Below are 72,089 nucleotides of genomic sequence, written 5' to 3'. Positions count from 1 at the left end.
TACTACCTAGGCAGCAAAATAAACAATGACGGATGGAGCAGGGAGGACATCAGAAGCAGACTAACACTGGCAAAAAGGGCATTCCTGGTCAAGAGAAGGCTACTAGAATCAAACATAGGCCTTAATCTGAGGAAGAAAATTCTGAGAATGTATGTCTGGAGCACAGCATTGTAAGATTGTGAAACATGGACTGTGGGAAAACAGGAACAGAATATAACGAAGTATTTGAGAAGTGAAGCTACAACGAATGTTGGAAATTAGGTGGACTGATAAGGTAAGGGCTGAGGAGGTCCCGTGCAGAATCGGAGAGGAAATGAATATGTGGAAAAGACTGACAAGAAGAAGGGACAGCATGACAGGACATCTGTTAAGGCATCAGGTAATGACTTCTATGGTACTAGAGGGCTCTGTAGAAGGCAAAAACTTAGAGGAAGACAGAGATTGGAATACATCCGGCAAATAATTAAGGACGTAGGTTGCAAGTACTACTCTGAGATGAAGAGGTTGGCACAGGAGAGGAATTCGTGTTGGCTCGCATCAAACCAATCAGAAGACGGAGGGCTCAAAAAGAATAAAGAATGTCGATACTTACGCACGGGCGCCCAGAGGGACTCTCTGTTCACCATTACTCCTGCAATACTCCACTGCTGGCTTCTGTGCAGCCGACGAAACCGAATGGTAACTGCTTGCCACGTTGCTTGGAGCAGCAATTCGTAAACAATAAAAAATACAATTAATCACTGTGAAAAAATCATAACGGTCTGTGGAAAGAGAACAGCGTTATTCGTAGCAGATTTGTAGACCCACGACAGCTGAATTTATTTTCTCCATTACTGACACAACTTTTATCACTTATTCCTGTAGACTCCTGACTATTAAAAATGCAACACCACGAAAACAAAATGCAAAATACGTCAAACCGTTCTGAAGTGTACTTGCTTGAACATGCAAATTATCATTTCAGTGCAGCCGCACGAAGGAACAGCAGTAATGCCATCTACATTCTGGATTTAAGGAAAGATTACGTAGCAGGTTTCCCAATCGTTCGCATTTGAATGTTGGTTGTTCGTGAGAAGATCGTGTTATGCCTCGTGAAATGAAACTGGACAGATGAAGGATCGTGCCCTATCGGGGCTGTGGTTTATCGTTCTACAACGCTGCGGCTCGCACTGGTCTGGTTCCCACTGTGATGCAGACAGACGTGACCAGCGCCAGAGACGATAGAGCGATAGTCCACTGGCTGTCGAGAATCATTCATCCCTGTCACGTAGCTTCAGTCGGGAAGTGGGCTTGTTTATACTCACGTACTATGCGACAACGTCTGGATCAGCATGGGCTGACAGTATGGCGACCATAGTTGTAGTTTTCCATGACGCGCCAGCAGGGAGGGGCACACCGATAGTGGTGCAACGTACGATAACACTGGAAACAGAAGTTGCACTGTGTCACCTTTTCAAACGAGTCTCGGTTACCTGTACAGCATGACAATGTATGTGTCTGTGCATAGACGATACGAGGATAGTTTTGTCAGATCCATGCTTCATGGTCATAACAGACCCAGTACATAGCGTGAGGGCATGGGATGCCACTCATTACACTACACTGTCACATCCGGATCGAGCTATCGATATATTGGATAGCAGCAATGTCATTTCTGGCGTGTTATTGTCCTGTTTTCGAGGTGTCTGTAACGTTATCATCCAATTAGATAACGCACCACCACATAATCCTGTGCAGTCCAGAGCAACCTCCACTATTTGACTGGTGCCCTGCCAGCACATTCTCCTGACCTATCACCCATTGAAATTGTTGGGAATGCTGGAGGACGGCGTAGATTATCTTCAATCAGAAAGATTCCCAACAATTAGTAATAAAATAATATTTCTTAAATGTGAAGAAATATTAAATTTAAATGATGCTCCTTCTTGTGAATTTCCAGCACAATTAGAGGTTTGAAATAAGCACAAGTCCGCTAAAATATTAAAGTCCGGTGACTGTGCCTCTGAGTGATGCATATGTAGAACCTATAGCTGCCCTATGATGCGTACTGAGTCTAGGTGTCGGAGACAACGGACGAACACTGCAGCTCGTAGACTCGGCGATAACCGTTTACAGTGGACGTGGCACAGCGCATAGATATCAATCCGATAATGACAATTACTAGGTAAAACCTTTCTGAAGCCAAGACGGCATAGAAATTTCTTTATTTACAAACAGCCTGTTTCGACAGACTTTGCTATCATCTTAAGGGAACCAAAAATTGTTGTTATAAAGTGTGTTCGTTTTGAGTTTGACGTCAGGCCAGTTGTCATGTAGATAAAATGTAGCAAATTATATAAATGACAAACTTTTACATAAATGGAAAACTTTTCCGTAATGTACTATATTTTATCTACATGATAGCTTAGTGTGACGTCCAACCCAAAATGAATTATAACAAAAACTTTTGAAGCCCTGATGACTGTAACGGATGTCGAAACCGGTTGCCTGTAAATAAAGAAATTTGTATGCGATCTTGGCTTTATAAAGTTTTTATCAAGTAGAAAAGATCGCTTTTTCTCATTTCTCAACAAGAGAAAATTCAATGGTATAATTGCCGTGAACTATAATTTACTCGTTCCCTCAACAAAATTCAGTAAGAGACGTAAGTTCAAGTTTCCTCAATACGTCACGGGCCCGCAGCATTCAGTTTCGCAGTGGACAATCATCATAATGTTTTAGTTCATCGACGTTAAGTTCGCTTTACAGAAATCTGGCATTCATCAGAGCACACTCGGCATACTTGCAGCTTACCTCCCTTGCATTTACGTTCATTACTGTAGATTGGTAACTATTTTTGACCTTCTTTCAAATCCCTTGCTTATTATTGATGTCTGAATGGAAGGAAACATAAAGAAATGACACTCTTTCCGGAATGTTTGTTATAGCTAGCTACATAAATTGTGGCCTAACTACTCAGACTGTGCCGGCGGTGTTTACCGAAGAGAAACCTTCCAGACATCAATTTCGTCAACGCGACATTTGCATAGGCTTTAGCCGCGACTTGACTTCCCGGTCACGGAACGTAATCTCGTCTCCTTAAAACGACTCCTGTTTCCCATCGATCCCCGCCGTCTACGAAACAGGAATTTATTTAGATCCCTTTGCGGTATCTCGCCTTCTTTTATTTTCCCTACATCTGGCTTCTGTTTCTTCTGGGAAAGGAGTGTCTGCTCAAGCGTATCAGATGGCGTTCGTTTCATGAATCGCCCACGGAATGCGATACGTATAGCTGGAGAGATTCCTTCATCCTCGTCACTAAGCATTTGGTATTCAAGCAGTACGGGGATGTAGTCGGCTGACTTCTAGTGTTCTTCTCTGCTTCTCGTATCCACGAACGTGAAATGGATTTCATATTTCATTAGACTATATCGCGTTTAATTTATTTCACAATAATTTATTTGTGCTGTCTGTGAGGTCAGTAGTTGTACGTTCAAGTGAATCAAAATATAAACTCACTAGGTACACATAAGCTTTTCGTAAATACTTAAAATACACTTTGAAATATGTGACAGGCTCTACTTTTATCTCCAAATAATGACATTCGACTATATGCAGAGAGTTAGAGTTAACAACAAATAATGTGCAGCTAAAACCGTCATTAATAATTCTTTCCATCAATCAGTATACAAACCCTAAGCTACCAGTCATCTAGACCACAGCTCCCCACAATTAAAAACGAACAACATGAATTCAACAGTGTGTGTGTGTGTGTGTGTGTGTGTGTGTGTGTGTATTACTCACTTTGAACGTCACTTGTGGTACTATGCTACCTATAATCAATCGTTCTGTTGTCCGTTTGTCGTCCAATATGGAATTACCTCCACCTCATTATCGTAGTATTGCCAAGACACATATGTTTCCTAATTTTGTGTTTTGTGCACTGCTCCTAGTGAGTAAACGAAAGCACACACGTCTGATGTACGCTTGATTCAGTCACATAACTAATTTCTAAATTAATGGACGAGTATAAACTTGTATAATGATTTTAAGAGGAGCAATATTTTTTCTGGAAACGTTTTTATGAGGAACTTCTTGGTTGAAAAGTAGCTTTCAGTGGATGTAAGCATATAGCTGACGCTTACAGTTTTGATGCACACATCTCTGAAAGAGATAACTGACACTCATAACTGACGCCCAAAACAAATTGATATTTCATATTCAAGCTCTCCGCGCTAATACAAGCACTTGAAATTATACCACACAGCTACCCATACTCAATTTGTTATATCGTATTTTTTTATGGATTTTACAATGAAAACATTAGTGTCGCTTGTCGGGGCTAACGTAGACAGTTCCATAACCACGAACAACCACATAAGAAACTCTGCTGATTTCATTACTAAACTGAAATCATTGAAAGTGAACCCTTCTGATATATTAGTTACTTTCGATGTGGTGTCTTTATTCACAAAGGTTCCCATTCCAGAATTTCTACAACTTATTGAAATAAGTTTTGACAAAGAGATTTCAGCTTTATTCAAACATGTTCTAGCCTCTACGTACTTCTTATTTAACAACGAATTTTTTGAACAGACTGAAGGAGTCGCCATGGGTAGTCCCTTATCCCCTCTGGTGGTCAATTTATTTATGGAAGACTTCGAGGAGAATGCGCTTGAATCTGCTGACTTGAAACCCACGGTATTCTGGTGGTATGTTGATAATACCTTTGTAGTTTGGCCCCATGGTGAAGATAACTTGCAAGACTTCTTAAGACATCTGAACTCCCTCCACAATCAAATAAAGTTCACAATGGAAACTGAAAAGGAGGGATGCCTTCCATTCTTGGATGTTCCGGCTCGGCGCAGAGAGGATGGCACTTTCCGACATGAAGTTTATCGGAAGCCGACGCACAGGGATTTGTATTTACGTGCAAATAGCTGCCACCATCCTGCCCAGACGATGAGTGTTCTCTGAACTTTGACCCACAGAGCGCATATGATTTCGGACGAAAGCAGTCTGCAAGATGAACGTTCCCACTTACAAAGAATGAAGACAATGGGTACTCCCCACAGCAAATACATAAGGCACTGAAAATTAAACCGAAAGAGACCACAAAGAAAGCAGAAGAAGACGGAGAAACCTTTAAAACGATGGCCTTCCTACCTATATGTGAGTAGCCTCTTATCAAAAATAGGACGGATTCTCAGCAGGCACAAAGTAAAAGCGATTTTTCGTCCTCCACCCAAGACAGCTGCACTCGTGGGCTCCGTCAAAGATGATTTTCTGCTCCGAAAATCTGGAGTTTACAAAATTCCATGTGAATGTGGCCTTTCTTACATTGGAGGAACAACTTGTACTGTCCAAGAAAGACGTATAGAACACCGGAGGTGCACACGACTTTTACAACCTAACAAGTCGGCAGTGGCAGAATACTATTGACACTAGTCACAGTATGTTGTATGATAACGTCGAAATTTTGGCAACTACATCATCTTTTTGGGACTCGATAGTCAAGGAGGCAATTGAAATTCGCTTGACGTCGAATTTAATTAATAGAGATAGTGGTTTCAACCTTGATAAATCATGGAATCTGGCACTTGCTGTAATAAACTCACAAAGACGCCGTCACAGTGCAACTCACAATGATACATAGACATGCCAACACAGATCGACTGCGGAGTCATAGATATTGCATTGTGCACGTCTCTGCCGCCGACCAACGTCTCTGGCGCGTTTGCATCTGTGGCAGTATGCGCAGTTGCGCGATACACGAGTATAAAGAGACGCAGCGAGTACTGGAGCGACAGTCTTGCGGCTCACTCTGAAGATGGCTGAATGTCATACGGCCGAAATATTAGAAGAAGGAGAATTCTTGCGGCTGCCCACCCGAAATTTAATGGAACGTATTCGAGAGTGTTTACTTATACGAGGTGCTTTCGGTAATTAATGCAAACTTTTTTCTGAAAGAAGGTTGGTTTTACTCAGGATTCCAATACACCATATTATTCCCACTCTTTTGTCTTCAAAACTCCAGTTTTCAACAAAATCTCTCTTCAATGCGACGGCCTTACGCTACTTAACTGATACGGCCGGTAATCTGCATGATACCACTCTATTGGTCGATGTCGGAGCCAACTCACTGGTGCATCGGTAACTTCCCCATCATACACGTATTTATTTATTTACATGTCAAGTTCCTTAGGACCAAATCGAGGAGCGAATCTCCAAGGTCATGGAATGTGTCAGTACATGAAATTACAACGTAAAAGTAATAACAGATAAAAATAAATGTTTATGCACCTGAAAAAAGTCAGTCCGTAAGTTTAAGTAAACGCTATCAGCAATACAATAAGAATCAGCTTAATTTTTCAAGGAACTCCTCGACAGAATAGAAGGAGTGACCCATGAGGAAACTCTTCAGTTTCGATTTGAAAGCGGGTGGATTACTGCTAAGCTTTTTGAATTCGAGTGGCAGCTTATTGAAAATGGATGCACCAGTATACGGTACAGCACACCTTTTTGCAAAGAGTTAAGGATGTACGATCCAAGTGCAGGTTTCATTTCTGCCTTCTATTAACCGATTGAAAGCTGCTTATTTTTGGGAATAAACTAATATTGGTAACAAGAAACAACAATAAGGAATATACATATTGAGAGGGCAATGTCAAAATACCAAGACTCGTGAACAGAGGTCGACAAGAGGTTCGTGAATTCACACCACTTATTGCCCGAACCGCCCGTTTCTGAGCCAAAAATATCCTTTTAGAATGGGAAGAGTTAACCCAAAATATAATACCATACGACATAAGCGAATGAAAATAAGAAAAGTAGACTAATTTTCGTGTCGAACGATCACTCACTTCCGATACCGTCCTAATAGTAAAAATGACAGTATTAAGTCTTTGAACAAGATCCTGAACGTGGGCTTTCCACGACAGCTTACTATATATCTGAACACCCAGAAATTTGAACTGTTCAGTTTCGCTAATCATATGCCCGTTCTGTGAAATTAAAACGTCAGGTTTTGTTGAATTGTGTGTTAGAAACTGTAAGAACTGAGTCCTACTGTGATTTAGCGTTAGTTTATTTTCTACGAGCCATGAACTGAGGTCATGTACTGCACTATTTAAAACCGAGCCAATGTTGCACACAACATAGATTACTACCAAGCTAGTGTCATCAGCAAACAGAAATATTTTAGAGTTACCCATAATAGTACTGCTTCCGTACTGCTTCCAGGGAAGTGCATCCTTCATTGGGCCAAACGAATGGAAGTCGGAAAGTGACAAGGCGGGGCACACACCTTTGAGTTTCCTAACTGCTGGACAAGTGTGTAAGCACTACCAACAAAAATGTCCAGTTGTGCAACGAGGCGTTTGATTGCTACCCGTCGATCACCTCGAATGAGTGTGTCCGCATTGCAGGACTCCTCACAGTCCGCGGGAGGTCGGACAGGTTTGCGCAACCTTGTTGCGATGGTTAGAGATTCACCGTGCTGTTATTCACTGCCATGTCCCTATAGACATTCTGCAAGTGCCTCTGAGTATCTGCGATGCTCTGGTTTTCCGCCCAAATGAACTCAATGACAGCTCTCTGCTTGGAACAGACACCATTTTGAAGGCTATATATAACACCGCCACCTGTCGGAACTTAATGAAACTATATCGCCTGGAGCGGGAATATTCCACGATGTCTGGTAACACATTCTGCATTTTTCAACCGCAATTTGGCGAGAAAATTGTGTGTTGCATTACTTACAGAACGCCCCTCACATATTCAACCGAAATTGTGATACTAGAGCTGATGCCAATACATGCATTTTTACTGAATTTGCGGCTGAACAGAATCAAGGATAAGCCAATGATCAAATCGAAAAACGCAGACCTATGACAACCACCAGTGAAATTAACGTATATATCCAGATACAACTAACGTATATATCCCACGCAGTAGTCTAGGAATAGCGTCTGATTCGTAATCAAAACGTCCTGAATCATGGCTTCTAACACAGCTACTGCTTAAACTTTGAATTAAAATCAATAGCAATGGCGGCTGAACATTCCACATAAAAAAATTACTCTCCTTCCGCCAGCTGTTTTGTCAAACAGGGCAAAGGAGCATACAGAGCTTCAGGGCATTCTCTTGCCGTTCGCCTGAGAAATTGTCCCCTCAAAGGGTGGTAGAATCAGCAATGATCAAAGGCATGAGGATGTCGTTGTGGGGAAAGGAAAGGGGGGGGGGAGAGCACGAGAAAAAGATGGAACAACCAACGAAGAGTAAAATTTTACGAGCGTGGAATGTCAAAAGTTTGAACGCAGTAGGAAAGCTAGAAAATCTGGAAAGGGAAAGGGAAAAAGAAGGCTCAAACTAGACATAATGAGGATCAAAAATGGCTCTGAGCACTATGGGACTTAACTTCTAAGGTCATCAGTCCCCTGGAACTTAGAACTAGTTAAACCTAACTAACCTATGGACATCACACACATCCATGCCCGAGGCAGGTTTCGAACCTGCGACCGTAGCGGTCGCGCGGTTCCAGGCTGTAGCGCCTAGAACCGCTCGGTCATCCCGGCCGGCATAATGAGGATCAGTAAAGTGTAGTGGAAAAGGGTAACGATATCTGGTCAGGCAAATGTAGGATAATATCAACAGCAGTAGAAAATGGTATAACGATAGTAGGATTCGTTATGAATAGGAAAATATGGCAGAGAGTAAGCTAGTGTTTGTAGTTCAGTTAAAGGGTTATTTTCATCAGAATCGACAGAAAACTTCCGATAAAAACAGTTCTGGTATACATGGCGATATAGCAAGAAGAAAATGAAGAGTTGGGGAAAGAAAATGAGGGTATTCAACTAGTAATTCAGTATGTAAAGGAAGACGAAAATCTAATAATCATATGGAAATGGAACACGGTTGCATGAGAAGGAATTGGAAAAAGGATTGCGGAAGAATATAAGCCTGACAGTAGAAATGAGACAGGAGAAAGACACATTGAGCTCTGCGATAAATTTCAGATGGTAATAGCGAATACTCTGTTCAAGTATCACACGAAGAGGAAGTATACACGGAAAAGATCCGAAGACACCGGAAGATTCCAGTTGGATTACATCACGGTCATACAGAGATTCTGAAATCAGATGTTGGATTGTCAGATGCACCCAGGAGCAGATGTAGACTCGGATCACAATTTAGTGATGATGAAGAACAGACTGAAATTAATGTGAATCGTCTGGAAGAATCATTGAGCAAGTAAGTGGGATACTGAAGTACTGAGCAATGATCAGACGCATTTGTAGTTCGCTAATGTAATGATTTGGGTACTGCGATAAGATTTACAAGAAGATGTAGTACTGTGAAGAGGAGTAGATATCTCTAAAACAGGTAAATCACAGTTGCTCGACAGAAAACATAGGTACAGGAAAGGTAACTGCGAAGAAATATTAGATAACAAAAGAAATTCTTCAAGTGATACGAAGTACAAAAATGTTCATGGAATGACGGGAACACAGAAATATAAATCGCTTAGGAATGAAATAAATAGGATGTGCACGGCAGCCGAGTCGAAAAGGATGCAGGAAAAACGTGAATAAGTCGAAAAAAAAAACGATCTTTGGAAGAACTAACTCAGCGTATAGAAAAGCAAAACAACTTTCGCTGAAATTAAAAGCAAGGGTTGTATTATTAAGAGTGCATTGTGAAATCCACTGTTAAATGCAGGCGAGAGAGCGGATAGTTGGAAAGCTGACACTAAAGACCTGTATGAGGGGAAGGGCTTGTCTGATGTTGTGACAGAAAAAGAAATTGGAGTCAGTATGGAAGTGATAAGCGTTACAGTATTAGACTCATAATTTAAAAGAGCTATGCAGGATTTGAGACCTAATAAGGCAGATGGATAGATAACATTCAAAATAGGAATGTCAGAAATCATTGAGGGTAAGTGGGAACCAGACGACTATTCAGGATGATGTTTAGAATCTATGACACTGGCGGAGTACTATCAGACGTTTGGAACAACATCATCCACACAATTCTGAACTTAGCCAGGGCCGATGAGTGCGAGAACAACCACACAATCAGCTTCACCGCTCATGCATCCGAGCTGCTCACAAAAACAGTATAGAAAAGAATGAAAAAGAAAAATAACAACCTACTAGATAACGAACAGTATGGCTTTAGGAAAGGTAAGGACGCTCCAGAGGCGGTTCAAATGTTGCGCTTGTTGACGGAAACAAGACTCACATCAAGACATGCACACAGGATAATACAAACGTGTTCTAAATTCTGAGAAATCCAAATTTGCTGTAGGGAAAGGCGGGTAATATAGAACAGTCCTAAGAACCAAGAGCCGGCCGGTGTGGCCGAGCGGTTCTAGGCGCTACAGTCTGGAACCGCGCGACCGCTACGGTCGCAGCTTCGAATCCTGCCTCGGGCATAGATGTGTGTGATGACCTTAGGTTAGTTAGGTTTAAGTAGTTCTAAGTTCTAGGGGACTGATGACCTCAGAGCCATTTGAACCATTTTGAAGAACCAAGAGGGAACAATAAGATCGGAAGACCAAGAACCAAGTGCCAGGACTAAAAAGGGTGTGAGACAGGGATACAGTCTTTCGCCCCTGCTGTTCAGTCTATACGTCTATGAACCAATGATGGAAACAAAAGATAGGTGCAAGAGTGTGTGATTAAAATTGAGGGTGAAAAAACGTTAATAAGATTGGCTGATAACGTTTCTACCATCAGTGAATGTGAAGAAGTACTACAAGATCTGCTGAATAGAATGAACATTCAAATATACTGAGAATAAACCGTAGAAAAATGAACTTGAGGAGACGATCAGAAATGAGAATAGCGAGAAACTTATCAAAATGTATGATCACAAAGTAGACGAAGTAATGAATTTTGCTACCATGGAAATAAAATATCCCATGACGGACGAAGCGAGGAGGACATAAAAATCTGACTAGTATAGGCAAAGATGCCATTCCTGGCTAAGCAAAATCTGCTATAAAACATAGGCATTAAGGAAGAAATTTCTGCGAATTTATATTTGGAACACAGAAGAATGTTGGAAAAGAATACTACAGAAGAATGTGGAAAACTAGGGGGACTGCTAAGGAAGCGTGTGTGTGGTTCTACGGGAAGAATATTGAAAATAAGGAGCACTGATTATATAAGGAATGAGGAGGTTTTCCGCAGTATCTGTAAAGGAAGAAACATATGAAAATCACTGACAAGAATAAGGGACAGAATAACAGAACTTGTGTTAAGACATAACCTCGAAGGTACGAGAGGAAACTGTAGAGGGTACAAACTGTAGGAAAAGACAGAGCTTGACATACACACAGCAAATAATTGAGGACGTAGGTTACAAGCGCTACTCTGAGATGAAGATATTGGCGCAAGAGAAGTAGTCGTGGTGGGCCGCATCAAGCCATTCAGAGGACTGGTGACCCAAAAAAGATCCATTTACGGCACCATGATTAACCCTGCCTTCCTGGCAGTTCTCACTAACGCAGGCCTCCACAGCGGCGCTCGACTCGGAGATAGGCCATTGGAACCCTGGCAATGGAAGAAATCGTCACCTCTGGCGGGGTAGATGAGATGGTGGTGCACAGTTCCCGCAGTAGACTTTGCGCCGATATCCTGATTTCAGTTCCAAAGATTGGTACTGTTGATCATGACCTGTCCATTGGTTGTGAGGTCTTTAAGTCTGGCGGCGCTCTTGGTGCTATTCGAGAGGATTCGGACCATGCCAGCACGGGATTTCCCTCCCACATTTTTGGCAATCATCGCAAAACACAAAATCACACTACACTATATGCATACTCATTACAATCGCTTACACGTTACAGGTACACTCTAGATCCAACCCTTACACACCACAAATAAAGCGGCCCTTACTTGGTAGGGAGGAACACGCTTTTCGTTTAGCCGGGGGGGGGGGGGGGGCGAACCTGCCCCTCGTAGTCTCTCAGCTAGCAATGGCATATGACTGTTTCATTTTATTGAGTGGGGATTCCATCAGAAGAAACCGTACAGCTACATAGTTTGTATCATTAGTGATCACAACAATCTCACATGTGCAGATAAGATTGATCATCGATATTACAGGGTGGTTTTAATTAAAGTGCAGCTACTCACAGAGGTCCAGCGTGGGCCGTAATTATCATATGATAGCGAAACTTCATAGATATGCTAATGCGTTAAAGCGGAACCGATTTACACTGGAAAAAATTAGTTCCAATTTTGATCACCAGGTGCAAATCTGGCACTGAGAATGCAAGAAAGACGTACAGAAATGTTTCCATGTGTTATGGATTAGGTACGGTTTGTGGTCAGAATAGGTAAAACATCTGGTGAAGGCGTAATTTTGATTTAATTATTAACTGCTGCTTACAAAGTTTGTTCAATATGAGCACTGGAGACGGTGACGAGATGCTGCATCCGTAAAACGACGTGATCAACAGTTGCTGGCAGCAGTTCCAGTGGAATCTGGGTAACTTTTTCCCGTATACTGGCCTTCAGATCAGGTAGAGGCCGAACTTGTCCCCGGTAAACGCTAGAGATCAGAAATGAGCTCCGTACAGTTGGTTTAAATTCGCCAATGAGTGTTGTGACACACCTCATAACCTGCTGTCTCCGTGTGCCCGTGAACTCGACCCGTGAATCCGCCGCTGCCAATCTGTCGCCTGAGTCTATTGTTGGCGACAAGTGGACTCAACTCGCCCAGAAAGGAAGGCGAGTATGCGAGTTCGCAAGTATAGCCGCGGAGTCGCGGTATTACCGGTACAAACGCAACCGTTTTGAAAAAAAATGTTAGCCGCTAAATAGTAAATTCTGTTCATTTATTTCACACAATTATAATTTCAGCTTTATAGCCGTTCTTAAGTACAAGTTGAAATGTCATAAAATGACCGATCTGGCTAAATGACAGACGCAAGTTATATAACAATGTAATGCCTCATGGATTATTATGTAGATAAAACTTATTTATATAGATAAAACTTTTTCGAAGATTACCTTGGAATCAGAAAACATATGAGATCTGATCTGATTCATTATGAATCTTTAAATTTTTATTAATTATTAAAATAAATTACAGAAATGAATACAGTCATTACCAAATGAATACCGAAATAGCACGCTTTTTTGAAGCAACAGTATGACACTGACGTTGCCCTGTGCCCAGTAGTCATGCTTTCTCCTGGTGGACGTGGAATAAACAAGAATACAACCATTTTGTTTGCGTTGGACTAAATTTGTATGTTTTCGTCTGAAGCGTGTACTAGAGCGTGAAACTTATGCCAGATATCATTCCTCCTTTAACGGAACATAATTTTCAATTGTCTACTTCACATCAATTTTCGTCTTACAGCCTCCACAGTCTCACAAAACACAGCTTCATTAAAAGCCATCTGATCCCGACAATCAGTCATTTCACGTTGTTATTGCGTACTAACAATGAGCCACGACTAGCCTTACACTCCTGCACGCATCAGTAAGTCAGAGAGCCGACGAGTATGGAGCGACCCCAGCGGCACAGTTCTCAGACTCATACTCGCCGTACGATGGAATACCATTACCACTGATGTAACAGTGGCGCCTTGAGTTGTGAAGTATGTAACCCGAATGTTAGACTCGAAATCGCTCCGTTTCTGATTTCCAGTCAGGCCTTTTTTCATGTCTCCTCAGAGATGAAAGTCACGTGGATTGAGATCAGGTGATCTTGCAAAACTTTGAAGAGAACACATTCGTGAAAAATTGCATTAAGCAGACATTTAACTGGGTAATCGACATGAGTTGTTGCCCCATCTTCCATGAAAACAGTTGTTTCCACACAGTTGCAGTCACAACATGCTGTACAAGGTCTCGACAACGTACATACATCACGGTACACCTGACAGACCCTCTGGATGCATTCTCTTCAAAGAAGAACGGACCAATAGTAAAAGTGCTTATGAATCAACACAACACAGACACACACGGCGAGTTCAGTGGCCCTTCGTCACAACACACTGTTCATCAGAACCCTAAATTTGGCAGTTCTTTGTATTCACTGCCCCTGCAGCGTAAAATGTACGTCGTCACTCCATACAATAGAGCCCGGACACATGTCATCAAATTCGATCCGTGCCAGAAACCAAAGAACAAATTCAGAACGTTGCTGCGCATCATGAGGTTTCAGTCACTGTACCGTTTGGGTCTTGTACAAGCACCAGCGTAATAATAGACTGCAAAAATTTCCATACTGTTGATCGTGGAACAGAGAATTCTCTTCACCCTGCACGGGCTCTAGAGTGGTCGTTACAGCAACTTCGCCAACAACCACCGGACGTCTTCTTCTACCACACAAAGCTCACTGGCACCCACTACTGGTGTGAAGTTGCCTTGGGGTGGAAAGACCGGGCCAAATAAGAGCTGAACGTCAGTCGTATCAAGAGTTTTATTAACACTTCTACGCAAAATTATCTTTACCAACCAGGCCAAGAATACCTTAACTTATTGCGACAAAATTGTTCATATTAAACGAAATTATTTAAAGATAATTACTGATATACGATCAACAATGTTATCATATATTTCAGTGAGATCAAATAACAAAAGGCTATAATGTTAATTGAGATAATTGCAATCAACTCTCCAGAAGTCATTCCTGGTGTACCGAAGCATGAATATTTAAAGGTTTTTTTAAATTACCACTACCAGTCACAAATTTTGTCAACTATTGTATTACTTATTTATTTAGCGACATATTTCGAGGGTTAAACCTCATCTTCAGGCTAAATGGCACTACAAAGACAACTTTACAATAAGGTCATACTGATGTCACATAGTCTTTTCGTAAATATTGTGGTCATACTGTGGAAGAAGAGAAAACTTAGTAAGAGGCGATGTGACTTTGGAAGCTGGACTGATGTTTGCGCGAGAATGTTTTGTAACGGTCACTCGCTTTGTTCTTCTGGTGTGGCAGTCTCGTTGTGATGCGTTGCTGTGTTTCCATTTCTGTAGCTCTCTTGGTCATTGTTCACAAATTGTCACACGATCACAAACAGTTCTGTAGTGCAGTGGACAAGTAACACAATAGTTGACAAAGTTTGTGACTGGTAGCGGTAATATATATATATATATATATATATATATATATATATATATATATATATATATACACAGGGTGTTACAAAAAGGAAAAAGGTACGACCAAACTTTCCTGAAAGTTTGGCCATACCTTTTTGTAACACCCTATATATATATATATATATATATATATATATATATATATATATATATATACTCCTGGAAATGGAAAATAGAACACATTGACACTGGTGTGTCAGACCCACCATACTTGCTCCGGACACTGCGAGAGGGCTGTACAAGCAATGATCACACGCACGGCACAGCGGACACACCAGGAACCGCGGTGTTGGCCGTCGAATGGCGCTAGCTGCGCAGCATTTGTGCACCGCCGCCGTCAGTGTCAGCCAGTTTGCCGTGGCATACGGAGCTCCATCGCAGTCTTTAACACTGGTAGCATGCCGCGACAGCGTGGACGTGAACCGTATGTGCAGTTGACGGACTTTGAGCGAGGGCGTATAGTGGGCATGCGGGAGGCCGGGTGGACGTACCGCCGAATTGCTCAACTCGTGGGGCGTGAGGTCTCCACAGTACATCGATGTTGTCGCCAGTGGTCGGCGGAAGGTGCACGTGCCCGTCGACCTGGGACCGGACCGCAGCGACGCACGGGTGCACGCCAAGACCGTAGGATCCTATGCAGTGCCGTAGGGGACTGCACCGCCACTTCCTAGCAAATTAGGGACACTGTTGCTCCTGGGGTATCGGCGAGGACCATTCTCAATCGTCTCCATGAAGCTGGGCTACGGTCCCGCAAACCGTTAGGCCGTCTTCCGCTCACGCCCCAACATCGTGCAGCCCGCCTCCAGTGGTGTCGCGACAGGCGTGAATGGAGGGACGAATGGAGACGTGTCGTCTTCAGCGATGAGAGTCGCTTCTGCCTTGGTGCCAATGATGGTCGTATGCGTGTTTGGCGCCGTGCAGGTGAGCGCCACAATCAGGACTGCATACGACCGAGGCACACAGGGCCAACACCCGGCATCATGGTGTGGGGAGCGATCTCCTACACTGGCCGTACACCACTGGTGATCGTCGAGGGGACACTGAATAGTGCACGGTACATCCAAACCGTCATCGAACCCATCGTTCTACCATTACTAGACCGGCAAGGGAACTTGCTGTTCCAACAGGACAATGCACGTCCGCATATATTCCATGTCACCCAACGTGCTCTAGAAGGTGTAAGTCAACTACCCTGGCCAGCAAGATCTCCGGATCTGTCCCCCATTGAGCATGTTTCGGATTGGATGAAGCGTCGTCTCACGCGGTCTGCACGTCCAGCATGAACGCTGGTCCAACTGAGGCGCCAGGTGGAAATGGCATGGCAAGCCGTTCCACAGGACTACATCCAGCATCTCTACGATCGTCTCCATGGGAGAATAGCAGCCTGCATTGCTGCGAAAGGTGGATATACACTGTACTAGTGCCGACATTGTGCATGCTCTGTTGCCTGTGTCTATGTGCCTGTGGTTCTGTCAGTGTGATCATATGATGTATCTGACCCCAGGAATGTGTCAATAAATTTTCCCCTTCCTGGGACAATGAATTCACGGTGTTCTTATTTCAATTTCCAGGAGTGTATATATATATATAACCATGACATATTTCTTGAGAGAGTCACGGTCGTAAAATAGCCAAAATGGCTTCAAAACAAAATTTAAATTTATAACAAATGTTAGTATTCTCTCTCTCAAAAAATGTACAAACATTATATGCCACTGGTTACTATTGGTTGAAATATTTACAGCAAGTCTCAATAAGATAACCAAGATAATATTTCACCAACTGAAGTTACATAAAATTTCTTCCAAGTTTCTAAGAAACGTTCTTCAAGTAGGTAGGCCACAAAGGTCTCTAAAATGTGTTGACTTAAGCACAACAAATAATTCAGGTTTACCTAAAATGGAATTCATTTAAAGGAGATAAACAATCAAAGCTGCTTTATATGAAACCACCACACGTCGGGCAATGTGGTCCAGACGAACGGACACCAAATTACTTCGGGCTGACCTGATAATCTGTTCACCACACTCCTCCTTTTCTAAGGATCTAGTGAGAACATGCCCCAAGGCAAAAACATGCTGTGATAGCCTGATGAACAGAGAAATAATTCTTAAGTGAAACCAGTTAAAGTTATCAGAGAACATGTTGGCAGCGTAGAGAAAACATTTGTGATAATAAACGTAAACATGGTCCGCAGTAGGCTGCAATACGATGTTTATTTAATCGTGCAATTAGCGAATTTCGACTATGCGTCATTGTCATGCACATTTGTAACATCTGCATTTCATGTCATTTTCAAATCACACTTAATTACAAGTAAAAAGTAGCCATATTCACATTTGTGATAAGTTGCTAAAAGATAAGTTAACTGGCCAAGGCAGCCACCCTCCACTTACACTAATAGTAAAGAAGCTCAGTGACCAACTGACATTCAGCTTCAAAATACGCTATGAGGTGGAAATGGTAAATACTTAACCATCGAGCAGGACGGAAAACATAGGTGGAAGGTGTGGGGTAACGGGCGAGTTGTGGCGCCCTGGAAAGTTCGGAGTCGGCAGCAAACCATGTGGTGCCGAACGTTAGCTGAGCAGGAGGGGTAGCCCCAGCGCGTGGTCCAGCCACGTGGCTGGGAATTCCATGGTGACTCTGTGTCGATGAAGGAAATACGCCGGGAGAGCCAAAGATGGCGGACTTTGTGAAACCTTAATGGCAGATATTTCACAGTTCATATAGAAATTAATAGTAGCCAGATGTATCATGATATCTCAAAAAGAAGCATGTACATTACCATTATTTGCACGACGATTCTGATGGTGTAATCAGATTTTCAATATCTTTATTAGTTTAAAGTTTAGTATCTGACTGTAAATTATACAAGTAACACCCAGCAACGAATTTCCAAAATCTAAACGGTTCATCCGATATTGCCGATCGACGTGTCTTTAGAAAGCTATTAGTGTAAAACTAAATTGGAATTAATTACAGGCATGTAACTTGAATAGTACATGAGTTATTGGAGGTCAAAGTGGGCAATTACCATCGATCGCGTCGGGCCATAAGAGCTCCACAGTGACACGAAAAAACGGTGACAGCATGCTTATAAATATATTTATTTGTCTATGTCTTTGTTTATATCCGATATATCCTATTCATGAAGAAATTGGTTAAATATTTACTGTGTTTCAGAAAGGACAGAGGCATTAGACTACTGGTCTACCTTTTGTTTTTATTCCTTTGATATATGTTTATTTGATATGATAATGTATCTAATAATGTGTGTTAGAGCGTGTATATTTACTTAATTCCACGTTATTTAAACGTAAATACAGTATTTCGAAAGTGTTTCAATACGTTCGTGAGTGTGCATTGGCTTGGAGACAGTGCGCAAGGGCTCTAGCCAATCACAGCGCTCGAGCCTGGGGAGTTCTGAACAGTGTGGCGTGGGGGGCAGCACGGCATAGGATACGCGAAGTGGTGGACGCGACGCCGCGACGGACGCACGGTCGCGAGAGAGACTTGGAGAGGGTGGAGTGGTTTGCGCGTGGTCGCGCGGATAGAAATACTTCGGAGGGCCAACTTGTGCACTTGTAAGATTTCCGTGTCATCTACAGTGAAGACGTAGTGTGCGTTTAGAAGTGAATATCTTGCGAGCTATGTTGTTGTTCATAGCTAATTACGTGCAGTAGGAATGTATTGTTTCCCTGTTATTCAACTTATATTTTATTTAATTGCTAGACCATCGACACCAATAAGTGTGTTGCAGAAATATACCGCATTGCTGTAAAATTTGAAATTTTCCCGGTGAATCAACTGTTCAAAAAGATTTCGGGCTTGCAGCCGGTCGTCGTAAACTTCATTGCACGATATTTCGGCTGGACAACTGCCAGCCATCTTCAGGTGAGCCGAACGAGGACTGACGAAGACGTACCGCATTGTCAAAAGTACTTCTACTATCGTACTCACCATTTAAATGAGTTAAGATAGTACCTGCAGATTTTATTTAATTGCAGCCTTTCATTTATAAACTACTATGTTGAATTAAAAATTTGCAATTGCCAAGTGATAGGAACCTTCGACCATTCTATTCATATGTATATTCATATTCTATACAGTATAATCAGCAGTATTTGGCTTGTAATGCGGCTACTACGTATCCCAGCCACTAGACAACGAAACCAGCCAAAACTTTTAATATTTCAACTCTGATTCGGAGGGTACGTAGTTGAGGGCCACCACACCATCACCTTTTTTTTATTTGAAAGCCCGCAAAGGAAAACGCGAACGGTTGGCTAATGAACCTTACCTACATAAACACAAGCTTGGCTTGGAAGTATAACCCACCAAAATATAACCAACAAGATTTGCCCTGGTGAGGCGCATAAGCTTGCGTGCTCCAAACAACTAAGGATAGCGACTTGGTGATTTAGTACAGAAGGTACTAGGCAAGAAAAATGTTTTGGACATAGCTATTCGGCGTAGCCATCTTGCATTACCGACACTGACCATTTTTCTTAAATCACGGATAGGATGGTCCAGACTCACGGATCTTGTCAATGATTGTATATACCTACAAGTAAACATCCATAACAGAATTATAACAATATTTGAAAACAGGTGGAACAAGCGTGGTAGGCGGACAGATTTTAAGCTCTTCATCGCAGCGCCTGCGGCGGCAGAGAACGTCCTTCCGCAATTCGCAGCCAGGAACTAGCTGACCGGCTCTCAGCTGCTCCGTAATCGAGCCCAACTTAAGGCCTTGCTCTTCTTGTTGTCCATGGTCAGCAGACAACACCGGATTCTCGGTAGACACTGAATTAACAAGACCCCATAACACCTTGGCATCAAGCGGAGAAATACCGTTCTCCTCTTTGAACATTCAGCTCGACGTATCCGCTGCAACGTTATCGCACCCCCTAATGTGGCACACGTTGAAGTGGAATGGAAGGTGGAAATTCGGAGAGCTCTTCTCGCAGTTCGTCCAGTTCTACGCGCGCGAGCCAGAACCCAACTCAGGGCGTGTTTGTTCGTCTCCAGTGTGAATTCTCTGGCTGGCTGGAGTGGCCGAGCGGTTCTAGGCGCTACAGTCTGGAACCGCGCGACCGCTACGGTCGCAGGTTCGAATCCTGCCTCGGGTACGGATGTGTGTGATGTCCTTAGGTTAGTTAGGTTTAAGGAGTTCTAGGTTCTAGGGGACTGATGACGTCAGATGTTAAGTCCCATAATGCTCAGAGCCATTTGAACTATTTTTTGTGAATTCCCTGTGTTCGAAGTAGCATTTAAATAACTATGGCGCTAAGAGAATAGCCAGCGCTTCCAATTCATAAGTGCTCCTGAAGCAACACAACAGTCCATCATTAGAGACATCAATTTGCACCATGAAGGGTTGATTAATCAGGAAACCCAGAACAGGGGCACTGCTCAAAGTGTTCTTAAGTGCACCAAACGCAGGTTGCTAGCTATCTGTCCAAACGACTCTTGCTTCCTTCGCAACAGGTTTTAAGGAGCGGCTGCCCCAGCAAACTTAGGAACGAATTTTTGGAAAGAAGTTAGTCATTCCAACGAAATGGGCTACACCTTTTTTAATATTAGGAGGACGGAAACTGTAATTAGCTCGTGCCCCAGGCTGATCAATCCTGACCTTTTCGCCCGAGACTAGATGCCAGACAGAAGACATCTCATGGCGAGCTAAGGTAACTTTAGGTGGTTTGATTGCCCCGTTTACCACAGACGCTCAATAGTAAGTGCTCCAAATGCTCGGAGAAGGGGGCACTGTAAATGACAACATTGTCTAAAATGTTACACACGCACCTGAACTTTACATGTCCGAGCACGGAGAAAGAACGGCCACACCAGTAGAAAGACCGGAAGGCACCCGGCTGATTTCATGTAAGATCCAGTCAGTAGAAAACGCAGAGGCTGTGTTGGATTCATCGGCAAGTGGAACCTGCTAATAAGGCTGGTTAAGATCGAAAACGGAAAAACAGTGGCCCCAAAAAACCATGAAAAACATCCCTGGAGGGACAGACTCCAAGATTACTTTCTGATTAAGGACAAGCTAGTCCACAATGTGTCTGAAACCTCCACCCCCATTATTCCTAGGCACCAGAGATACTGGGGATGCATACAGCGAGGTGGATTGCCTTAAATTTGTGAGAGATCATTTTATCTAATAACTCATGCAAAACCTTCATCCTAGGTGAAGTTAGCTGGTAGGACGTTTGTTGATTGGAGGATGGTCGGAAAGGAAAATCCGGTAATCAGTATGATAGTCACCCCTAATTTATCTGTCAACACTTCAGAGAAACCACACAACATTTCAACAGAGCATCAGCATGATCAGAAAGTAAGTGCACAACGTCGAACTCCACCCCACTAAAGTTAGTATTGCAGAGGCCTGCCCTCTTAGAACTGTGGCACAAGCGACTTCATCTCATGCCGAAACGCAAAATGGAATTTATCCATGGTATAATCCAAAACTGATCCCGTTTTACTTTAAAAATCCCCCCCCAAGAGGAGGTCGGTGCTTAAATCCTCCAACACCAGTACGTCAATGGACCAAGAAAATTCACCAACCAAAAAGAAATGCGAGTCGATTCTATCAAAGAGAGAGCTTGACCGTTAACATTCCTACTACCCAAGGGTTTTAAATTGGGTAACTTACAACTCAATCGGTATCGGGAGTGCTATCGTCGACTCATTAATGGACACTGCTGCTGGAATCCAAAAGCCTACAGAGCGGCCCATACTTGAAATATGCACACATAAACGGAAGGGGATTATGGGTCACTCCTTTACTTTATTAGAAGCACTTAGCAATGTGAAAACGCTGCCACGCCGTCGCTGCCTATAGCGTCAGCTGTCGAAACACCTTTTCCCGTTGACCTCGCACTGGCGAGCAAAATGACCCTGCCCACCACAGCGATAACGTCTACCTTGGTAGAGCCTCATCTAGCTAGTGGCGCCCGAGATGTTTCTTGCGTAAGATAACTGCTTCTCAAAGCTTCTCCTCTGATCAACTTGTGTAACCTCCTCCACAATAGTGTCTACGTTTTCCAATAGGTTCAAAAATGTTCAAATATGTGTGAAATCTTATGGAACTTAACAGCTAAGGTCATTAGTCCCTAAGCTTACACACCACTTAACCTAAATTATCCTAAGGACAAACACACACACCCATGCCCGAGGGAGTACTCGAACCTGCGACGGGAGCAGCCGCACAGTCCATGACTGCAGCGCCCTAGACCGCTCGGCTAATCCCGCGCGGCGTCCAATAGGTACTCAGCCTCTAGACGAACAAGACTTTGGAACTGTTCTATGGTTTAATCTTTGCAAAATGGTGACAACAATCTCTTAGCCAGCTCTAGGTCAAAGGACCTGCTGCCGTGCGTACTTCACGAATATACTCCACTAGGCTCTCGTAATTATGTTGGACAAGAAAAAATTTATTAACGAAATCGCTCTTAATCCTGGCAGACGGTCACTCCCTCAGTGAGCGGGTGCACAGTTCCCCTAAACAGCCCTTCCTCGCTAAAACTTCACCAACCATTTCTGTCGAGGACTCTTGGTACAAAGGATGCATCAACTGATCAACTGAAAAACGGTTTCCCACGACATTGGCCGGCCGGTGTGGCCGTGCGGTTAAAGGCGCTTCAGTCTGGAACCGCGTGACCGCTACGGTCGCAGGTTCGAATCCTGCCTCGGGCATGGATGTGTGTGATGTCCTTAGTTTAGTTAGGTTTAATTAGTTCTAAGTTCTAGGCGACTAATGACCTCAGAAGTTGAGTCGCATAGTGCTCAGAGCCATTTTTGAACCCACGACATTTTAAAAAGGTTAACATGTTCTTCTAAAACAAAAGTAAACCACAAAAATTTACCCAACTCCTATGATCGATAGCAAGGAATTCAAGAAAGACTGGGTAATTTAGAGAAACTGGATATCGAGTTTTCTACATCACCACTTATGGGTCCCAGAGAAACGATTTCGTTTTCAGTAAGCACCGGATTTTGCAATTCACTACGCCCCTGAGCACTCTCCCATAATGACGCAAATTAATTTGAAAATTTATCACTCTATTATATAGTTTAACAACCTCAGCATTGTACTGGGAATTCGTGATAACTGGAGCCAGGTCTTCAACTCTGCGCAGCCAGTGAGTAATTTGTGGCTGCCTAAGGTACAGCTGAGTACGTGATAGGGTACTAAACCGAAGAAACTGTAAGGTCTGCTCTATTTCCAACAGGAAAGCGACGCACCGCATGATGGTCACACTTTGCCTGCACCGGAACCGCCAAAGATACAAGGAAAGAAAAACATTTAAATCTGCTTGATATGAAAAACACCACGCGTCGGGCATTGTAGTTTGGACGAACTGACTCGAAATTGCTTAGGGCAGGCCCGATACGCTGCTCACCACACTCCTTTTCTAACAAGGGAACCTCCCCATCAGCCCGCATCTCGTGGTCGTGCGGTAGCGTTCTCGCTTCCCACGCCCGGGTTCCCGGGTTCGATTCCCGGCGGGGTCAGGGATTTTCTCTGCCTCGTGATGGCTGGGTGTTGTGTGCTGTCCTTAGGTTAGTTAGGTTTAAGTAGTTCTAAGTTCTAGGGGACTTATGACCACAGCAGTTGAGTCCCATAGTGCTCAGAGCCATTTGAACCATTTGAACCTCCCCATCGCACCCCCCTTAGATTTAGTTATAATTTGGCACAGTGGATAGGCCTTGAAAAACTGAACACAGATCAATCGAGAAAACAGGAAGAAGTTGTGTGGAACTATCAAAAAATAAGCAAAATATACGAACTGAGTAGTTTATGGGCAACATCAAGGACGATCTCAGCACAGGAGTGCCGTGGTCCCGTGGTTAGCGTGAGCAGATGCGGAGCGAAAGGTCGTTGGTTCAAGTCTTCCCTCGAGAGAAAAGTTTACTTATTTTATTTTTGCAAAGTTATGATCTGTCCGTTCGTTCATTGACGTCTCTGTTCACTGTAATAAGTTTAGTATCTGTGTTTTGCGACCGCACCGCAAAACCGTGCGATTAGTAGACGAAAGTACATGCCTCTCCAATGGGAACCGAAAACATTTGATCCAGGAAAACACGTCTGATATATTCTATACGACACTGGTGACGGCATGTGCGTCACATGACAGGAATATGTTGTCGACCCACCTAACTTGCACACTTGGCTAATAGGTAGAAAGATTCTTCCACCTTGTCCAATTTAGGTTTTTTTGTGGATGTGATAATCACTCCCAAAAAAGTGATGAAAACATAAGAGTGTGCCACATAAACTGCAACAAATGACTGCAACAGTTTCACAGTCGCACAGTTTTCTCCGTGCTCTGTCAAAACATATGTTTTTAACGTTTTCAAATTTTTCCGCGTGTAGACCGTCAAATCCTGCATATGTCCAAGCAAATCTGAACATGCCCTGCAATTTTGGAAAGCGAAGTTGATTATGTGTGAATGCCTGAACTCTGACAATTGTCCGAAAATAACTTTTCACTCGAGGGAAGACTTGAACCTAGGACCTCTCGCTCCGCAGCTGCTCACGCTAACCACGGGACCACGGCGCTCTCGAGCTCGCATCATCCTTGATGAGGCCTGTATTGCCAATGGACTACTCAGTTTGTATATTTTGCTTATTGTTTCATAGTTCCACATAACTTCTTCCTGTTTTCTCGATTGATCTGTGTTCAGTTTTTCAAGGCCTATCCACTGTGCCAAGGTATAACTAAATCTGATGGGGGTGCGATGGGGAGGTTCCCTTCTAAGCACAAAGGAACAAACGTACAACGGTGGCCTGAAGAACAAAGAAGCACTTTTTAAGTAGAACAAGTTGAACTTACGTCATCAGAGTATATGCTGGCAGCGTAGAGAAAACATTTGTGATAAGTCGCTAAAAGGTAATAACCACCACCACTTACACCTGACAGTAAAGCGGCCAAAAAAGATTCAGCTTCAAAACACGCTACGAGGCGGAAACGGTAAACACTTCACCGTCACGCGGGATGGAAATCATAGATGGAAGGAAGATACGAACAGTTAGATGATGAACCCCACCTATGTTAACATATGCTTGGCTTGGAAGTATAGCCCAACAAAATGCAAGCAACAAGATTTGCCCTGCAGAAGCGCAGAAGCTTGCGTGCTCCAAGTGACTAAGGAAAGCGACTTGGTGGTTTAGGACAAAATGTACTAGGCAACAAAAATGTTTTGGACGTCACGATTAATGACATTGAACATAAAGGAAATTTACAAAACCCGAATATTTCAAAAAACCCAATCAAATCTTAACTCTGTGTCAACGACCAAAAGAAAGCTATTATGTTTTGACACGAGCGACACGCTCCCGCTTGGCCAGACACAGGAACAGGGAACAATAACAACAACAACAACAATAAGAGGGTCATCCGAGTCCAGTACAGAAGCAGCAGGGCACAAACACGCACAGGAAACGAACCGGACACAATTATCACGCACGCAGCGGGGAGGAAGATCAGTCTCTACAAACGCCGCGTGGACTCGGGACTGAAGCAAGCAACTGAAAGCAGCTCACCGAGGATACAATGTCGCTGTGGGACGACTAACAGTGAAAAAACTTGGAGCTGTCAGTAAATGTGTGGATGACGGTGACTCACCGCTCGCCTAAGATCTGAGGGCTAATGGTTAGTGCCTTCTCCTGTTTACGGTGCGGGTCGTTAGTGTCCGGGAGACGCTCAGCCACTCCAACTTGGAAGTCACACGGGCGGCAGAACAAACAGTCGGCACGTTTCCCTGTAGAGCTGAGCCGTCCGTGCTGCTTCAAACACTACCTCTCCCGGAATAAAGGCCTCAACGGCACTCGCGACAAACGTGCCACACACCCTTCACGTCAAAGGCTATTCCAGGAGACGTGGCGCGGGCTATCGATCGCACAACGATTCACTTGCCTGTGTTTTCGAATTTCAGTATCACCATCTTTAAACCATTTAATGACATCGGGCATCACCTCAGACCCTTTAGCCGCGATACTCTCTTAGTGTATGCTGCAGTTCACGTCAAACAGTTACACTAACAGCGCACGGTGTCTCTGCTCGATGGCCATTCCGTTCAGTACCATTATTGGCTCTCAAATGACAGCGTTGATGTCATTCCGGCATACAAACAGTGTACCTGCTGGTCAAAATTGGAACTAATTTCTTTCCAGCTTAAATCGGTTTCGCATTAACACGTTGAGAGAGAACAAGTTCCTCTCTCATCAATTTTTCATAAATATTTCGAGGACAAGTCACTCTATCACCTCTTTTTCATAAATTTTTTGTTTGAAATTAATATTGTTGTTCCAACGTTTCGCAACCAGTGCGTGACCCCAGAGGTTACCAGCCTGAGCGGACGTTGATGGAGGTAGAATCATAAGGAATGTTTATGGTTATTGGTTCTTAGAAGCGGCATGTTTGAAGCTGAATGCAAGTAGCAGCGAGCCATCCCTTAGTTGAGCTTGCCGGACTGTCCCACGGTCGTAAAGGTGCCGGCAGAGTACCCCCTAGTTGAGCTGGGTTTCCAGCAGGACAATTTCCGCTTTACCTGCACCGGCGCCAGCCGAACGCTGGGCTGGGGGCGACGGACTGAAGGGACGCGTCTACACTAGGGTTGTAAACAGGGCATTGTTGACTGCGCTATACCTAATAAAAATTTACAAACTTTCGTGTTCGCCGAAAACTGTAAATGGGCCGGTGACCCACTTCCACCGACCCCCTTGGTCGTAAAGGAAACGCTGGCGTCTGGGAAACGTTTAGCGATAAATCTTTATTACACCACGTAGCTAGGACTAACTTGCTCCAAGGCACAGGCAATTAAGATAAAGACCTGTAACATTGTATCTGTTCGCTTGCTGCCATGGGAAGCGATGCAACTCCGGGGAAAAATATCTGCTCCCACCGCGAATCTTAAAAAATGGTTGTAATTGGCAGTTTTTTTTTTTTTCAGAGATGCAGGTCTCTTAACTCTTGCGCTGGATTGTCGTGAGTTTGTGCTGGCGTGTAGGAGGGGAAATTGAGCGCCTCTAAAGCTCTGTGGTTGGCTCAAGTCGAAATGGAAGGCGTTGTCGTGGAGGTGCGTGGCTCTGGCGGTGGTGGGGCGGGGGGGGGGGGGGGGGGGAGGGCTTCGGTCTGCGAGGTCCTCTGGCTCTGAACTTCGGTCTGGAAGCACTTTCTGGTCGAAGATCTGGCTGGTGTGATTCGTACTTGGGACCCGTCCTAAGACTGACTCAATTTGCAAAAAGTTAAGACTGGAGAGCCTGTGGTGAAGTTTTCACTGTACCGACAGTGTGACTTCAAATGTTTCGGACTACTCGTTTGCCGAGGGCACACTTATTCGATTTGGTTCACCAGTCTCGACGTTTGGCAATCTTGTGCGCTCTGCCGTATAAGTGAGCCGAACTGGTCCTTGGTACGACCAGCGAACGGGTGTGTCACACACTGAAATCTTCCGTGATTTCAGGGCTCTAGTAGGGAGTAAATTGCAATCCGTCTGCCTGATCGCTAGATCGTGGGATTTTTCATTCCTTTCGTGGGCGCTATCGACTCACAGGTGCCGTCTTATGTCTCGGCACTGCCGCACACGACTCGCCAGCTGCAAATTATATCACAACACGAAGCAAACAGGGTAAAGTACTGCTGTTCCGGCCTTGTCTAGGCCTACAAATCTCAAACCCATTTGCTCTCAGCTGCACCCTCATAACCTAAGGTAGACTGAACAAGTCAAAATCTGCTCAACATCAGATTAGCACCGACAGCGTTATCCACGTTTTTAGGGCCGTTGCATTTGACTCATCTTTGCCACCCGGATCCTTGTCCATTGTGGTCTTAAACCACCTGTTCTTGTTTACGATATTCGAAAATAATCTGTTTAGGTTTAATTAGACCTGTCTTTGTTTCATCTGTTTTTTTTTGTGTGTTTGGAAATATAAATGTTGTCAGTAAACTAAATATTATTTGCCTTCTCAATTAAATCATAACTTTAATATAGTAACCCCAAGTGTTAATTTTGATTTCATACAACGTTAACAGGTAGCCTTTCATTGTCTACGACATTGCCAGGATCTCTTACTTTTTATCATCCAGTTTCAACATTAGTATATTAACCAAGTTTTGCTGGCATACGACAGTTGCAGCCAACATTGGATCTCAGTGAGTAGTTGCACTTTAATTAATTAGGATTTGGCGTCAGTGGAGTCTGGGCTGGGGACTGTGCAGACAATTAGTTTATCAAACATATAATACTCCTTGATAGCAAAATAATTACAGAGTAACAGTGAAACAATATAATTCTGGCGGCCGCTGTGGCCGAGCGGTTCTAAGTACTTTAGTCCGGAACCGCGCTGCTGCTGCCGTCGCAGGTTCGAATCCTGCCTCGGGCACGGATGTGTGTGATATCCTTAGGTTAGTTAGGTTTAAGTAGTTCTAAGTCTGGGGGACTGATGACCTCAGATGTTAAGTCGCATAGTGCTTAGAGCCATTTGAACAAATATAATTCTGGCCGCGTGGGGTAGCCGTGAGGTCTAAAGCACCTCTTCACGGTTCGCGCAGCTCCCCTGTCGGAGGTTCGAGTCCTGCCTCTGGAATGTGTGTGTGTGTGTGTTGTCCTTAGCCTAAGTTAGATTAAGTAGTGTATAAGTCTAGGCACCGATGACCTCAGCAGTTTGATCCCATATGCACTTACCACAAATTTAATATAATTCTGTAGCCTTATACAGTTTCTTAAGTGAGGTTGAGACAATGAAATACAACTAAAATATCTTCCATACAGTGAACAGAATTAAATCTTTGGTCCAGGACACATGATGGGCAACAGCAGTGACAATTATAATATGTGACCCTCCGTCATATCTACGGTATATGACAGATATAACTACTGCAGTTAAGCGTCAGATAACAAAACGGCTCTCGGACCTGCTTAACGTAGTCTACATAGCACTTAACTACATATTGGTCTACTTCTACCACCTTCACCAAGTAGCTGGTACAACATGCTACCATCAACATTTTACCAAACTAGCTACGCATCTCTCAATAAATTCCTTTGAAATAACGTGTACAGACTGATCATTCACACGAAACAAGATGATTTTCTTAGTAAAAATTGTCTCCACGAAGCACTTACACTCACGGCGTAGTTCAAACAGTATCAAATTCTGTATAACATAATGGCTCTCACTCAAAGAGTAGACACCCGCATGTCCAGCAAAATTTGTCACATGATAGCCGTGGACTTCTGTGCTTAATGTTGTTTGCTAGTCAACACACCCAATGCACCGCTCGTACACAACACAACGTGCTGTATCGAAGCACTGAGCCACCGGAGTGCAAACGTTAGCTGCTAAAGCACTCAGACAGTGCTTCACTTGGCATACGGAAGGCTCTTCCTCTGTCTCTACTGGGATCACTATCGTCTCGGCTGGGAAAAGACAACTACCGCTCCATGAGGTTGTGTTCACACAGCAGTCATGTCCCGTGCTGATAGTTACTGGCGACTTGTCGACAGTCCCACCGTATATCATATTGTTAAGACTCTCATTCTTGGCTCTGCCACGGCAGACTCTTTCCTCTCCATGCAGTGACTGACCAGCACTGCGTCTGTAACTGGTCCTTCCGGTTCATGTGCTCACCTGCCCAAGATTCCCTCTCCTCTGCTCACCTGTAGGCACAGCCCGGGCTACCAATACCACACTGGCCTAAAGATTGCGCGGCGCCGGAAACCCGGAACTGACATCAAAATGACGCGTACTTGACTGGCAGCACATTAACATTACGAGCAAGCTGTCACCACCCCGTCCCAGGGGTGAGTCGTCTCTTAGTAATCGCAGAAACAACCGCTAAGTATTTCACTCGTAGCAATTTGGTCCAATTGGGGACGTAAGAGAACGGTAAATATCATTATAGATGCTTTTATCAGGTAAGAAGTGAATAAATTAGCTCAAGCTTTTATTAAAACTGGAAAGCACAATAAATGTCCCTGAAAGTAAAGAAGTACGAATATTTATGTATTAAGCTGATTCATATTAAATATATATGAAAGAACTACTAAATCTCGTTACGTAGATTCATGTCATTTGTAATTACAAGTCTGATGTATCACTGTGGCGTAAAAGACTTTTGTTGATAAATAAAAATTGTCTACAAAGGATCACGTTTTCTGGACTCTAAGATAGTACATAGCTGATTTTATCAAGTAAGCTGTATAATAGATCGTATTAATCGTATATTTCAGGTCTCATTAATTATATTTTACCGACATTACCTTCCTGGTATGTAGACTACTGTAACAAAATCATTCACTTGCTTCACATATGTCCTGCAGATATCAGAAAGTATTTCACATGTAGCATGCACTGAAATGCAAAAGAGTCACTAACGTAAATGTCTCCGGTTGCTAACATCCAGAACGTTAATGCTAGTCTTTCTTCAGATTACGTTGATCGTCAGGAATTCATGTTCCGATTTTAAATTTCCTCCTCTTTTGTAATGAGAAGCCATCAAAATGTGTCGACATATGTTCGCCGCTAACCTGGAACCTAGGATAGCTTTTCTGTCTATCTGTCTGTTTGTCCGACTGTTAGAAACGCTTTTTCTCAGGAATATGTAGACTATCACGTTGAAATTTATTTCACATACTGCCGTTAATAGTCTCTTGGCGGTGTAAAAAACTGGAGATTCTAAGCCAATGCAGTCAAAAGGTACGGCCATTTATGTCATGTCTTTTAATGCAAACTCACTCATCAAAACCTATAGGGTTCTTCCCGTTAGCCCAGAATCATGAAATTTGGAAAAATGGAACGATTTACACTGCAACCAAAGGGAAAAACCTGAAAACTGCAAATTTGTAATTATAACACAAGAAAATAACTTTTTTGTTATTTCTTATCTGACTCTCCGTCTGTTCGTTTGACTGTTAAGACCCCTTTATCTCTGGTAGGGGTAAGCGTATCAAGTTGAAATTCATGTCGCGTACTAAGACCTACAGACCCTTGACTGTATAATGAACGTTAGCTTCTAAGTCAATGCAGTGAAAAGGTGTGGTCATTTATGTTACATATTTTGATATTCGCAAACTCACTCGTCAAAATGTATAGGTTACTTTCCGTTGATTACAATGTTGACGTTTGACATGAAGCAAGGTTTCACTATATGAATAAAGGAAAAAATCCGAAAATTGTTAGTTTGTAATTGTATCACACGACAGAATTTTCTTTTGACATTTGTTATCCGACGTCAAACCTGAAATTAAAACATTCAGTAGTTTTGAATTCAGGCTGACTGGATCACAGTGGTAAAAGTTAAACATCAGACAACGAATGACTTTATGTCTCATATGACGCGTTTCGGAATTTATCCATAATCAGATATCCAGGAGCGATTACTGCACGCAGACGTGTCGTTTCAAGTTGTATGTGAAACAAACATTCGCAGAGGAGTATGACATCTGATGATCGATAAATTCCGAAACGAGTCGTATGTGCTATAAGTCATTCTTTGCCTATTGTTTTACTTTTACCATTGCGACCCGGTCAGCCTGAATGGAGAACTACTAGTTATTATAGTAATGATCACTTGACTCTTGCATAACTTTATGTTACATTTATATTATAAAAATTATAGAAATCTTGGAATCTCAGGGATCGATATCTTCCTAGTGTCAAGGTCGCTAACAGGCAATAAAGGTCGAGATTCTCGGTCCTCGGAGTGACTGAACTGTCTGCAGGCCTATTTCACAATTAAGTTTGTACGGAACCCTCAGTGCCCGAGTCCTACTCACACCTGGCCATTTTTTTTATTACAACATATTTTTGGAGTCGATGTCTTAACTAACATAGCGAGGCAGCGCAGCGACAGAACGCTGGACTGGCATTCGGAAGGACGACGGCTCGAACTCCTTTCAAGACATTCTGAGTTAGGTTTTCAGTGATGTCCCTTTATCACTGAAGGCAAATGACAGAATAGTTTCTTTGAAAAGCATATGACCAGTTTCCTACCCCATCCTTTCCCAAACCGAGGTGGTATTCCGTCTCTGTCTGAATCTTAATCTTCAATCATTGTGTTTTGGTTTTCAAAATAACATGCGGCATGCAGGCACACTGGACAAAAATAGTAGTCATCCTCGGGAGACATTACACAAATACCATCTATTTTTTCGTGTGGCAACCTTTTGCTCTCAGAGTAACAACCGCACCCTAGGCGGTTATTTGTGGTACGTATAGCAGTTACTGTCTTCCCCTGCTGTTTTCATCCTCTACAGCTTCCTCTAGTAGCAGGGAAGTTACTCGCTGATGGCTTAACACAAGTTCTATCATCCTGTCCTTTCTTCTCGTCGGTGTTTTCCGTATGTTCCTTTCTTCGTAGATTTATGGAGAATTTTTTCGTTCTCTATCAGCCTACCAAATTTTCGACATACTTCTATAGCAACTCATCCTAAATGCTACGATTCTGTTCTGTTCCGGTTTTGTTCGCGAATCGCTATTACAGAACGCTGTGCTCAAAACGCATAGGGTCAGAAATTTCTTCCTTAAATTAATGTGTATGTTGACACCAGCGGACTTATCTTGGCCTGGAATGCCGTCTTTGCCTGTACTAGTCAAATTTTTATGTCCTGCTTGCTTCATCCGTCATGGGATATTTTGCATCAAAGCTAGCAGAATTCCTTAACTGCGGCTACTTCGTCGTCAACAATTTTGATGTTATGTGACTCACAACTTTTGTTTCTGCTACGTCTCATTACTTTCAATACATATTCTGTATTCATTAGACTGTTCATTCCACTCAGTAGCTCCTGCAATTCTTCTTCACCTTCACTAAAGGTATCAATATCATCAGCGAATCTCGTCACTGATAACCTTTCATCCTCAAATTTAACTCTACTCTTGAAATCTCTTTTATTTTCATCATTGGCGAAAGGGTGAATCTCTGACTTACACACTTTTTAATTCAAGCACTTCGTTCTTGGTCTTCCTGTCTTATTATTATCTCTTGGTTCTTATATATATTGCGTATAACCCGCCTTTCCCCCCCTTTTTCTCAGAATTTCGAACATCTTACACCATTTTCCTTTGTCGAACGCTTTTTCCAGATCGAAAAACCCTGTGAACGTGTCTTGATTTTTCTTCAGTAAGCCCAACATCAGGATTGTCTCTCTAAATCCAGTACAGCTAACACCGTCTATATCCATCGTTGCGGCCTGCAGACCAAGGAAGTCCAAAAGCTTCTTCAGAAATGCAATACCCAGCATAAGCTGCTCACTGATGACTATATCCAGTGGAGCTATCAATTTGCGGGGTTGCTGATCGCTATGTTTCACACACTCTTCCAGCTAGTCTCAAACGTTTAGTACAGAATCAAGATCATATTATTTACCGAGGCAGTCGAGATTCGATAATGTGTCCGACTCTTCCTCATACCAAGAACGTATGCATGCAGCACTTTGAAGGAAGCTTTTGTCGTCTTGCAGGGCTGGAATGTCGACAACACACTCATCCCGAAGATGTAGATGAAAGGAAAAAAGCTGTAAAGTGAAAGGGGCACTGCTGGACGCAACAGACTCACCACGAAGAGAGTAGACAGTCTTCAGGTGTATTATAGCGAAGCTATCAGAAAGAATCCGTCCAATGTAACTGACATGAAAAGTGCAGTACAGGCTATGTATTTCCATCTGGAGACAACAGGTGAACATCTCATTCATCATTCGTGCCACACTAGCTGGTATAATTATCTACAGGCCCAGAGGGATAACGACCCCTACATTCGCAAGGAGAGACTTCCAAATTGTATCCTGGATGCTGTCAAAATCACTTACACGTTTATAGCTGATCCTCAGCTTCTAAAAAAAGTGTTTTCATGGCAAAACCCAGAATCCAAATGAGTCTCTAATTTCACTCACGCGGAAACGATGCCCTGAAACCACATCTTCATCAGCTACAGTAGTCAGAATTGCGACGTATGATTCAGCAATTTCATTTAATGATGAAACGTAGGTAGGATGAAGGTATTAGAGAGAATAGGCTTTAAGATAGAAAATTTCACTCAAGATATCTTGAGAAAAATAGATTTACAGGGCCTCTCTGCAGCTGAAAAGTCAGTTGAAGAGCTGATAACGGAAAGAAGGCAGAAAATAAGAAACCGGAAGGGAAAAAGAGCCCTGAGTATAAATCTTCGGCCTTCTGAAGAGGCGACATAAGAAGAAACGTTAGGTTGAAATTTAAATAGAATTTCATGATTTTTTAAAATTTTTATATCCTTTTCTCAGAATCTATGAGGGCTAGGATTATAAAATTTTGGACACTTGTTTCTATTAACCCGATAAATGTTGTCTCAAGAGTATATTTTGAAATTCTGAGTGTAAGCTGAGATATGGTGCAAATTGCTTAGAATTTTGCATGAATTTTATGCTATACGGGCTTACAGAATTAAAATTTAGAAAATATTGAAATTTTCCTATTCGATATATTCGAAAAAACTAACGAATGAAGCTTCTACTATGCGCAAAGAGATTAAACAGAGAAAATTTTGTAGAAAGCTCTTGAATAGTTTCTGAGACAAAGATACATATTATTTTTTGAATATAAAATTTTTGAATCCCATAACAAAGTTAAGCACATGCAATCCAAGGAACTTAACAGTAAATGTGTTAATTTCATGTAAAGCATGGTACAAAATTTCGTTGCCGTATATTCAAAATTTTGAATCTGGTGCATCCTTTAAACAGTGTGTATTTTTCACGAACGTCCCTCCCCTTAAACGCATCATTTGGCCATCGGTGAAATCATCGTCTCGCATGAGAGACTTAACGTATGTAAAATACATTTCTGTAAATAGTGACTGAGAAGTGTATAATTTGTGTTATAATGTCAGTGACCTTTGTAGTGTTGGTGGGAAAGGAATGTCAATTTCACTGGTAAATGTGTTACTTTGCTGCTATCTAACGTTGACGGCATATTGTAAAGCCGTGTAATTATGTTGTAGTATCTTGACGATAAGTTAAAGAATGACCAGACAATTACCGCGCTTCTCTCACCTTTAATTGTGTTAGTGGTAGATCGCATAAATCTTTTCCATTCAGGAATTGCTGGCACCTGTAGACTGGGCTGACTGAGTAGAGACATTTACCACACACCCAAAGTATACTTTCCAAAGTGGGTGTGAGTTTGTCTGAGGGAGCTGAGCTGATCACGATCACGTCTAGAACAGTACTCAGCTATAATGCAGTGCTGGACCTCCTTTTAAATATCTGAAGTTCCGCATCACCTAGGTGACCAGTATTCCAGCCAGTAATAGTGAAGATAATGAAATCGACATTGTCGAATACATACTGACATGTTATACCTGGGACAGGCTCTTCAGTATAGTAGACAGTTGACAGCTGCAGCAGTTGAATTTTTTTCATAATACGTCACTTAACAACTGCAAATAAGTACTCATTTCATAAACTGAAAATAACGTCACTACATAAACATGAGCTCACTCAAGTTATTTTGCCTGCTCACACAAGAGAACTAGACAGACGATGATGGATAGGTACAGTCTGTCTGCAAAAGTAAGAGCGATCTGCACCCACGGCAGAGGAAGGTGCCTTTCCCGCAAGAATGTTACAGCTGCCGTACAGGATGACTAAGAATCAGTTCCCCCTCTAGAAATTTTGAACAGTACGAGAGATTTACGTAGATTCTGTCAGTAATGCAGTTCTTCGATTAGTGTTATTTAAGGTTGCCACATGTTCCGCCCAGTACGGGATCTCGTATTTGAGATGAAAATTTTGCGTACTGTATTGTGAACTGGTGTTCCGTGAAAACAAAGGTTTGTATTTTTTTGTCTAAATATTTTAAAGTCCGTATTTGTTTTGAGCACCGTTGAAATTCGAAGTACCTCCATTATTTTTGTCTCTTTGGAGCCTTAGAAAAAGGAAATCTCCCGATGTTCTCATCATTCGCTGGTAAAGCTGAACATGCAAACGACCTCGTCTTCCGCCGCTTACTTCCGTAGACCTTCCGTTCGAATTTGCCATGTGACTGTTCGTGCTGCTTGAGACTAAATCAACATAAATTGTGAAGTTATCAAAGTTCTTTTAAGATATCAGTATTAAGATGTCAAAGTCCGATGAAAATTCCGTCAATATAACTTCTACGAAAAAGATAAACGTGTAACGTCATATCAACATAGCTGGGAATCGCCATACACGTGGGCGAAAGCTGTTACTGGATAATGCCATAAGGCCCGATGTTCCACCTGTGCGCCTGAATTCTCTGTATCTCACGCCGGTGAGTCAGACGTTAAGCAACGTCCTAGAACTGAAACCCATAAAGGACATACAAGATCACAAAATGAAAAAAAAACTCTGATTTGTGTTTCTCTAGTCAAGTGACATCTCAATCACAACAAGACAAAGTGACTACAACATAACTAACTACTATGTTTCATACTGCAAAACATAACCTAAGTTATGCAAGCACGGATTGTTCGAATAAACTAATATCTGATATTTTCGTTGATTCCAGTGTTGCTAACAGTGTTTCCTGTGGAAGAACGAAGGTAGGAAGTTTGGTTTAAGACATATTGACTCCAGAGTCTCTAAAACACTTCGTGAACGAACTTGCTTTTAAAAACTGTTTCTTTTCAGTTACAACAGAGGACAGCAAATCGTAAAATGTTTCCTCTCTGTGTAAGATATTCCACAGCAACATGTGGTGTACAAAACTAGCTGCTGGACTTTTATGAAAGTACTAATGAAACCGCAAGATCAATTCGGGAGTGTTTCATAAAGGTAATTAATAAAAGCAGTCTGCCTTTAGATAAAATTTCTGCCTATTGCGCTTGTGCAACACTAATGTGAATTACGGTAAGCACAGTTCTGCTTTTAAGCTGCTTCGTGAGACATATTTCAAATTTTGAAGTCAAATTGCACTTCTCATGTTTTCCATAATACAATGAGGTGTGCAATCGACTGGCTTAATACAAACACAAAAAAAATGTTATTCTGAAAATAACTCTGCGCAGCGCCGCGAAGAACTGAAGAACTATTTTGGGTTTGTAGATGTTGAATGTATGGAGATATTGCGACACGTTACAAATCGCTGGCTTTCTTTAGAACGTGCCGTAGAAAGATTAATCCACAACTGGCCTGCCTTCAAAAGTTATTTCAAATAAATGGGAGAGGACTGTTTCAAAGCTCAGAATCAATATTTTTATCCAGAAGACGAAGTTAAGGGTATATTACTAGAAATCCATTTACTGCTCTTCAACAACATAGCTAAGATTTTTGTTCAGTACATCAATATCTTAGAAAAATACGCTATTTCTATGGTAGAGGCTTATGATGAAATGTGATTACTGAAGAAAAATATTGGAACAAAGGGAAGAAGATTAGTCCTTCGCAATCGCAGTTAAGAGCCATAGAAGTTCTGTCTTGTTCAGAAAGACCCAACTTGGAGAGAAGTTTTATGCAGTTCCTTCAACAAACCAACCTTAAACTACCTTCAAAAATTGTACGCTTTCTCGGAGGAGCATGTTACAGCAAAGTTACACATTTTTAGTTTAACCAGAAGCATAGATTTTTCTACCGTAGAAGCTGAAGTGAAATCTGTCCAATTAACTGAAGTAATTGATATAGAGGAACTGCATGGAGAGCTTCGTCTCATTGGGAACTTTCCCTCTAGTATTTTGGACAGTACAGAAGATGCCTCAAATAAGCAGTTGTCAGTGTGGCTAGTCATAAAGGACAACAGAAATTAATAGAATTAGAAAAACTTGTGTCTTTTGCAATGAGCTTTCCTAGGTTAAATGCATTTTTAAACGGATTTTCTCCTTAATGTCTGACAAGTGGTCAGATAGTAGGAAAAGGTGTTCAGTAGATCCTATTAAAAGAGAACTACAAATGACCGTGAACTTCGACATATCTCCGTTGCAAGCTGTGAAGTACAGATGGACAAAATAAGGTATGTCTATTAACGATTTTCTGCATGTTTTGTCATACATAATGCATTGTACTCAGTGTACTATTAAGAGGGTATAAGTTAGGTTCTTTTGTCAATTTTATAATTAACTTATTGTGTTAATGAAACTAATTGTAAAGTAATTGAAACTGGCACGTGTTGTTGGATTTCCAGACAGTTATGAACTGTCCTTTATTTCTGTAAAAAATCCTATATTATTAGGTTAATGTCCCTTATTTCTTATATCATAAAGTGGCAACCCTAATATTATTAGCAACTCATACCTGTGTTCCGTGTAGTGTTTATGCACTCTGTGGAAAATAAAGAACCCCAGGCATGATTGCAGACTGCATCGCCAATGAATCATAAAGCGCGCAGCAGAGGGTCGGTATAACTTTCTGAAAAGTTCTGTAGTTGTTTCTTGTGACGTTGTGGGGTAAACAGAGTGGGGTATTATCTGCTCTGCTTACTCTTCAGGTTGCAGGCCTACGAAGGACGTAAGTGCATAACAACAATCCGGTGACATATCTCCCTTCCCTTGCGTTTCTACCCACCACCTGCACACCTCTCACACCCTGTTACATACTGAGAACACAAATTATCCCTTAATACGATTCTGATACACACATTTAACATTTGTTCTTAACCCACTTCAATTAATAGTAAACAGTAATTTTACATCATTCAAATATTATCTGCCATTTCCCATCTCTTGCAACACGGAAACTATTAGTCCAAGATAAATAATGAATGGGATCTTATTTGTAGCAAATTTAATGTTTAATTTTGTATTCAGAAACATTTTCAGTAGAAGCTCCTGTCTTCGAGTTATTCAAGAAAAACATAAAAAAGTGGCCTCTAAACGGCCCCCACCATCTCGCCCACACCCAACCAATGGAGAATTTTGGTATGTTGTTCACGACATTCCCTCCTACCACTGCATAAAAAATTGCGAATACTCGATTTTTCCCCTATTCGATCTTTTTTGGTCTTCATTCACTAGCCTGAATACGACTGACAGGGAATATGCAACTTGTACAAATAAGGCCGGTACCAATGATCACAGGTTTGTTGCCTTACGGGGATCCTGGCAGGTACTTAAAGTCCCAAAAGAGCCTGCCTACAAAGTTTCAAGAACCAGTATTAAGTGAGGAATATAGGAGTATACTACAGCCTCCTGTGAAGACAAGGTATGGTGACTTTACACGTAGCAGATGATACTTCGTTATAAGTGATTACATTTTAAAATTTATCGTCGTTCTTGTACTGCTATGTGTACACCAATACTTATTTCTATTTTTTATTTAGTAGGTCTTTCTTGGTATAGAATAAGGGCGAGAAATAATTATGACTTCTTGTTAAAAAACACGAATTATAGTCGTCGTAGTATTTCTTTATTTCTGGGTTGCTTCGCAACCAGCGATTTTGCTTAATATTGCTCTCAGCTAAATGCATTGGATTTCTGGATTTTGGGCTGTCATTGCAACATGAACTTTAACATTCTCCACTTTGACGTACTTGGTAGCTATTTTAGCTAAAAGACCTTAAATACTTTTCATTCACATTCAAATAGTAGATTACTCTGTCCTGTAAAAGGATTATTGTGAGTTGAAACGTATTGCATCGACCTGTTTTACAACCAAAGATATCGTTGTTTAGCCCACTTTCCTATATGCTTGGTTGTCAAATTTAATTAAAATTAATTAAAATTGAAACAAATGAGCCCTCGGTCACTATTATTTTTAGTCTCATTGACCAGTTTTCAACTCTTCTAAGAGTGCCTTCATCAGAATTAAAACAAAATGGCCTATAACAGAGTTACAAATTTATAGGTAAAGACATTTTTATATAAAAAGTGTAAGTACTGACTAACAACAAAAGACAGAGGCAGCACTTACATGTCACATATAAAATAATTAACAAACAAGAAGGGCTTTAGTCGCAAAATATGTAAAAAGGAATGCGTGAAGGCGAGCCGCTATGGGCTGCTAGTATCTGTGCAGTTCAAAATAACTTCTCAAACATACGTACTTCAAGGGAAGGGGGGGGGGGGCTACAGCAGTGGGAGGACGACGATTCAAATCCGCGTCCGGCCTCCTGATTTAGGTTTCCCGTATTTTCCCTGACTCGCTTAAGGTAGATGAAATGCTGAGATGGATCCTCGGAAAAGTTTTCGACGGGACGTTCAACACTAATCTCCTTCTCCTCTCCTCTTCGCACATACTTACAAAGATAACCACAATTCAAATAATTGTTTCTCATCACAAATACTTCAGTTAGGTTTATTTATCACCACAGAGTACAAAATAATACCACATAATCAAGACCTTCTAGTAATGTAAAATACATAAACACATTTATTGGCTGTATCATGGCCAGTACTTAATTGATAGTAACACTAACAGTAACATTACTTTTTTTGTAGCAATAAGAGCACAGAAGATTTGGCTCGGCATTGAGCCTAGACAGCGGTCGACTAGATGGTGATTTAATCCGGTGACGTGAAATTTCCGTGCAGCGAGCAACAGCCACCAACTACCGAACGATCTGTGTCGCTTATGCAACAAGGAGAAAAAACAAGCAATTCGTAATATTATATTAAATAATTACTACTGTAAACAATTGGCCAGTTGCGAGCAGGACTTGCACTCTGAGTGTTCAGTACAAACATAATTATGTATATTGACAGTTTATTATATTGACAGTTCATCCTTTACGGGAATCAAGAATCTCGACCATTTTCGACTGTTACCGTCATTGATACCTGCAGTATATCGACCCTAGAGATTCTAGTAAATTCGAGAATGTTTTAATTTCAATAACTTAAATGTGACGTAGAGTCATTCAGAGATATCCAGGAGCGAATACTGTACGTAGATGTGGCGTTTCAAGTTGTATGTAAAACGCCACACAGCAACAGCTCCTGGTTAGCTGATGATAGACAAATTCCAAAACGCGTCATACGAGCAACAAATTCAATCCGTGCCTGATGGTTGGCTTTTACCCCTACGATCTAGTCATCCTGAATGCACACCTACTGATTGTTTTAATGTCAAGCTCGATGTCGAATAATGAATAAAAAAGAATTTTTTTATTATGATCTAATTACAAATTAACCATTTTCGGATTTTTTTCCTTTACTTGTACCGTGAAACCTTGCTACTTGCCAAATTTCATGATTCTAGGCCGACAGGAAGTACCCTGAAGGTTTTGATGAGCGAGTTTGCGAGTATCAGAATATGTAACCTAAACGGCCGTATCTTTTGGATACATTGACTTAGAAGTTTCCATTTATTATACCTCCAAGAGCCTACAGACATTATTATGTCACATAAATTTCAACTCGATACGTCTACTCCTTTCTTGAGAAAAAGGCATCTCAACGGGCGGACGAACGACAAATAGTCGGATAATAAATGAATAAAAAAATTCCGTTCATATAATTAAAGAATTACAATTAACAAATTATTTCCTCTAGCTGTACTGTGAAACTCTCCCTTTTTGCCAGATTTCCTAACTCTAGACCAACGGGAAGCACCCTACAGGTTTTGAGGAGTGATTTTGCAAGTATCAAAATATTTGTCACGAATGGCCATACCTTTTGAAGGCAGACTTAGAAGTTACAATTTTCTACAAGGGACCATAGACCTTACTATGTGACAAATTGCTGTATGATATGTCTACCCGTTTCTGATAAAAAGGGATCTAAAAAGACGTACTGACAGACGGATAGCCTGATAATAACAAATGAGAAAAAGGACTGGTGTGTGGCATGTGGTATAGTTACAGCTTTACAGTTATTTGATTTTACCAGTTTAGTTATACTGTGAAACCTACATTTTTGCCAAATTTCATCTTTCTAGGGCAATGGGAAGGATCCTATAGGTTTTGATGAGTGTGTTTGCAAGTATAAAAATGTGACATAAGTGGCAATATCTGATTTCATCGACTTAGAAACTTTAGTGTTTACATCGTCAAGGGACCACAGACTTTAGCATGTGACACAAATTTCAACCTGTTCCTCAAAAAAAGTTTTTTAGCAGTCGGACAGAAAGACACACAAACGCAGAACGAAGTGATCCTATAAGGGTTTTGTTTTTACCGGCTGTGGCTCGGAACGCTATAAAAATAATAATTAACGTGCATATATAACATATTATGCAGAATACTTTTCTATATATCTGTGAGCAGGAAAAGATCCACTATGGTACAGCCCGAGTTCTGTATACTACAAAGATTAGACCAATTTCAGTGAGTCAGACTCTTTATTGCTTCTTATGCGATTGGTACGGAAAGCTTAATGTGTGATACAATGGCGGTACCTTCTGCCATGTAATTCACGGTAGCTTACATGATGTGGCTAGATGGTCCCTGGCCGAGCGTACTTCCTTGCGCCATAAGAGGCAGGAAGGAAATTTTGTTTCCTATATGTGAAACACGTAAAATTGCATTTGTTTTCGTATTGTGACTGTTTATTTCTTGTGATTCTGAGACGTATGAGAAACAAGCCCAGATTTCATATGGACAGCCGGCCGATGTGGCCGAGTGGTTCTAGGCGCTTCAGTCTGGAACCGAGCGACCGCTACGGTCGCAGGTTCGAATCCTGCCTCGGGCATGGATGTGTGTGATGTCCTTAGGTTAGTTAGGTTTAAGTAGTTCTAAGTTCTAGGGGACTGATGACCTCAGATGTTAAATCCCATAGTGCTCAGAGCCATTTGAACCATTTTTTTCGTATGGACACGTGTGACAAAATCACCTAAGAGCTGTACTTACATTGGCAGTTTTAATAGAGAGGTGGTCACTGACAAGAAACGCAGATTCCTTAGAGCATAAAGGTCCCTCACATTCCCCTGACTTACAAGCCGACATGCTTAGCCTTAACTATACCGAACAGACCGTTGTTGTAAATCTGTTACTCACTGGGCTCACAAAAATAAATGAAAGGGGCATTACTAGACCGTATCTAAGCATCGAAGGGAAAGTTTCGTCTATCATGTCATCATCAAATCGATACCAAATGTTACGACGGATTATCGTCATTATGAGGTGCACTGTAATAGTGCATGTCCATGTCACTTAAATGTGGTAAGTGCATTACTGTGGGTGAAATTAAAGGCTAGGCAGGACTGTGATCAGTCGATTTCCGAACAGTCTGGTGATCAAGAAATGGATTCCGCAACTTCCTCAACCCCTGCCTGCCAAACATCGGTGATTAAAATTCCTTCCACCACCACGTTTGCGAGGTAGCCCAATGGTAAAATTTCAATTTTCCGTTTTTTTTTTAGTCATCAGTCTCCTGACTGGTTTGATGCGGCCCGCCACGAATTGCTTTCCCGTGCTAACCTCTTCATCTCAGAGTAGCAATTGCAACCTACGTCCTCAATTATTTGCTTGACGTATTCCAATCTCTGTCTTCCTCTACAGTTTTTGCCCTCTACAGCTCCCTCTAGTACCATGGAAGTCATTCCCTCATGTCTTAGCAGATGTCCTGTCATCCTGTCCCTTCTCCTTATCAGTGTTTTCCACAAATTCCTTTCCTCTTCGATTCTGCGTAAAACCTCCTCATTCCTTACCTTATCAGTCCACCTAATTTACAACTTTCGTCTATAGCACCACATCTCAAATGCTTCAATTCTCTTCTGTTCCGGTTTTTCCACAGTCCATGTTTCACTACCATACAATGCTATACTCCAGACGTACATCCTCAGAAATTTCTTCCTCAAATTAAGGCCGGTATTTGATATTAGTAGACTTCTCTTGGCCAGAAATGCCTTTTTTGCCATAGCGAGTCTGCTTTTGATGTCCTCCTTGCTCCGTCCGTCATTGGTTATTTTACTGCCTAGGTAGCAGAATTCCTTAACTTCATTGATTTCGTGACCATCAATCCTGATGTTAAGTTTCTCGATGTTCTCATTTCTACTACTTCTCATTACCTTCGTCTTTCTCCGATTTACTCTCAAACCATACTGTGTACTCATTAGACTGTTCATTCCGTTCAGCAGATCATTTAATTCTTCTTCACTTTCACTCAGGATAGCAATGTCATCAGCGAATCGTATCATTGATATCCTTTCACCTTGTATTTTAATTCCACTCCTGAACCTTTCTTTTATTTCCATCATTGCTTCCTCGATGTACAGATTGAAGAGTAGGGGCGAAAGGCTACAGCCTTGTCTTACACACTTCTTAATACGATCAGTTCGTACTTGATCGTCCACTCTTATTATTCCCTCTTGGTTCTTGTACATATTGTATATGACCCGACTCTCCCTATAGCTTACCGCTACTTTTTTCAGAATCTCGAACAGCTTGCACCATTTTACATTGTCGAACGCTTTTTCTAGGTCGACAAATCCTATGAAAGCGTCTTGATTTTTCTTTAGCCTTGCTTCCATTATTAGCCGTAACGTCAGAATTGCCTCTCTCGTCCCTTTACTTTTCCTAAAGCCAAACTGATCGTCACCTAGCGCATTCTCAATTTTCTTTTCCATTCTTCTGTATATTATTCTTGTAAGCAGCTTCGATGCATGAGCTGTTAAGCTGATTGTGCGATAATTCTCGCACTTGTCAGCTCTTGCCGTCTTCGGAATTGTGTGGATGATGCTTTTCCGAAAGTCAGATGGTATATCGCCAGACTCATATATTCTACACACCAATGTGAATAGTCGTTTTGTTGCCACTTCCCCCAATGATTTTAGAAATTCTGATGGAATGTTATCCATCCCTTCTGCCTTATTTGACCGTAAGTCCTCCAAAGCTCTTTTAAATTCCGACTCTAATACTGGATCCCCTATTTCTTCTAAATCGACTCCTGCTTCTTCTTCTATCACATCAGACAAATCTTCAGCCTCATTGATGCTTTCGATGTATTCTTTCCACCTATCTACTCTCTCCTCTGCATTTAACAGTGGAATTCCCGTTGCACTCTTAATGTTACCACCGTTGTTTTTAATGTCACCAAAGGTTGTTTTGACTTTCCTGTATGCTGAGTCTGTCCTCCCGACAATCATATCTTTTTCGATGTCTTCACATTTTTCCTGCAGCCATTTTGTCTTAGCTTCCCTGCACTTCCTATTTATTTCATTCCTCAGCGACTTGTATTTCTGTATTCCTGATTTTCCCGGAACATGTTTGTACTTCCTCCTTTCATCAATCAGCTGAAGTATTTCTTCTGTTACCCATGGTTTCTTCGCAGCTACCTTCTTTGTACCTATGTTTTCCTTCCCAACTTCTGTGATGGCCCTTTTTAGAGATGTCCATTCCTCTTCAACTGTACTGCCTACTGCGCTATTCCTTATTACTGTATCTATAGCGTTGGAGAACTTCAAACGTATCTCGTCATTCCTTAGTACTTCCGTATCCCACTTCTTTGCGTATTGATACTTCCTGACAATGTCTTGAACTTCAGCCTACTCTTCATCACTGCTATATTGTGATCTGAGTCTATATCTGCTCCTGGGTGCGCCTTACAATACAGTATCTGATTTCGGAATCTCTGTCTGACCATGATGTAATCTAATTGAAATGTTCCCGTATCTCCCGGCCTTTTCCAAGTATACCTCCTCCTCTTGTGATTCTTGAACAGGGTATTCTCTATTACTAGCTGAAACTTGTTACAGAACTCAATTAGTCTTTTTCATTCCTTGTCCCAAGCCCATACTCTCCTGTAACCTTTTCTTCTACTCCTTCCCCTACAACTGCATTTCAGTCGCCCATGACTATTAGATTTTCGTCCCCCTTTACATACTGCATTACCCTTTCAATATGCTCATACACTTTCTCTACCTGTTCATCTTCAGCTTGCGACGTCGGCATGTATACCTGAACTATCGTTGTCGGTGTTGGTCTGCTGTCGATTCTGATTAGAACAACCCGGTCACTGAACAGTTCACAGTAACACACCCTCTGCCCTACCTTCCTGTTCATAACGAATCCTACACCTGTTATACCATTTTCTGCTACTGTTGATATTACCCGATACTCATCTGACCAGAAATCCTTGTACTCCTTCCACTTCACTTCACTGACCCCTACTATACCTAGATTGAACCTTTGCATTTCCCTGAAGACCTACCCACACGAAGTGCTCCCATACTCTACGAAAACAAGGAGCTATTGTCCCATTATAGGTGGAACTGGGAAAATATGAAGTTGCTTCTATAGAGCATCCAGAGATTACAATTCCGTATTTCACTTACAGGAGCAATTTATAAAAAAATTAAATAAATGTTAGTATGGCACATCATTTAGAAATCAAGAATTATTTGTCAATCATTGTATGTAGATATTATAGTTACCTATATTGTCTGAGATTTCATAGGTGAGGGATCTGACGAGTTTTAAAAATTCACGGTTATTGAATGGCATAACAGCAAAGATTATGTGATATTAAGAAAAATATTTTGATGTCTTCGGTTGTATGAACTATGGAGTATTTGGTACAGCTGCGACTCAAGAAGAAACCGTCAACGAAAGCAAATGTTATGGTGACTGGCCCAGAGGCAGCTATTTCGAGGGCTGAAGAAAGGAAGACTAGGATTTAACATCTCGTCTGGTAATTAGAGACGGAGCTCATACTCGAATAATGGAAGGGTGGAGAAAGAAATCGTCCGTGCCCTTTTAAAAGAAATCGTCCCGGCTTTCACATTAACGATTTAAGGAGTTTACGGGAGGGGACTGCCAAAGTGGAGGGTACCATGAGAAAAAGATTGAATAATCAACGAAAGGATAACGTTCTACGAGTCGGGGCGTGGAATGTTAGAAGCTAGAACGTGGTAGGGAAACTAGAAAATCTGAAAAGGGAAATGCAAAGGCTCAATCTAGATATAGTAGGGGTCAGTGAGGTGAAGTGGAAGGAAGACAAGGATTTCTGGTCAGATGAGTATCGGGTAATATCAACAGTAGCAGAAAATGGTATAACAGGTGTAGGATTCGTTATGAACAGGAAGGTAGGGCAGAGGGTGTGTTACTGTGAACTGTTCAGTGACCGGGTTGTTCTAATCAGAATCGACAGCAGACCAACACCGACAACGATAGTTCAGGTATACATGCCGACGTCGCAAGCTGAAGATGAACAGGTAGAGAAAGTGTATGAGCGTATTGAAAGGGTAATGCAGTATGTAAAGGGGGACGAAAATCTAATAGTCATGGGCGACTGGAATGCAGTTGTAGGGGAAGGAGTAGAAGAAAAGGTTACTGGAGAATATAAGCTTGGGACAAGGAATGAAAGAGGAGAAAGACTAATTGAGTTCTGTAACAAGTTTCAGCTAGTAATAGCGAATACCCTGTTCAAGAATCACAAGAGGAGGAGGTATACTTGGAAAAGGCCGGGAGATACGGGAACATTTCAATTAGATTACATCATGGTCAGACAGAGATTCCGAAATCAGATACTGTATTGTAAGGCGCACCCAGGAGCAGATATAGACTCAGATCACAATATAGTAGTGATGAAGAGTAGGCTGAAGTTCAAGACATTAGTCAGGAAGTATCAATACGCAAAGAAGTGGGATACGGAAGTACTAAGGAATGACGAGATACGTTTGATGTTCTCCAACGCTATAGATACAGCAATAAGGAATAGCGCAGTAGGCAGTACAGTTGAAGAGGAATGGACATCTCTAAAAAGGGCCATCGCAGAAGTTGGGAAGGAAAACATAGGTACAAAGAAGGTAGCTGCGAAGAAACCATGGGTAACAGAAGAAATACTTCAGTTGATTGATGAAAGGAGGAAGTACAAACATGTTCCGGGAAAATCAGGAATACAGAAATACAAGTCGCTGAGGAATGAAATAAATAGGAAGTGCAGGGAAGCTAAGACGAAATGGCTGCAGGAAAAATGTGAAGACATCGAAAAAGATATGATTGTCGGGAGGACAGACACAGCATACAGGAAAGTCAAAACAACCTTTGGTGCCATTAAAAGCAACGGTTGTAACATTAAGAGTGCAACGGAAATTTCACTGTTAAATGCAGAGGAGAGAGCAGATAGGTGGAATGAATACATTGAAAGCCTCTATGAGGGTGAAGATTTGTCTGATGTGATAGAAGAAGAAACAGGAGTCGGTTTAGAAGAGATAGGGGATCCTGTATTAGAATCGGAATTTAAAAGAGCTTTGGAGGACTTACGGTCAAATAAGGCAGAAGGGATAGATAACATTCCATCAGAATTTCTAAAATCATTGGGGGAAGTGGCAACAAAACGACTATTCACGTTGGTGTGTAGAATATATGAGTCTGGCGATATACCATCTGACTTTCGGAAAAGCATCATCCACACAATTCCGAAGACGGCAAGAGCTGACAAGTGCGAGAATTATCGCACAATCAGCTTAACAGCTCATGCATCGAAGCTGCTTACAAGAATAATATACAGAGGAATGGAAAAGAAAATTGAGAATGCGCTAGGTGACGATCAGTTTGGCTTTAGGAAAAGTAAAGGGACGAGAGAGGTAATTCTGACGTTACGGCTAATAATTGAAGCAAGGCTAAAGAAAAATCAAGACACTTTCATAGGATTTGTCGACCTGGAAAAAGCGTTCAACAACATAAAATGGTGCAAGCTGTTCGCGATTCTGAAAAAGGTAGGGGTAAGCTATAGGGAAAGACGGGTCATATACAATATGTACAACAACCAAGAGGGAACAATAAGAGTGGACGATCAAGTACGAACTGATCGTATTAAGAAGTGTGTAAGACAAGGCTGTAGCCTTTCGCCCCTACTCTTCAATCTGTACATCGAGGAAGCAATGATGGAAATAAAAGAAAGGTTCAGGAGTGGAATTAAAATACAAGGTGAAAGGATATCAATGATACGATTCGCTGATGACATTGCTATCCTGAGTGAAAGTGAAGAAGAATTAAATGATCTGCTGAACGGAATGAACAGTCTAATGAATACACAGTATGGTTTGAGAGTAAATCGGAGAAAGACGAAGGTAATGAGAAGTAGTAGAAATGAGAACATCGAGAAACTTAACATCAGGATTGATGGTCACGAAGTCAATGAAGTTAAGGAATTCTGCTACCTAGGCAGTAAAATAACCAATGACGGACGGAGAAAGGAGGACATCAAAAGCAGACTCGCTATGGCAAAAAAGGCATTTCTGGCCAAGAGAAGTCTACTAATATCAAATACCGGCCTTAATTTGAGGAAGAAATTTCTGAGGATGTACGTCCGGAGTACAGCATTGTATGGTAGTGAAACATGGACTGTGGAAAAACCGGAACAGAAGAGAATTGAAGCATTTGAGATGTGGTGCTATAGACGAAAGTTGTAAATTAGGTGGACTGATAAGGTAAGGAATGAGGAGGTTTTACGCAGAATCGAAGAGGAAAGGAATTTGTGGAAAACACTGATAAGGAGAAGGGACAGGATGACAGGACATCTGCTAAGACATGAGGGAATGACTTCCATGGTACTAGAGGGAGCTGTAGAGGGCAAAAACTGTAGAGGAAGACAGAGATTGGAATACGTCAAGCAAATAATTGAGGACGTAGGTTGCAATTGCTACTCTGAGATGAAGAGGTTAGCACGGGAAAGCAATTCGTGGCGGGCCGCATCAAACCAGTCAGGAGACTGATGACTAAAAAAAAAACGGAAAATTGAAATTTTACCATTGGGCTACCTCGCAAACGTGGTGGTGGAAGGAATTTTAATCACCGATGTTTGGCAGGCAGGGGTTGAGGAAGTTGCGGAATCCATTTCTTGATCACCAGACTGTTCGGAAATCGACTGATCACAGTCCTGCCTAGCCTTTAATTTCACCCACAATAATGCACTTACCACATTTAAGTGACATGGACATGCACTATTACAGTGCACCTCATAATGACGATAATCCGTCGTAACATTTGGTATCGATTTGATGATGACGTGATAGACGAAACTTTCCCTTCGATGCTTAGATACGGTCTAGTAATGCCCCTTTCATTTATTTTTGTGAGCCCAGTGAGTAACAGATTTACAACAACGGTCTGTTCGGTATAGTTAAGGCTAAGCATGTCGGCTTGTAAGTCAGGGGAATGTGAGGGACCTTTATGCTCTAAGGAATCTGCGTTTCTTGTCAGTGACCACCTCTCTATTAAAACTGCCAATGTAAGTACAGCTCTTAGGTGATTTTGTCACACGTGTCCATACGAAAAAAATGGTTCAAATGGCTCTGAGCACTATGGGATTTAACATCTGAGGTCATCAGTCCCCTAGAACTTAGAACTACTTAAACCTAACTAACCTAAGGACATCACACACATCCATGCCCGAGGCAGGATTCGAACCTGCGACCGTAGCGGTCGCTCGGTTCCAGACTGAAGCGCCTAGAACCACTCGGCCACATCGGCCGGCTGTCCATATGAAATCTGGGCTTGTTTCTCATACGTCTCAGAATCACAAGAAATAAACAGTCACAATACGAAAACAAATGCAATTTTACGTGTTTCACATATAGGAAACAAAATTTCCTTCCTGCCTCTTATGGCGCAAGGAAGTACGCTCGGCCAGGGACCATCTAGCCACATCATGTAAGCTACCGTGAATTACATGGCAGAAGGTACCGCCATTGTATCACACATTAAGCTTTCCGTACCAATCGCATAAGAAGCAATAAAGAGTCTGACTCACTGAAATTGGTCTAATCTTTGTAGTATACAGAACTCGGGCTGTACCATAGTGGATCTTTTCCTGCTCACAGATATATAGAAAAGTATTCTGCATAATATGTTATATATGCACGTTAATTATTATTTTTATAGCGTTCCGAGCCACAGCCGGTAAAAACAAAACCCTTATAGGATCACTTCGTTCTGCGTTTGTGTGTCTTTCTGTCCGACTGCTAAAAAACTTTTTTTGAGGAACAGGTTGAAATTTGTGTCACATGCTAAAGTCTGTGGTCCCTTGACGATGTAAACACTAAAGTTTCTAAGTCGATGCAATCAGATATTGCCATTTATGTCACATTTTAATACTTGCAAACACACTCATCACAACCTATAGGATCCTTCCCATTGCCCTAGAATGATGAAATTTGGCAAAAATGTAGGTTTCACAGTATAACTAAACTGGTAAAATCAAATAACTGTAAAGCTGTAACTATACCACATGCCACACACCAGTCCTTTTTCTCATTTGTTATTATCAGGCTATCCGTCTGTCAGTTCGTCTTTTTAGATCCCTTTTTATCATAAACGGGTAGATATATCATACAGCAATTTGTCACATAGTAAGGTCTATGGTCCCTTGTAGAAAATTGTAACTTCTAAGTCTGCCTTCAAAAGGTTTGGCCATTCGTGACAAATATTTTGATACTTGCAAAATCACTCCTCAAAACCTGTATGGTGCTTCCCGTTGGTCTAGAGTTAGGAAATCTGGCAAAAAGGGAGAGTTTCACAGTACAACTAGAGGGAATAATTTGTTAATTGTAATTTTTTAATTATATGAACGGAAATTTTTTATTCATTTATTATCCGACTATCTGTCGTTCGTCCGCCCGTTGAGATGCCTTTTTCTCAAGAAAGGAGTAGACGTATCGAGTTGAAATTTATGTGACATAATAGTGTCTGTAGGCTCTTGGAGGTATAATAAATGGAAACTTCTAAGTCAATGTATCCAAAAGATACGGCCGTTTAGGTCACATATTCTGATACTCGCAAACTCGCTCATCAAAACCTTCAGGGTACTTCCTGTCGGCCTAGAATCATGAAATTTTGCAAGTGACAAGGTTTCACGGTACAAGTAAAGGAAAAAAATCCGAAAATGGTTAATTTGTAATTAGATCATAATAAAAAAAATCTTTTTTATTCATTATTCGACATCGAGCTTGAAATTAAAACAATCAGTAGTTGTGCATTCAGGATGACTAGATCGCAGGGGTAAAAGCCAACCATTAGGCACGGATTGAATTTGTTGCTCGTATGACGCGTTTTGGAATTTGTCTATCATCAGCTAACCAGGAGCTGTTGCTGCGTGGCGTTTTACATACAACTTGAATCGCCACATCTACGCACAGTATTCGCTCCTGGATATCTCTGAATGACTCTACGTCACATTTAAGTTATTGAAATTAAAACATTCTCGAATTTCCTAGAATCTTTAGGGTCGATGTACTGCAGGTATCAATGACGGTAACAGTCGAAAATGGTCGAGATTCTTGATTCCCGGAAAGGATGAACTGTCAATATAATGAACTGTCAATATACATAATTATGTTTGTACTGAACACTCAGAGTGCAAGTCCTGCTCGCAACTGGCCAATTGTTTACAGTAGTAATTATTTAATATAAAATTACGAATTGCTTGTTTTTTCTCCTTGTTGCATAAGCGACACAGATCGTTCGACAATTGGTGGCTGTTGCTCGCTGCACGGAAATTTCACGTCACCGGATTAAATCACCATCTAGTCGACCGCTGTCTAGGCTCAATGCCGAACCAAATCTTCTGTGCTCTTATTGCTACAAAAAAGTAATGTTGCTGTTAGTGTTACTATCAATTAAGTACTGGCCATGATACAGCCAATAAATGTGTTTATGTATTTTACATTACTAGAAGGTCTTGATTATGTGGTATTATTTTGTACTCTGTGGTGATAAATAAACCTAACTGAAGTATTTGTGATGAGAAACAATTATTTGAATTGTGGTTATCTTTGTAAGTATGTGCGAGGTTGAGAAGGAGATTAGTGTTGAACGTCCCGTCGAAAACTTTTCCAAGGATCCATCTCAGCATTTCATCTACCTTAAGCGAGTTAGGGAAAATACGGGAAACCCTAATCAGGAGGCCGGACGCGGATTTGAATCGTCGTTCTCCCACTGCTGTAGCCCCCCTCCCTTCCCTTGAAGTATGTTGCAGGAAAAATGTGAAGACATCGAAAAAGATATGATTGTCGGGAGGACAGACTCAGCATACAGGAAAGTCAAAACAACCTTTGGTGCCATTAAAAGCAACGGTGGTAACATTAAGAGTGCAACGGAAATTTCACTGTTAAATGCAGAGGGGAGAGCAGATAGGTGGAAAGAATACATTGAAAGCCTCTATGAGGGTGAAGATTTGTCTGATGTGATAGAAGAAGAAACAGGAGTCGGTTTAGAAGAGATAGGGGATCCTGTATTAGAATCGGAATTTAAAAGAGCTTTGGAGGACTTACGGTCAAATAAGGCAGAAGGGATAGATAACATTCCATCAGAATTTCTAAAATCATTGGGGGAAGTGGCAACAAAACGACTATTCACGTTGGTGTGTAGAATATATGAGTCTGGCGATATACCATCTGACTTTCGGAAAAGCATCATCCACACAATTCCGAAGACGGCAAGAGCTGACAAGTGCGAGAATTATCGCACAATCAGCTTAACAGCTCATGCATCGAAGCTGCTTACAAGAATAATATACAGAGGAATGGAAAAGAAAATTGAGAATGCGCTAGGTGACGATCAGTTTGGCTTTAGGAAAAGTAAAGGGACGAGAGAGGTAATTCTGACGTTACGGCTAATAATTGAAGCAAGGCTAAAGAAAAATCAAGACACTTTCATAGGATTTGTCGACCTGGAAAAAGCGTTCAACAACATAAAATGGTGCAAGCTGTTCGCGATTCTGAAAAAGGTAGGGGTAAGCTATAGGGAAAGACGGGTCATATACAATATGTACAACAACCAAGAGGGAACAATAAGAGTGGACGATCAAGTACGAACTGATCGTATTAAGAAGTGTGTAAGACAAGGCTGTAGCCTTTCGCCCCTACTCTTCAATCTGTACATCGAGGAAGCAATGATGGAAATAAAAGAAAGGTTCAGGAGTGGAATTAAAATACAAGGTGAAAGGATATCAATGATACGATTCGCTGATGACATTGCTATCCTGAGTGAAAGTGAAGAAGAATTAAATGATCTGCTGAACGGAATGAACAGTCTAATGAGTACACAGTATGGTTTGAGAGTAAATCGGAGAAAGACGAAGGTAATGAGAAGTAGTAGAAATGAGAACATCGAGAAACTTAACATCAGGATTGATGGTCACGAAGTCAATGAAGTTAAGGAATTCTGCTACCTAGGCAGTAAAATAACCAATGACGGACGGAGAAAGGAGGACATCAAAAGCAGACTCGCTATGGCAAAAAAGGCATTTCTGGCCAAGAGAAGTCTACTAATATCAAATACCGGCCTTAATTTGAGGAAGAAATTTCTGAGGATGTACGTCCGGAGTACAGCATTGTATGGTAGTGAAACATGGACTGTGGAAAAACCGGAACAGAAGAGAATTGAAGCATTTGAGATGTGGTGCTATAGACGAAAGTTGTAAATTAGGTGGACTGATAAGGTAAGGAATGAGGAGGTTTTACGCAGAATCGAAGAGGAAAGGAATTTGTGGAAAACACTGATAAGGAGAAGGGACAGGATGACAGGACATCTGCTAAGACATGAGGGAATGACTTCCATGGTACTAGAGGGAGCTGTAGAGGGCAAAAACTGTAGAGGAAGACAGAGATTGGAATACGTCAAGCAAATAATTGAGGACGTAGGTTGCAATTGCTACTCTGAGATGAAGAGGTTAGCACGGGAAAGCAATTCGTGGCGGGCCGCATCAAACCAGTCAGGAGACTGATGACTAAAAAAAAAACGGAAAATTGAAATTTTACCATTGGGCTACCTCGCAAACGTGGTGGTGGAAGGAATTTTAATCACCGATGTTTGGCAGGCAGGGGTTGAGGAAGTTGCGGAATCCATTTCTTGATCACCAGACTGTTCGGAAATCGACTGATCACAGTCCTGCCTAGCCTTTAATTTCACCCACAATAATGCACTTACCACATTTAAGTGACATGGACATGCACTATTACAGTGCACCTCATAATGACGATAATCCGTCGTAACATTTGGTATCGATTTGATGATGACGTGATAGACGAAACTTTCCCTTCGATGCTTAGATACGGTCTAGTAATGCCCCTTTCATTTATTTTTGTGAGCCCAGTGAGTAACAGATTTACAACAACGGTCTGTTCGGTATAGTTAAGGCTAAGCATGTCGGCTTGTAAGTCAGGGGAATGTGAGGGACCTTTATGCTCTAAGGAATCTGCGTTTCTTGTCAGTGACCACCTCTCTATTAAAACTGCCAATGTAAGTACAGCTCTTAGGTGATTTTGTCACACGTGTCCATACGAAAAAAATGGTTCAAATGGCTCTGAGCACTATGGGATTTAACATCTGAGGTCATCAGTCCCCTAGAACTTAGAACTACTTAAACCTAACTAACCTAAGGACATCACACACATCCATGCCCGAGGCAGGATTCGAACCTGCGACCGTAGCGGTCGCTCGGTTCCAGACTGAAGCGCCTAGAACCACTCGGCCACATCGGCCGGCTGTCCATATGAAATCTGGGCTTGTTTCTCATACGTCTCAGAATCACAAGAAATAAACAGTCACAATACGAAAACAAATGCAATTTTACGTGTTTCACATATAGGAAACAAAATTTCCTTCCTGCCTCTTATGGCGCAAGGAAGTACGCTCGGCCAGGGACCATCTAGCCACATCATGTAAGCTACCGTGAATTACATGGCAGAAGGTACCGCCATTGTATCACACATTAAGCTTTCCGTACCAATCGCATAAGAAGCAATAAAGAGTCTGACTCACTGAAATTGGTCTAATCTTTGTAGTATACAGAACTCGGGCTGTACCATAGTGGATCTTTTCCTGCTCACAGATATATAGAAAAGTATTCTGCATAATATGTTATATATGCACGTTAATTATTATTTTTATAGCGTTCCGAGCCACAGCCGGTAAAAACAAAACCCTTATAGGATCACTTCGTTCTGCGTTTGTGTGTCTTTCTGTCCGACTGCTAAAAAACTTTTTTTGAGGAACAGGTTGAAATTTGTGTCACATGCTAAAGTCTGTGGTCCCTTGACGATGTAAACACTAAAGTTTCTAAGTCGATGCAATCAGATATTGCCATTTATGTCACATTTTAATACTTGCAAACACACTCATCACAACCTATAGGATCCTTCCCATTGCCCTAGAATGATGAAATTTGGCAAAAATGTAGGTTTCACAGTATAACTAAACTGGTAAAATCAAATAACTGTAAAGCTGTAACTATACCACATGCCACACACCAGTCCTTTTTCTCATTTGTTATTATCAGGCTACCCGTCTGTCAGTTCGTCTTTTTAGATCCCTTTTTATCATAAACGGGTAGATATATCATACAGCAATTTGTCACATAGTAAGGTCTATGGTCCCTTGTAGAAAATTGTAACTTCTAAGTCTGCCTTCAAAAGGTTTGGCCATTCGTGACAAATATTTTGATACTTGCAAAATCACTCCTCAAAACCTGTATGGTGCTTCCCGTTGGTCTAGAGTTAGGAAATCTGGCAAAAAGGGAGAGTTTCACAGTACAACTAGAGGGAATAATTTGTTAATTGTAATTTTTTAATTATATGAACGGAAATTTTTTATTCATTTATTATCCGACTATCTGTCGTTCGTCCGCCCGTTGAGATGCCTTTTTCTCAAGAAAGGAGTAGACGTATCGAGTTGAAATTTATGTGACATAATAGTGTCTGTAGGCTCTTGGAGGTATAATAAATGGAAACTTCTAAGTCAATGTATCCAAAAGATACGGCCGTTTAGGTCACATATTCTGATACTCGCAAACTCGCTCATCAAAACCTTCAGGGTACTTCCTGTCGGCCTAGAATCATGAAATTTTGCAAGTGACAAGGTTTCACGGTACAAGTAAAGGAAAAAAATCCGAAAATGGTTAATTTGTAATTAGATCATAATAAAAAAAATCTTTTTTATTCATTATTCGACATCGAGCTTGAAATTAAAACAATCAGTAGTTGTGCATTCAGGATGACTAGATCGCAGGGGTAAAAGCCAACCATTAGGCACGGATTGAATTTGTTGCTCGTATGACGCGTTTTGGAATTTGTCTATCATCAGCTAACCAGGAGCTGTTGCTGCGTGGCGTTTTACATACAACTTGAATCGCCACATCTACGCACAGTATTCGCTCCTGGATATCTCTGAATGACTCTACGTCACATTTAAGTTATTGAAATTAAAACATTCTCGAATTTCCTAGAATCTTTAGGGTCGATGTACTGCAGGTATCAATGACGGTAACAGTCGAAAATGGTCGAGATTCTTGATTCCCGGAAAGGATGAACTGTCAATATAATGAACTGTCAATATACATAATTATGTTTGTACTGAACACTCAGAGTGCAAGTCCTGCTCGCAACTGGCCAATTGTTTACAGTAGTAATTATTTAATATAAAATTACGAATTGCTTGTTTTTTCTCCTTGTTGCATAAGCGACACAGATCGTTCGACAATTGGTGGCTGTTGCTCGCTGCACGGAAATTTCACGTCACCGGATTAAATCACCATCTAGTCGACCGCTGTCTAGGCTCAATGCCGAACCAAATCTTCTGTGCTCTTATTGCTACAAAAAAGTAATGTTGCTGTTAGTGTTACTATCAATTAAGTACTGGCCATGATACAGCCAATAAATGTGTTTATGTATTTTACATTACTAGAAGGTCTTGATTATGTGGTATTATTTTGTACTCTGTGGTGATAAATAAACCTAACTGAAGTATTTGTGATGAGAAACAATTATTTGAATTGTGGTTATCTTTGTAAGTATGTGCGAGGTTGAGAAGGAGATTAGTGTTGAACGTCCCGTCGAAAACTTTTCCAAGGATCCATCTCAGCATTTCATCTACCTTAAGCGAGTTAGGGAAAATACGGGAAACCCTAATCAGGAGGCCGGACGCGGATTTGAATCGTCGTTCTCCCACTGCTGTAGCCCCCCTCCCTTCCCTTGAAGTATGTTGCAGGAAAAATGTGAAGACATCGAAAAAGATATGATTGTCGGGAGGACAGACTCAGCATACAGGAAAGTCAAAACAACCTTTGGTGCCATTAAAAGCAACGGTGGTAACATTAAGAGTGCAACGGAAATTTCACTGTTAAATGCAGAGGGGAGAGCAGATAGGTGGAAAGAATACATTGAAAGCCTCTATGAGGGTGAAGATTTGTCTGATGTGATAGAAGAAGAAACAGGAGTCGGTTTAGAAGAGATAGGGGATCCTGTATTAGAATCGGAATTTAAAAGTGCTTTGGAGGACTTACGGTCAAATAAGGCAGAAGGGATAGATAACATTCCATCAGAATTTCTAAAATCATTGGGGGAAGTGGCAACAAAACGACTGTTCACGTTGGTGTGTAGAATATATGAGTCTGGCGATATACCATCTGACTTTCGGAAAAGCATCATCCACACAATTCCGAAGACGGCAAGAGCTGACAAGTGCGAGAATTATCGCACAATCAGCTTAACATCTCATGCATCGAAGCTGCTTACAAGAATAATATACAGAGGAATGGAAAAGAAAATTGAGAATGCGCTAGGTGACGATCAGTTTGGCTTTAGGAAAAGTAAAGGGACGAGAGAGGTAATTCTGACGTTACGGCTAATAATGGAAGCAAGGCTAGAGAAAAATCAAGACACTTTCATAGGATTTGTCGACCTGGAAAAAGCGTTCGACAACATAAAATGGTGCAAGCTGTTCGTGATTCTTAAAAAGGTAGGGGTAAGCTATAGGGAAAGACGGGTCATATACAATATGTACAATAACCAAGAGGGAATAATAAGAGTGGACGATCAAGAACGAAGTGCTCGTATTAAGAAGGGTGTAAGACAAGGCTGTAGCCTTTCGCCCCTACTCTTCAATCTGTACATCGAGGAAGCAATGATGGAAATAAAAGAAAGGTTCAGGAGTGGAATTATAATACAAGGTGAAAAGATATCAATGATACGATTCGCTGATGACATTGCTATCCTGAGTGAAAGTGAAGAATAATTAAATCATCTGCTGAACGGAATGAACAGTCTAATGAGTACACAGTATGGTTTGAGAGTAAATCGGAGAAAGACGAAGGTAATGAGAAGTAGTAGAAATGAGAACATCGAGAAACTTAACATCAGGATTGATGGTCACGAAGTCAATGAAGTTAAGGAATTCTGCTACCTAGGCAGTAAAATAACCAATGACGGACGGAGCAAGGAGGACATCAAAAGCAGACTCGCTATGGCAAAAAAGGCATTTCTGGCCAAGAGAAGTCTACTAATGTCAAATACCGGCCTTAATTTGAGGAAGAAATTTCTGAGGATGTACATCTGGAGTACAGCATTGTATGGTAGTGAAACATGGACTGTGGAAAAACCGGAACAGAAGAGAATCGAAGCATTTGAGATGTGGTGCTATAGACGAATGTTGAAAACTAGGTGGACTGATAAGGTAAGGAATGAGGAGGTTCTACGCAGAATGGGAGAGGAAAGGAATATGTGGAAAACTCTGATATGGAGAAGAGACAGGATGATAGGACATCTGCTAAGACATGAGGGAATGACTTCCATGGTACTAGAGGGAGCTGTAGAAGGCAAAAACTGTAGAGGAAGACAGAGATTGGAATACGTCAAGCAAATAACGGAGGACGTAGGTTGCAATTGCTACTCTGAGATGAAGAGGTTAACACAGGAAAGGAATTCGTGGCGGGCCACATCAAACCAGTCAGTAGACTGATGACCAAAAAAAAAAAAAAAAATGAATCTTCCTGGCGCCCAAAGGGAGGTGTGTGGTCAGAGTGGGCAGAGGTCGCAGTAACCCGAGGCCTGGCCACCATGTCCCGTTCCCACCTTCCAGTAACCGAGAAAAGCTTAGGGAACGCGGAGTATAGGTATAATGAACATCAATGTTTTATTAAATTATTTTAGTTTTTTGAGACTATCGACGTATAGTTTTTCCGAGAAGAACACTCCGATGACCAAAGAACATATATGTTCTAAGTGTGGAAGAGGAAGGGATCAACTCTTCATGATAGGATCACCCCAGATCTGGGGTGGATTAAGGCAGACACTGCACAGGAAATTGGAAAAAATTTGTCCGTATTTTGGATTGCAGACAACTGGACAATGGCGTTCAGTACGGAAATTCAAAAAACCAACGATATCTTTCTCGCCATCAGCAAACAAGTAGCGAGCTGCGTGTCTACGAATACACTTCACAGAGTTCGTCTTCGCTTGCGGGAAGTATTGCGAGTCCGGAAAGAGGAGCAGTTGAGTAGGTATCTGATGAGGAGGCGTATGGGTAATTAGGGACATCATCTGTCTCAGCAATAATCAGACACCTCTTGCCGATCTGCACAAAAGTCGATACTCGTCTGTGTCCAAAACATCAGAGGCGACACACAACGGGCTGTATGCGAGGTGAACTCCATGAAGGCGTGGCCGGCATACTTGCTTCCCACTGACAATAAGGTATCATACAGACTGGACGCCAGTGTCAAGACAGGATGCGCTCACACACCGCCAAACGGCACGCCAGCCAATATGGGGATACTTCCCTTCAACACATTCGGTGACCTGTGCTGCTGAAGAAAGCTATAGATCTTGGCATTATCGCAGTAGGGACGTAGTTCAGGTGGAGGAAAAAGTGGCGGAAGTAAAAGAAGGGCGGCGGGACATCCGAAAGAGGGATAGGTGTTGAGAGTATGATACAAGGGCCTCCAGACATAGGCTGGTAAGGCACGTACGACAATGGCCCTACAACGCCATGCGAGAGCCAATGAAAACGGCTATCGCTCTCTCCGGCACATGATGCAGGCTTAAATCGGACCTGCGCCACAGGAGGGTGAGGCTCTCGTACCTTATCTCGAGCAGAAGCCGTAGCAAACAAATGAACCCAGTGCCACTAGCATGCGGCAGGCCAAGGATGGCGGAACAGCAACGTGGGGGATACGTGACGCCAAATATACATTCACATATTGTATCCGTTGCAGAAGATCGAATACTCGTAAACAGTGATCAAAGAGCGTCGACAGTTGAGGGCAATCGTGCGCTGCACATCACTTGCGAAATCGAATCCTAAGCATCGGATAGTATCAGCTACACGCAAAGGAGCCATGGCGCTCGATTTGCCGACGTTGAAGCAGCTACCAGAAGCTTCGGCGTAGATGGTAACCCATGCCAGTGACTTCCTGACCTCAGCACCGCTATGACGAAAGATGGCGAGATCGTCTGCGTAATCAGTGCAGCTGAATACATGGTTCCCGAGAGCATCCCAGAGGGGCGTTGACGGAGACCCCAGAGCAGCGGCTCAATGGTGAAAGCATATAACAGTGCAGAGAGCGGGCAGCCTTGATGCACTGACCGACGGATCGAGATGGGAGGAGTGAGACGACCTTTGAAGAGCACACGAGACGCAGCTCCTCGAAGGAGACGTTTTACGACGTCGAAGGTAGTATCAGGGAATCCCATACCGATGAGCGACCCTTCCAGGTAGTCGTGAGCTACCCGACCGAACGCCTGGCTGAAGTCAAGAGCTGGCAGGCATACGTCGAGCGTGAACAAGAGCGATTATGTCCCGATAGCGACAGATGGGAGTGTAGATGTTACTTGGACCTCCGAAAGAAGTTTGATCGGGGGAAACAACGTACCGAGCTGTCCGCTTAAGCTGCGCAACCAACAGCCGGGTAAAGATCTCTGTGTCGCTGTTGAATAACGTCAAGGGGCGGTAATGGCATATGCGTGAGGTACCCCGAAGGTGTGCATGGGAATAAGGAAACCATCGAGGAAACTGTAAACGTAGGCTTCCGCGGCCGTTGTCACAGTCAATAAAAATCTTCTGGGTTTGAGGCCGCATTGGCATCTGTAAAATTTCGACGTTTCGGTGACTGATGCGAGGCGCCTTCCTCATGGTGTATTGCTAACTGCTGAATGAGCACTAGTTTGGATACTTATATACTACGGAGGAGTGCTGTCTTTGGATGTGAGGGTGGGGAGGACAGGTATTAGGAGTACATTTTATTGGTCTTTGCATTGCGTGTTGTCATTGACGGAAATGGGCGTTCTCCATTGGAGTTTCCTTTGCTGCTTGCCATTGATGGAAATCGGCGAATTGGAGACTGAGCGACGACAACAGCGTAGCGTTGTTTACTAACTGCCTAGTATCGACTAGGCCGCGTCAGCGCTCTGTGTACCCTCCACCGATGTAGCCTACCACGCCCCTGTTGCTCTGCGAGAGCTGTCCTTCCGCAAAGCTGTCACTGCTGGCAGCCAAGACGCTGGAAGTCGGTACCCGTCTTCTCTCTTTATATTGTCGGGTCGCTTGGCTATTTCTATAGCCTCTCTAATTGTCCTCCTTAAACTAAACGGCTGTTTCGCCAGTATGCGGGCCTCTCGAAATTCGATCTTCATCCTGCACTGTTCCTGATGTTCTGCCACCGCTGACTTGTTGTATTGTTTGAGGCGGATACATCTCTCGTGTTCAGTTAACCTTGTGCTTATTGGACGCCCAGTCCCACCTACATACACCAGTCCACATTCGCACCCGATTTCATAAACTCCGTCGGCCTGAAACTTGTCAATTGTATCTTTCGTCGAGCCCAGAATGTTTTTTATTTGCAGTGCACAAACCAATAAAATGAACTAATACCCTTCCTCCTCACCCTAATATCCAATGACTGTACTCCTCCATAGTATGTAAGTATCCAAACTAGTGCTCGTTCAGGAGTTAGCAATACACCCAGAGGAAGGCTCCTTGAAAAGTCGCCGAAACGTCGGAATTTTACAGATGACAATGCGGCCTCAAACACAGAAGAATTTTATTGACATCGAGGAAACTGTCTGAAATCGGCACGAAAGGTGACATAAGGTCCTGACAAATTTCCATTCACACTGGTGCCAGAAGGGGACGAAATGTCCGATAAATCTCCCGTGGAAGGCCCTAAGGGCCAGGCGACCTGTTCGTACAACCCGCCTGGATTGCATCATGGGCTTTGTCCTCTGTGACATCGGTAAGCACATCCATCGTCGCATCCACGAGAACCGAGCCAAAGGAGAGTCTGGAGACGGCTCTAAAGTTGGAAGCGTGGTGACGTTGTTCGGAGTACAGCATAACATAATGTTAATGGAGGGCAGGCCTTATATCACTTTGGGCATCAAAACGCCGCCCATCATCGGTGGTAAGAACATTAATCAAAGTTCTCCGAAGGTGACGTCGTTCCGCTATGTCATGATACGTAGATGGACGCTCATGCATTAAACCGTCGTGTGTGCATACCCTCACCATAGTTCAAGGTGGCGGCGAAAGAGGGAGGGAGTTGTGCCTTGGCACGAATCACCAGCGCCGAACGCTCTGGCGAATACGACATCCCTACCGTAACCATTCAGGCAGGCTTCACGCATAGCACCCACCAAGACAGGGCAGACTGATACGCATCACAGCGTCGACGACAGGCTGTCCATGTAGTCTCGATGAGCTGCCAGCAGTCGGGTGTAGTAATGTCGATCGTGTTCACGGCCGCGCCACACCCTTTGGCTGCAGAGATTGATGGCGCAGATACATGCGTCATGGACAAAGAACGCAATTGGCCAGACATCAGCAGCCTGCACCCGACGGACAATATCGCGGGTGATGTAAACACGATCGAGGCGGCTGGAAATGCGTAAACCCCGCACCCAAGAATCCACAAGCTTGAGGTGCTGGAGAATTATCGCTAGCGCTGCGCACGTAAAGTGACGTAGTAGAAGGTCCCTGGGTGCCTGGGTACAGTTGAAATTGCCTCCCATGATCAGTGCATCCTGCCGACCCAGGAAAAAAGGTGTGACTATCTCTGATAAGAAGATGGAACGTTCACTGCGGCGATCCGAACCAGATGGTGACGCCACTAAAGGTGAGAGCCATGCCTCAGGTATCAGGGAGATATTTATTTATTTATTTTTATTTATTTATTGATTTATTTAACCTGGCAAGATTAGGGCCATCAGGCCCTCTCTTACATCTAACCAGGCATTCTACTTATTTTACATTCATATGTTTTAGTAGGCATGTTAAACTACATCTAGTACAAAAAGTGAAATAAACAATTTGAAAGGTACACCTGGAAAAATACATACATATAGAGTTTATATTCTTAGGTCACAAGTACTGTTATAATTAGACATTATTGAAGAGACAGATTTTAGATAGGAGTGCCGGCAGCAGGGAGTATGAGGGAGACTCATGGTGAAGGGAGGAGAAGAATAGAGACATGATGAAACATAATTAAGGAAATATAAAGGAAAAGAAGATTGCGTGGCTAATAGAGAAAGATGAAGAGGAAGGCATCTCAGGAGCAAGATAGGAGACGCTAGCTTTGCTATTTGACATATGAGGGGATTGTCCTTGTACATTAATTTTGTGGAGAACTTTGTGAGGATGATAGTAGGAAATACTTCAACTTCTTCTTAAAAGCAGCAGGAGATCGAATTTTGCGCAAGGTAAGGGGCAGTTTGTTCCAGAGGCGGACAGCGGCAACTGAGAAGGAGTTTGCAAAAGTTTTTGTTTTGTGAGTGGGCACAGTTAGGATACCAAATAAGAGTGACCTCGTGTTTCGATTATGATGACATGACAGGTTTTTAATCTCTGAAGCAAGGTACTGGGGTGCTTGCGCGATGAGGAGTCGGTGGAGTAGACATAGAGTGTGGTAGTCACGCAATTTGTCCTGCCGCAGCCACCCTAGCTCGGAGTATGAAGCACTAACATGATCATATCGGCGAATGTTGCAGGTGTAACGCACACAGGCATTCATGGTTAGCTCTAGCCGTCTTTTGTTTTCACTACTCATGCCTTGTTGAATCACATCACAATAGTGGAGGTTCGGTAGAACGAGTGCTTGCACGAGCTGGCGTTTCAAGTCCTGTGGAAATATGTTCCGAAACTTTTTGAGAGCATAGAGACAAGCAGACGTCTTTCGGCACACTGCGACTGTATTCTCCGCCCAGTTGAGATGCTCATCCAAAGTTACACCCAAGTTCTTCACTGTTTTCTGATATGGTATTGGAGTACCGTCGAGCAGAATAGGAGGTAGCCGTTCGCGGAAATCTGAACTTATTAATTTCTGATGGGCTATTAAGATTACTTGCGTCTTTTTTGCATTTAGTTTAAGCCCCAGGTTTTTCGCCCATCTCACTACTGAAGACAGATCATCATTCATCTGAGCGATTGCAGTGTTTACATCTTCAGGTCTGACGCTTAGGTAGAGCTGGAGGTCGTCGGCATAGAAATGATATTTACAGGAGGACAGAACCGACGAAATATCGTTGACATATAAAGAAAACAAAAGTGGTCCTAAGACTGATCCTTGTGGCACTCCCGACGAAACATGTTTCCAGGAAGATTTTTCATTTACGCAGACAACACATTGCTGTCTGTCTTTTAAATAGCTTTCAAACCATCTCATTGCACTGTCAGAGAAATTAAGCTGTTGCATTTTTCTGAGCAATATGTCAAAGTTAACAGTGTCAAAAGCTTTGCTGAAGTCCAGTAGCGTCAATATTGTTGCCTTTCGATTGTCGATGGCATATTTCAGGTCATCAGTTACTTTAATTAGAGCAGTGTTTGTGCTGTGATGTTTACGGAAACCGGATTGAAATTTGTCATATAGGCTGAATTCATGCAAGTGTTCAGTGATTTGGTCATGAACAATATATTCAAGTGCTTTGGAAACAGCAGGCAGTATGCTAATTGGTCGGTAATCACTAGGCAGTTGCGGGTTTTCGATCTTAGGGATGGGTCGAATTAGGCTTCTTTTCCATGCAGTGGGATATATTCCGTTCACGAGGGAAAAATTAAATATGTCAGTTAAGACAGGTACTAAGATATCGGCAACATTCTTAATCATGGTTATACCGATACTGTCGTTGCCTATTGCATCAGAAGAGATTCTCATTATTGCTTTTCTTGCCGTATTTGTTGTTACATGTTTTAGATGGAAGGTATCGTTGTTAGTTATCCTGTTTGGGGATTCTTGTGGACGGTAATTATCAGCTGTGCTGGTATTCAGAGGTGCAGAGAAGAATTCATTTAATTCGTTAGCTGACACATGAAAAGTAGTTTCCGATTTTGCCTTTCCGACCCCCAAGCTACGGAGATTCTTCCATAGAGTCGTGGGCGTCAGATCGCTGCATACAAGGGAGCGAGCGTGCCTGATTTTAGCATTGCGAATGCATTGTTTCACTCTGTTCCGTAGCTTTCTATATTCTTCGAAACGCTTGGGTTTCGGATCTGCCTTGAAACGCCTGTGGGCAGCATCCCTATTAGTCATCATTTGACGTAATTCAGCTGTCAGCCATGGAGCAGGAGATTTTCTTACACGGATTGTGCGCACAGGTGCATGTTTGTCATAGAGGGCAGTGAGTTTATCACCAAGTTCATTAATTTTGCCGTCGATTGTGGGTTTTCTGATTATTTGATGCCATGAGATTTCTGAGCAATCGGCTGTTAGAGCGTCAAGGTCAATACGTTTCATGTTCCTACAAGTTATGTAACGCGATTTGATCCTTGGGGGCTGCACAGAGTAGGCCAGGAATATTACATCATGTGCTGAGAGGCCAGGGGCCGATGTTTGACCAACATCTCTTACTTTGTCAGTCTGTTTCGTTGCGATTACGTCTATAAGAGTATGACTGTGCGCCGTATGGTGTGTAGGTTGTAATGGAAGAATGTTCATGCTATTGCAACTAAACAGTCTTCTTAGGTTTATTGCGGAGGGAGTGTCTCTTAGCAGGTCTATGTTCAAGTCACCCATTACGATGACATGTTCGTATTGACACTGAAGTGAATGTAATTCCGACTGGAAGGAACTCATTGAGCTTATTTTTGGCGGCTTGTAAACGACGCCAGTCAAGAATTTCCGACTTTGTATATTTATTTCAATGAACATGAATTCAGCCTCTTTTTGTTCAGCAGGATTTGACGTACATAAGACTTTCGCTTTGAGATCTGTTCGTATATACGCGCCGACCCCGCCACCTCGCTTTTTTGATCTGTCTGCCCTAAGAAATGTGTACCCTGGGAGATGAAAAGATGCAGAGGATATGTGTGGTTTCAACCACGTTTCGGATAAGAGGATTACGTGGTAGTTTAGTTGGTTGAAGAGGAGGCTAAGTTCTTCGTAATGCGCAGGTAAAGACTGGATGTTACAGTGAGCTGTTAAAAGCTCTGACGCGTTCCGCCGAGCAACCTGGAGTAGGGTGGCAGACTGGTTTGTCCCTTTGTTAGGCACTACCTGCCGCGAGGGGCACTGGCCGCTGCTTCCGCCAAGTGACATAACACAGGGGTGTCAGAGATTTTGCACGCCCTGTTTGTGACACCGCGAGTGCCGAAAGAAAGGCGCCTGCTAAAGATTTTCTGAGGTTGCGGGAGTATAGAAAATGGATTAGTGGTATTCTGTGCAAGGAGAATATGACCAAAATAGTGACGGCTGTGTGTCACTGTGTATCCTCTGTCGTAAGAGGAGAAATGTAATTAGCGTATTTGAAACAGCTTAGAGTGGAAATAAGGGAGAAGGGAGTGATTTAAGAGGCCGATGCTGCCAGCAGAGAGAAGTAAGCTTAGTAATTAATAGATTATCGTAGGAAGCTAGAATTAAATTGAAATTTACTGAAGTGATACTGGTAGTGATTATCGTAGGAAGCTACAATTTTATTGAAATTTGCTAAAGTGATACTGATAGTGATTTTTGTTATGAACAATTTAAACCGAAGAGATGGGCGATTAATGAACTAAAGGAGAGACTAATAATTGCAATAGAACTATTTCAGAACGGAAGAGAATAAACTGAGAAAATGAAAAAAAGAATTAGCAGTAACTAAAATTAAGTAATGGTTAGAGCTACAGACACAAAAAAATAGTGAAAAGTTAATACAGTTACAAAAACAATTAGTTGAAGGTACAAATATGGGTATAATTAAAAAATTAATAAAATTACAAGACTATATCTGAGTATTGGGGCTGTTACAATTGCAAATGGTGTTAAGTTTGCACTTTTGGCTCGAGTAACTTCACTTAATACTATTCAGTTCTGTCATGTTTGTGACTGTCTTCTTTCCAGCTGCTGTCTTAATGATTACTCTGCCATCCTGAGTCCACACATTCTGACGACCGAAATGGGATATGGCACTGTTTAAAATCTTTAGCCGTTCGTGTGTCAGATCTTCCCTTATTGTAAGCCCTGTCCTTGCTAACTTCTTCTTCTGGGTAAAGATGTCTGCCCTTTTTCGGTACGAGACAAATTTAATTATTATTGGACGAGGTTTGGTGGCACCTGGTAATTTTCGTCCCACCCGATGGCTCCTGTCAATGTCTGCCTTGGTCACTTCAACGCCTAATTTTTCACGCGCAACCTGTATAAGCAGGTTGTCCGTGTCTTCTTCCTTATTTTCTACTACTCCAAACAGTCGTAGACTATTTCGCCTTTGGTACTGTTCTAGTTCGTCAGTTGCGGCAGATAGTTTGACTTCCAACTCTCGTGCCTTTTTCTCGTATTCAGACACAGACTTTTTTAGTGCTGTAATTTCGGCAGTATTGGCCTCAACAGTTTCACGCATTTTGGCCAATACTGCTGCCGTTACAGTATCTGACATAGTGCCTGCTATCAGCTCGAGATTGTTTTTATCGCGGAGCGCAGCGTTTACCTCAGAGCGGACCAGCTCCGCTATACCGGGAGCCGCGGCCGCACCTTCCGCCAAGAGCGGACCCGCCGCACCTGCTGCTTCCCCGCTGCTGGACGCGCTGCTGTTCACTCTTCTGTTTACCATTTTCTCGAAGATACTGGCGGAGCACAGAAAAAAAATAGCACTACTGCACAGAACACTGTTGTCTTCACGATTTCCACTTGTACTAGACAACACCACCTGCGAGAACACCTTCGAATTCAACTAAATTTCGCGAGCCGAACTTAACACGTGTTACACTGCAGGTACTTGCATCAGTGAGGACACCGTCACGTAAGAAGATCGCCACCCCACTACCAATAGGGGAATCATGACAGACATGTACTGTAAAGTGATGGGGAGCACAGAAATTTGCAATGCTTACCTACTGAAGGAGAGCAACGTCAACTTCTACAGCATACAGCATGTCATGGAGAAAAGCCAGTTTGTGGCGTAAGCGAATGGTATTGACATTGACCGTGGCTACGAGATAAGTCTGAAAAGCTGCAATCGCCAGGAAGACGGGCGATTCAAACACAGGGGAAGCACAAGGAATTCCCTGTTAAGTCCCTGTGGAAGGGCACATCACTGTGACAGGGAAGGAGCCTACCGCACCAAGAGGGCTCTATCGTTCTGTACACCTAAAAAAAAAAATGGTTCGAATGCCTCTGAGCACTATGCGACTTAACTTCTGAGGTCATCAGTCGCCTAGAACTTAGAACTAATTAAACCTAACTAACCTAAGGACATCACACACATCCATGCCCGAGGCAGGATTCGAACCTGCGACTGTAGAGGTCGTTCGGCTCCAGACTGTTGCGCCTAGAACAGCACGGCCACTCCGGCCGGCCTGTACACCTCCATGATGTCCATCCTCAGAATCGACGTCCAGGTAGCGTCAGACACAGAAAGGGAAGCAACCGCATCAGACGCAGGCGGGGAAGGTCGGTGGTGTTCGGAGGTGGACGCTGACTGGAGATGGAGGCTGGGAAGGATGTCGCGTCGTCAGGTGTCAGGGTGTCAGAGACCAGCACACCACCATTAGCAGGGTCGTCATTCTGTGCGCACTTCCGATGGAGGCGGTCATCGAAAGGGGTACGGCGCTGTCTCTTTTTCTCGGCGACATGCTAACATGCTGTTCCGTGTCGGATGGTTGGCGGCTATCGTCCGACATGTGGCCAGACGGCAGAAAAGCGGAGACCCTAGAGCTCCATCAACCATGGGGTTGGGACAGACGGTCATCGTTCGTTTGTATTGCCTCCGGCAGGAGTGTAAGAGAGACAGGCAAAACGTCAATTGCGTCGTCGAGAGGAGTCGACGCCTGATTCAGAAGGGGCGCAGCAGGCAGCACCGCCGCAGACGCGTAATATAGAGGTGACATAGTGGGCGCCGCAAGAAGAGTGACGTCTCCGGTCGGCGTTTGAACCAGTCTACATCGGAGACATTCAGAATGGACATGCTCTTCCCGGCCACAACCTAAACAGGTGCGCGGCTTGCCATTTTGCAGGCCGAAATCGCAATCTTGAAATAAAGAAAGTGTTACAGTCAGTCTGGCGTAAATGATGTCTTTTATAGGAAGGCACGTGTTTCCGTAATTCAGTTTTTATCTGACGGACACCACTGAGGACACGGTATGTTTCGAACGTCATCCCCGTATCAGCAATGACTGACGATGTTCCAGAATGAGATTTTCACTCTACAGTGGAGTGTGCGCTGATATAAAACTTCCTGGCAGATTAAAACTGTGTGCCGGACTGAGATTCGAACTCGGGACCTCTGCCGCTTTGGCGGGCAAGTGCTCTACAATCTGAGCTACCCAAGCACGACTCACGCCCCGTCCTCACAGCTAGGAGACGAGGTACTGGCAGAAGTAAAGCTGTGAGGACGAGGCGTGAGTCGTGCTTGGGTAGCCCAGATGCCAGAGCACTTGCCTGCGAAAGGCAGAGGTCCCGAGTTCGAGTCTCGGTCCGGCACACAGTTTTAATCTGCCAGGAAGTTTCACTGACGACGTTGCCGTAAGATACGAAGGCGGCCACCACAACGTCCGAAGGTAGCTCAAACGGGAGTTCGAAAACTCGCAACGTTCGGAAGCCAGATTCAAATGGTTCAAATGGCTCTGAGCACTATGGGACTCAACATCTATGGTCATCAGTCCCCTAGAACTTGGAACTACTTAAACCTAACTAACCTAAGGACATCACACAACACCCAGTCATCACGAGGCAGAGAAAATCCCTGACCCCGCCGGGAATCGAACCCGGGAACCCGGGCGTGGGAAGCGAGAACGCTACCGCACGACCACGAGCTGCGGACTCGGAAGCCAGAACCATCATGATCAACCACGACAGTCATTTGCCAGTTTTATGTACACAGTAGGACTGAGGATCGAAAAATCAATTCCGAGAACATCTTGTGGCAGGAGACATATTTCAATCCGTACAAAACGTTCTCCTTCATGCGCCTTCGGTCGTTCGTGATCCAAAAGGAAAAGTTAATTTACACTCCTGGAAATGGAAAAAAGAACACATTGACACTGGTGTGTCAGACCCACCATACTTGCTCCGGACACTGCGAGAGGGCTGTACAAGCAATGATCACACGCACGGCACAGCGGACACACCAGGAACCGCGGTGTTGGCCGTCGAATGGCGCTAGCTGCGCAGCATTTGTGCACCGCCGCCGTCAGTGTCAGCCAGTTTGCCGTGGCATACGGAGCTCCATCGCAGTCTTTAACACTGGTAGCATGCCGCGACAGCGTGGACGTCAACCGTATGTGCAGTTGACGGACTTTGAGCGAGGGCGTATAGTGGGCATGCGGGAGGCCGGGTGGACGTACCGCCGAATTGCTCAACACGTGGGGCGTGAGGTCTCCACAGTACATCGATGTTGTCGCCAGTGGTCGGCGGAAGGTGCACGTGCCCGTCGACCTGGGACCGGACCGCAGCGACGCACGGATGCACGCTAAGACCGTAGGATCCTACGCAGTGCCGTAGGGGACCGCACCGCCACTTCCCAGCAAATTAGGGACACTGTTGCTCCTGGGGTATCGGCGAGGACCATTCGCAACCGTCTCCATGAAGCTGGGCTACGGTCCCGCACACCGTTAGGCCGCCTTCCGCTCACGCCCCAACACCGTGCAGCCCGCCTCCAGTGGTGTCGCGACAGGCGTGAATGGAGGGACGAATGGAGACGTGTCGTCTTCAGCGATGAGAGTCGCTTCTGCCTTGGTGCCAATGATGGTCGTATGCGTGTTTGGCGCCGTGCAGGTGAGCGCCACAATCAGGACTGCATACGACCGAGGCACACAGGGCCAACACCCGGCATCATGGTGTGGGGAGCGATCTCCTACGCTGGCCGTACACCACTGGTGATCGTCGAGGGGACACTGAATAGTGCACGGCACATCCAAACCGTCATCGAACCCATCGTTCTACCATTCCTAGACCGGCAAGGGAACTTCCTGTTCCAACAGGA

The sequence above is a fragment of the Schistocerca americana genome, chromosome 3, assembly GCF_021461395.2.
Source record: "Schistocerca americana isolate TAMUIC-IGC-003095 chromosome 3, iqSchAmer2.1, whole genome shotgun sequence".
NCBI lineage: Eukaryota > Metazoa > Arthropoda > Insecta > Orthoptera > Acrididae > Schistocerca > Schistocerca americana.
Note: the sequence above shows the minus strand (reverse complement) of the source record.